Source organism: Malania oleifera, chromosome 11 (genome assembly GCF_029873635.1).
Source record: "Malania oleifera isolate guangnan ecotype guangnan chromosome 11, ASM2987363v1, whole genome shotgun sequence".
Taxonomy (NCBI): Eukaryota; Viridiplantae; Streptophyta; class Magnoliopsida; order Santalales; family Ximeniaceae; genus Malania; species Malania oleifera.
Genome location: NC_080427.1, coordinates 52451037 through 52523125, shown reverse-complemented (window position 1 = coordinate 52523125; position 72089 = coordinate 52451037). Strand labels below are relative to the sequence as shown.

At 35.4% G+C, this 72089-nt stretch overlaps 2 protein-coding genes across 2 annotated transcripts; one reads left to right on the top strand and one right to left on the bottom strand.

The window, feature by feature from the left end:
- The first annotated feature begins 22540 nt into the window (after positions 1-22540).
- LOC131168123 (cyclin-dependent protein kinase inhibitor SMR6) lies at positions 22541-23188 on the top strand. The gene has a single exon (XM_058127356.1). The coding sequence runs from the start codon at positions 22680-22682 to the stop codon at positions 23001-23003; it is 324 nt and encodes a 107-aa protein (XP_057983339.1). The 5' UTR covers positions 22541-22679; the 3' UTR covers positions 23004-23188.
- Positions 23189-43830: 20642 nt separating this feature from the next.
- On the bottom strand, positions 43831-45615 carry LOC131168659 (F-box/LRR-repeat protein 4). The gene has a single exon (XM_058128266.1). It carries the CDS (start codon positions 45492-45494, stop codon positions 44055-44057), a length of 1440 nt encoding a protein of 479 aa, XP_057984249.1. The 5' UTR covers positions 45495-45615; the 3' UTR covers positions 43831-44054.
- Between the last annotated feature and the right edge of the window lie 26474 nt (positions 45616-72089).

The following is a 72089-nucleotide window of genomic DNA, read 5'->3' as shown; positions in this document are numbered from 1 at the left end:
ATGGTTGACGACGGCTGCCGATCAGCCGCTTCTATTGATCACCAACCTCACTTACCAGTTGCATTTGTTGATTATTTTGGTTTAGAATCAACTATAAATAGGTTTGTGTATGTAATGTATAATGTGGTGTAGAGAGGGTGAATAGTTAGTGAGCGAGAGTAATTTTGATTCCTCTGTAATTTAGTATTGTGAAATAAATTGATAGTGTTTATTGTGCAAATACTCACTGAATTTCAGTCACAACAAGTGATTGAGTGTCCCCCCTCTACCCATCAATGACAAAATTAATTTTTTTAATTTTTATTTTTTTAAATAAAAAAAATACATATATATATATTATTTTTTTTTTCCTTTTCTCCTCTCTCCTTCCATTTGTGTCTCTCCAACTCTCTCCTCTCACCCTCCGCCTGCGCCACCACATGGCCATCGTGGTGACCGGCGGCGCTGGCCTCAGGTAACCATTCCCCACTCTCTTTCTTCCATCTCTTTCTTTCTCTCTCAAGCCCTGGTCTCCTTTTTCTCCTCTCTCACTCGATCTCCCACCTCTGGATCTCTCTCTCTCTCTCTCTCTCCCTCACTCTCCTTGATCTGTCCTCTCGATCTCCCTCTTTCTCATTTCCTAAACAAAATCATTCATACAGGAGTTATTACAGAGGCAACCTTTTTTCAAAATAATAACAAAAGGAAAGGCATTGCCAGTTGCCATGTCAGCATCACTGTCCAACCCAAATTAAGCAGACTGACCGTCACACTCAAAATTGGGTCACAGCTTCACAGCCCCTGGATCTGTATAAATGCTGTCGGTTACATACCCTATATAACCTGCCCTTATTGCTTTTATGATTTTATATCCCACCCGCCCCCCCTGCCCTTTTTCCAATAAAAAAAAAAAACATTTTTAATAAATTAAAACAGAAAATATATATTACATATTTTCTTTTAAATCCCACTAGGTTTGATTGAAAACTTCTTTTTTCTTTGATGCACCACGGCAAATTCTAGCATTTAAATAATCTATGAAAAGGTGATTACACCTTTATCCTTCTTTACTTTAAATACTTAAATATTAAATTTAACCTCAATTAAGATATTGAATAGTTATAACTTTATGATTTAAATAGGATGTAGCGATATTTGACCTAAAAATTCTTAAATTTATCAAGTAACTTTTGAAAGGTTTATGAGTTAATATTTTGATATAAGATAGTACAATTATATGATTAAAAAAATAAATTTTTCTTAAGTAATTTCCTTATATTACATGAGTCATTTTGATTGATTCTTCATACCTAAGTTCAAACTAAGGGAATTATACTATACTACTTCTAAAAATTCTTTTCTCAATAGTTTATTATGACAAAATTCGTGATACCTTTTTTTATCCTTACTACTTAAGATATTAGATTTTTAATTATAATAACAAGTGTGCATCATTCAGTATTACCATTTTTTTCTCCTCTAATCTTGTCATTTCTTCTTCTTCAAATGATCTGATTTTTTTACTTTCTCCCTCCACTTTTTTTTTTTTTTTTTAAGAGATAAAGGTGAACTTTATTCAAAATAAGAGCTCACAAGCAAGGGGCTTGAGAGCTAACGTAAGAACAACAATCACAGTAAAAACTAATCGTTGACACCTCAATTTTGACCAGGTCACTTCTTGGGAAGACCCGACATAATAAAGCTGACTTCAAGTCCGATCAACCACTAATTGTTCTTTTCCAAATCGGAGTCCTGATTATTTTCAATTGAGTCTTTTTAAAAACTAGAGTCCCGTTTTGAAGTCCCAGTTATTTCAAATAGAGTCTTCCTATTTCGAGTTTGAGTCATATTAGTCTAGGAAAAATTTTGAGTCCTTTCAATTTTTATTTTAAAATGAGTTGATGTCCCATAATTTCAAAGTTACTTTTGTAGGTCTGGTTTTGTGAAGTAAGTCATTGGTTTTCAAGATATCGAGTCCTTTGAATTTTAATTTTAAAACTGAGTTCTTCTAATTTTTAGTTGAATTCCCTCAAATTTCAAAATTGAGTTCCTTATCTCTTTTCATTTAGAAATTAAGTTTGCTTTAATTTTTAATTTGAGTCATAGTCTTTCTAACTCTCGAATTTTGTGTTGATTTTAAGTTGAGCTTGTTTCAAGTCCGAATCCTTTGTTATTTTCTAAGAACCTAAGGTCACACTGTTATTACTAGTTTTCTTTTAGGAAAGATTTGTCAACTTTGACGTGGAATTTTAGTCCAAATTAAATAAAACAGGCACGAGGTCACATTTTCTTTATTAGAAAGGGTGGGCACGTGCCCGAAATTGAAGTAAAGGAGGCTGCAGTGTACATGACAAGGTGTATACATGCAAAAGTGCAAAATGCGTGTACCAAAAGGCTACAACTGAGAAGATACAAAGAAAGAAAAAGGAATGTTACAAAGAATGGTTGCAGAAAAAAGTACGGGGGTACATCCTTTACAGATAAAAACTACAAAAATAAATAAAAAACATAGGGAAAATGAAAGCCCTCCAATCCCCTGTTGCTAGCACTCACCAAGTCACCTGCGCACAAAAAGGAAAAAGGGCAAGTCAGTTGAGTAATAAAATCCAATAAAAAATGAAAGAAAATAAAAATGAAATCACATGTGCGATCTGTTAAAAAGAAATATTCCTTGCCATGGTTGTTAGAGGGGAATTCTATTGGTGGGGAGCAATTTGTGTTAGCTTTGGTGCAACCCCAAAAAAAGAGAGGGGGGGGGGGGGGAAGGGGGAGGTGAATTGGGTATTTAAAAATTATCGCCTACATCAATCGGTTTAACAACAGTATTACACAACTTAGGGTTAATCTATGCAATCAAGGAATAAACATACACGCACAGTAAAAGTAAAGTGCGAAAAAGTAAATAATACACGCAATATGTTATCGAGGTTTGGCCAAATTGCTTACGTCTCCGCCTTACGTACACTAGCACAAGGATTCCACTACGGCTCACTTAAATAGGAGAAGTGACACCTAATACAACACGCCTCACCAGGGTGGCGCACCTAGCTTTCTTAACCGGGTTTAAGCTAGTCCGGGACTATTCCACAAGGCTAGTCTCCCTTTTCAGGCCCATGCCTGGAATACAACAAATGATATGAAATTTTTGTACACAAAAATACACTTCTTCATAAGCAGATATGTATACCAGTATAGCTCAAGCAATAATGCAAGCACGTATGATGTGTAAATATGTTTAGTGCTCTAATGTGTGCTAAACACTCAGTCAAGTATAGATAATCAATCAATATCTAGAGTGTGTATCTAATCAAGATTTGAAACACAATATTTGAAAATCACAATATTAGATCAAGGTTTCAAATGTGCTAGCTAGATGATTCAAACGACCTTAACAAGATGTTCTCAATATACTAAGCACAGTGGAAGTTTGAATGCAAGCTTTAAAAATGATTTTTGCACAAAAAAATATAGGCTTAGGTAACTTACAATGACAACAAGAACCACAACCTTCTAAGTCTTCCCACACAAGATTTATCAAATTAAAATCGGTGGAAGAACTTAATGCTATACTCTCAAATAAAATCAACCAAACAATAAAGCAAATGAGAGTACTAGTTAGGAAGATTAAGCACAATCACTTTAGAAATACTTACAACACTTAAAAGATCAAGGAGAATGGAGTGTATGAGTGTTTGGGAGTAGTATAGGTTAAAAAAGGATTTTTGATTTTGAGAGAATTTCGGTCCTAATCAATTTACTAATCCTTGCTAATTATTTCAAATGAACATGTCTATATAGGCAAGGGGAAATTTTTGACCGTTGGGGACTCAATGGGGATAACTAGAAAAGTTTAAAATAAGTTTAGAAAAATTAACCCTGTTTACCCCTTTTAATTTCACTAAAAAATAATTTAACCCGAGAGATTCGGGTGCCCGGTCTGAGGTTCGGGTGCTCAAATAGACTCAGTCAAAAAAATAATTTTTAAAGGTTTGGGTGCCCGAAGTCAGGGTCGGTTGGATGAACAAAAGTCAGAAGCATTCAGTTTGAGATTCGGGTGATTGAAACTAAGTTCGATTAACCGAATGGTCCACTTTGGTTGCCCGAGGCCTTTTTGAACGCGAACGTTCGGGCGCCCGGGTTGGTGAAAAATACTTTGACATGGGTTCGGGTGACTGAGGAAGACACGTTCAAATTGGTTCGGTTTGGTGAACAAGAAGTCAACAAGTTGACCTATCCATGGTTCGGTCGCTCGAGGCATTTTAAACTTGTTTTTGAAAAAAAATATTTTCATGAAAAGTTTATGTCCCTAAGGTCAATCTAAGGTCTTAGTCATTTTTTAAGAGCTTAAATTCAAATCATATGATTATACATGTACAAATTGAAACCTAATTACTCTTACAACTTAAAGAATAAATAAAATTTTCATGATTCTGCTCCTTAATACTCCATGGAATACGCCATAATTTGTGCTCGATTAGGTACTCCTTGGTTTCCATTTTGCATCCCTCATTTGTGTCTTTTACATCATAAATTTGTTCAAATACTAAACGCACAAATGAGATGTTGTGGTTTGTTATAATCAAAATAAGGATCAGACTCAAAAAGTCAACATTAATCACTGATAAAGACAGCGAAAGTCCTCAAGTGCAAATTGTCAGAGTACTAAACTATCCCAATACAACAATAATATCATTTCCAACATTATAGTTTATATATCCCTAAAAGAATAGTCTAAGTACATAAAAAACATGATTTAATTAAATATCTATTCTAAATAAAACCTTCTATCTCACCCACGTTTCCACTGCGCTACTCTAATTACTGTTATACTCCTCATGGCATCTGAAAAATATTTGATAATGATGGGGCGAGACACCTCTCAGTAAGAAGGAATAAATTATCATTAGTGTGTGACAACATGAGTTCTAGTATATCATAAACATATCCTGTAAATAATTTACTATAACTGGTAAATCATGTAAATTTGTACTCATACATATGTAAGTCTAGTAAATACATACTTTTCAACATAAGCATAATTTATCATAATAAGTTTCTCTATATATGTAAATCATCTGTTATACAAATACATAACTGATTTTTTTCCTAAATGGACAATCATATAATATCATGTAATAACTCCACATGATCGAGTTGTGCAGCCTATAAGCAGGACTTAGCAATAACTGACCTACCATGCTAAGCCAAACATAATGCCTTTGTAAGTACGATTGGCCACCCCTGCCCTGATCCAGACCCAAGAGGGTATCCTACTCTTCAATGGTCCAATTGACTATCCAATCACCTATACTCTATTTAAGAAGTGTGGTGGCACTGACTATATCATAACAACAACGGTACCGTACTCTGAACATAATTGATCCATTGTGGTTTTGATACCATATAATACAATTCATACAATATAACCGTAACATAATCTCGTTTTTCATATTTCTGCATAAAATCTATCATATCATAATTTTTGTATAAACTATCATTTCATCACTGATCATGACATAAAGCCGGCTGAACTGTCACGCCATTAAGCCGACTAAATTGTCACGACATAAAGCCGACTAAACTGTCACGACATAAAGCCGGGTGAACTGTCATGACATTAAGTCGGCTAAACTGTCATAATATACTGATTATGGTATTAAGTCGGCTAAGCTGTCATATCATAATTCCATAATATTTGTAACATTTTCTGAAATCATTATAACATCATACTTGCTTTGGATAATCATAAAATAATCTGATATACTTATATATATATAGTAAAAATATTAATACTCATGCCACACAGTTTGAGTGGTAATCTATAATATAATAACTGTCTGAGAAAAATATATTTTGTTGAAACTAACATTAAATCATCTTTTAGGATTTACTCAACTCAAAATACCTAATTTCCCAAAAACATACTAAAAATAATATTTCAAAATTTCCATTTCCATAAGCCTGAATATTCAAAAAAACATATATATTATTCTTGATAATCTGATAAAATCAAATCTCTGCAATTTCATTTAATTCCAAAATATTCTCCAAAAATCTGATATAATCAAATCCCTGCAATTTAATTTAACTCAGACATGTTATAAAATAAAATCTGAACATAGATATAATTATTTCCACATACTCAATTTCAAATTGAGCATATTTAGTTACCATAAATCTAATTAAATTCATGTACTCAAAATTTAATCAGGAATATTTTATTTAAAAACCTGACATAATCTATTCCCCTTGTCTTAAATCTGGAGTGGTACTTACGACATCCAAATGGCAAATTCATTCCAGTTAAAACGTTCAGGAGCAGAGTTAGGACTCGAAAATGGTGTTCGTTTTTCGATTTAGCGGAGAGATGGAGAGAAATTAAAGAGAGAGAGAGAGAGAGAACCGTGGGGGGAGACTTAGATGTATATATAAAATATATTATAATATTATATATATATATATATATATATATCTTATTCCAATAAGTTTTTTTTAATCATTATAATACTATTCATTTTATTTATTTATTCAATTAATTAATTAAATATTATTATTATTATTATTAAATTTTCTTAAAAATTATGATTTAATATATTCCCCTTACCTGATTTCTTGAATTACGCCGGCAGGGACCCCAAAATGATGCCTACGACACTCACCCGAACCTTGATTCAATAACCCTAATTTAATCAAATCAACCCTAAATAAAATATTATTTTAACATTTTCCAAGCTCATAAATTTCAAATAACAATTAAACTTCTAAAAATAACCAATTTCAGTAATTCCCTAAATCCCACTCTCTCTTTGGAGTGGTGCTTATGTAATGACTCAGAAATTAAAATAATTAGAAAATATAACGAATAGAATGGATTAAAGGATAATAGGGGAAAAAGGAAGGATTTTAGAAGGAAAAGCAAGTCTCGTCAATGAATGTCCTGTTTTCGTCGACGAGTTTCCTTCTAGAGATCGTCGACGAACACCAGTTCCTCATTGATGAAGGAATCCCGATAGAGTAATTCGAAAACTTTGAATTTCGTCAACGAATATATCTTCTCGTCGACGAAGTATCTATAATGACTCGTTGACGAACCCACACGTCTTGTTGACGAAGCCCTGCCTATAAATAGAGTTTTTCTTCATTTTCAGCGTAAAACTCGCGAATCCTCTTCTCTCTCTCTCTCTAAAACGGTTTTCCCACCTTCTCTCTTCGACTTCGGGTCGGATTTGACCCGGTTTGATGATCTGGAACCGCCACAAGGTTGGTGGGATCTTTCTCTGTAAGGTTGTACGAGTTGATCGTTGAGTTGTGAGGTTTGAGAAACATCCCAAAATCAGGGTAAGTGAATTATTTTGGGATTTTCTTAAAAAAATATTGTTATTTGGAGTTTAGGAAGTAGTAAATAAGTGTTTTTATTAAGATTTGAGTTAGTTGGAAATTATTTTAATTAAACTAGGATTTTTGGTTTAGGGTCCAAGTGAACATTGTGGGTATTGGTGCAGGGATCCTGCCAGTGTAGTTTAAAAATCAGGTAAGGAGAAATTACATATTAAATCAGATTTATGAATTTAAAGGTAAGGAATTATGTTATATTATATGTATGTTTTAGTGTGAATGATAAAATGCCAACCATGTAAAATTATGTTTTCTGAGCCTAGGACTACTTATATAGCTATCTATATGTGGAAGTAAATGAATGAAAGTGAAAAGTAATTTTCAAGAAATTATGAAAGAAATGAAATGTATTTTCAGCTTACAAATGTTAAATGTTGGTTGACTTATTTTATAGGCAATATATGATTTCTCATGTTAAATTGTGTGGCATGAGATTCAGTGCAAATATATGTTAAATGTATGAGATGCAAGTTAAGTAAGTAAAACATTGAGAATAAAATATGATACGGATTATGTTGCTTGTGTATGTTAAATGCAACCATGTAAATGTAAGACAACTGAAAGACAACCATGTTAGCGGATCTAACACATTTCTATGTAGATTAACTGATGACAGCTAAAAGGAGCTGTAGACTAACTGATGGTGGCTAAAGACCAACTGTAGTACGAAGGAAAGAAAGGAAAATACTATGAAATGACATGGTATGAAATGACAAATGTGAACGATGTAATGATGAAGAATACATAAAGTGAAATGCAATGAAATGTTTAAGCTATGAATATGAACAGATGTGTGATTGAATAATGACAGAAAGGAATGATGTATTATGGTAGTAGAAGTATTTATATACGTAGAACATGCTACAAGTGGGTGAGGAGTACTCTTCGTCTGAGGGCTTGCTGAGAAAGACGAGTGCGCTAGTAACTTAAGATGTGGCAATAGCCGCATAACGTACTAGGGTAGAGGGAACCTACTTATTTGGGCGGATAGATTTCCCTATCCTTAGGGCCTTACTAGTAAATTATTGTTGAACTGTGTAAGTACAAGACCAATCTAACACTTGAGGGCTTACTGAGTAAGGTGGGTGCCCTGGTATGCTTTAGTTGTGACTTTCGGGCTACCTAAGTATCAGAACAAAGGGGTGCTACTTTTATGAGCGGGTAATCACCCCTATCTTCAGGTAATCTCATGGGTTAAATTTTTTCTTATGAATGTTTAGGTTTAGAGAATGTTTTTAGTGTTACGTTAATGATTCACAAATGTATTTAAAATGATATCTATATACCTTATATTAGCCACACACTATTTTAATATGTATATTTATTCCCTTACTGAGATGTGTCTCACCTGAATATGATTATTTCTTTTTCAGGACATCCTCAAGGTCGGGCTTAGGGAGCTTGAGGGTTTATAGCCTTTTTGAGGATTTTAAAGTGAAAGGGTATATTTTGGTATACTGTGGGGATATTTTATGTTTTATATCGTTATGTTTTATGGATGTTGAGTAAGAAATGGTTGTGAAAATACTGAAATGTTTTGGGAGTTATGTGTATATATGAAAATGCAGGTGATGGTTGGATTTTATGTATTTATAAATAGAAAATAGTAAACTCTGGTATTATGATATTATGTTATGTATGGAGATTATGCTTATGTTTTCTGCTGTGTATGTATTGATTTATGGATTACCAGGATTTCATTAGGTATAATGCACAAGACCCGGGTTTATGGGTTCGAGGTGTTACATTATGGTATCAGAGCAATGATTTTGGGAATTTTGGGGATTTAGAAATGATTTATACTAGAGTATAGGAATGACTTAGGATGAAAATAGGAAATAAATAGGTTAAGTATTGAGAAATAGGTTTGGTGTAGGGAAGTATAGGATTGTGTTTTGTAATTTAGAGGCGAAAATACGTCGACGATTTTCGGTGATTTTTCTAAAGCAGTCGACAACCTCAGAAAAGCCATGGTAAACCTTAGATGTTTTTGTTTCTGAATTGTGAGACTGGTCCTTATATGAAGATTTTTTATTTAAGTTAATGATTAAGTTATTTGGAGTTATGATATGGAATTCTTATCTTTTCTCTGTCCTATTTTTGGGATGGATTCTGGAGATGAGAATGTGGAGGCTGAAGGAAGGGAGGATTCAGTGACCTCTTGTAACGACCTCAAAATTATATCATTTATGTATATATATATATATATATATATATATATATATAATCATACCTATGTAGCAGAAACATAAGTCATACATCCATATACACTATACAATACCAGAATTCATTACATACAAACTATAGCCATAAAACATTTCCCTCTAGTATCATCTACCCCACAAATACAAAACTATGTCACAAACTCACCCTATAACTAGGGTAATCTAGAAATCTCTATCTGCGAGCCTGATCTGCTCGCCTAATTGGCTCACCTAAAAAATGTTAGAATAATAGGGTGAGTCGATGCTTGGTAAGTGGAAATATGCTATTACTAGTGTGTGGCGACTAAGTTACATATATACTTTAAATAACATCTGAACTGTAATAAAATGATAAATTTGTAAAGCATATTTTACATTTTCGTAGTTTAAAACATAATTGTGTCATTTGAGTTTTTCTACTTTTCATATTGCTAATATCATATTATATTCATAAAATACTGTAAAACTGTATACATATACATAATTGTGCTTTATCCCTAGAACTCTGTATGTTATGATTTGACCCCTCATGACAGGGTTGTGCGGCCCGTAGGCGGGACTTAACCTGGTCGGCCCTCTAGGAAAGTCACTATACTCTACACTACCTCAGTCCGGCCAAACTGCATACTCTCTTAGGTGCGGGACTGGCTGCTACCTTGTCAAACTGGCCCCCTCAACCCAGCGAACTGGGCATACTCTCTGAGCTCAGTTGACGGTACCCATACACTATCTGAGATACGTGGTTACACTCTATCTGTATTAGCAACGGTACCATATTCTGTATTCTGTATCTGTATTATATATCTGTATCTGTCTGTAATCTTTTCACAGGGATCTGATACTATGTATTTACATATATACTCTTTTACTGTTTTCATCATGTTTCCAAAATAACCATAATACTATAATTCTGTATTATAAATACTGTAATATCTGTAGCATCTTGATGCTATAACTGTATAATCTGTCTGTATCTTCTATCTGTATAATCTGTCTGTATACTCTGAGTGTTATGGCATTTAGGAAAAACATAACATTCTGTAAATACTATATATACTGATCTGAAGAAACATCTGTATACTGCCATATAAATATATTTGTCTGTGTAATCATTTGAATAAAATTGTATATGTATACACATTCTGTCTGTATAAAATCTATAAATATCTAACTATATCTGTACCACTTTATATACTGAAAAACTATATAAAACTACATATAAAATAATATCTACTCAGGTCACATATACTTTAAAATCACATATTCTGTAAAAACTACATAAATACTGGTATACATGCATGTTTGTAAAATTTCTATTAATATATTCAAATTGCATAGCATAGCATATTTCTCTTACCTAGTTTCTGAAAAGCCTTCACTGAACTTTGGCCCTACACCCGCAGGGTTCTCCACTCAATACCCTGAAAACGAGATTCCCTAGAACAAAACATCAGTATTTTCCTGCATACAACATTTCCTACAACTACAGGGAAAACATATTCTAAATAAAACACATTACCCTGAGTTTGGGTTGATTTCCAAACTAATTCCACCAACGATAAGCTCTAGTAGACTTGTAGAGAACTTCGTTAGGAGCATCGTGGTGGCCTCAGATCTTTAATCCGGTGAAAAACGGACCTAGAATCGAAGAGAGAAGGGGAGGGGTACGTTTTAGAGAGAGAGAGAGAGAGAGAGAGAGAGAGAGAGAAAGAGTTTGCACTAGTTTTCGGTTGAAAATTTTGAGTTTTACCTATTTATAGCCCTGGATTCGTCGACAAGACACGTCATCTCGTTAACGAGTCCTTAAGGAATTTTGTCAACGAACTTACTCTCTCGTCGACGAATTTCAGATTGTCCCAAAACCTCTCTCGGTATTTTCTCATCGATGAAACCTATCCTCGTCAACGAACTCCTCTTAAATCCTCGTCAACGAATCCCCTGTGTTCGTCGATGAGATGCTGAAAAAATTCCTCGGGTTATTACACCTCTAATGAAGAAGAAATAGATACCTCTAAAGTGTTGCGAGGTATCGTCCATCAAGTTAAAGCAGAAATGAAGAAGAAACCTAAGGAACAGAACTGTCCACCTTTAGGACAGGGTTGCAGTATTAAAGAATTTATGAGGATGAACCCTCCAACTTTTATAGGAGGACCTGATCCAGTGGCAGTAGAGAATTAGGTACAAGAAATAGAGGAGATCATGAATGTACTCGACTGCACGGACGAGCAGAAGGTCCGTTATGCCACTTTCAAAATAACTGGAGAGGCGAAGCGCTGGTAGCTTTCTGCGAAGCTACTAGAGGATCAGAAGGTGGTAAAGATAGCTCTTACCTGGGAAAGATTCAAGGAGTTGTTTATTGACAGGTATCTTCCTTCATCTGTCAGAGAGGAAAAGATTGAGGAGTTTACTAATCTGACCTAGGGGGATATGACGGTTGTAGAGTATGAGACTAAATTTGTAGAATTGTAGCATTTTTCTCCATTTCTGATCCCAAACGAGGTAAGGAAGGCTAGGAAATTTGAGAAAGGCCCGAGGCGCAGAATCTACGAGGTGGTGGTTGGGTTTCAGGTTCGGAGTTTTTCAGAACTAGTTGATAAGGCCTCAGTGTTAGAGAAGAGTATCTAGAGCAGCACTGAGACTTTAGAGCAAAAGAAGAGACCTGCACCATCTAGTTTTCAGTTTGAGGCCATTCAGGGATCGACGAAGAAAGGAAAGGAAGCAATGGGCCCTGTTTGCCCGAAGTTTAATAAAAGGCATAGGGGCGAATGTTGGTTTGACACTTCGAATTACTACAGGTGCGGCAAGCCAGGTCATATTAAGAAATATTGCTGGAAACCAATACCTATGGTATCTGTTCAGAATCAAGACAGGGGGAAACAACAAGTACCGCTTGGAAGAGGTGGTCCACCCTGACTGTACACACTTCGAGTTGAGGAGGATGCCATCAGAGAAGTAGGTATGAGATTATATTTAAGATAGTGATGATTTAATTTAATGAAGAATGATTTAATGACTTATATGATGATATGTATGTTGAGTTCCTATGATGGTGATTAGCAAATGAATTTAAGTAATGCGAAAGCATGATTAGTTAGTAAAATTTCGAGGACGAAATTTCTTAAGGAGGGGATAACGTAATGACCCAAAAATTAAAATAATTAGAAAATATAACGAATAAAACGAATTAAAGGATAATAAGGGAAAAAGGAAGGATTTTAGAAGGAAAAGCAAGCCTCGTCGATGAATGTCTTATCTTCGTCGACAAGTGTCCTTCTAGAGATCGTCGATGAACACCAGTTCCTCGTTGACGAAGGAATCTCGAGAGAGTAATTTGGAAACTTTGAATTTTGTCGACGAATGTATCTTCTCGTCAATGAAGTATTTATAGTGGCTCGTCGACGAACCTACATGTCTCGTCGACGAAGCCCTGCCTATAAATAGAGTTTTTCTTCATTTTTAGCGTAAAACTCGCAAATCCGCCTCCTCCTCTCTCTCTCTCTCTAAAATCGTTTTCCTACCTTCTCTCTTCGATTTCGAGTCGGATTTGACACGGTTTGACGATCTAAAATCGCCACGAGGTTCATGGGATCATTCTCTGTAATGCTGTAGGAGCTGATCGTTGGGTTGTGAGGTTTGGGAAACATCACAAAATCAGGGTAAGTGAATTATTTTGAGATTTTCTTAAGGAATATTATTATTTGGAGCCTAGGAAGTAGTAAATAAGTGTTTTTATTAAGATTTGAGTTAGTTGGAAATTATTTTAATTAAATTAAGATTTTTGGTTCAGAGTCCAAGTGAATGCTGAGGGTATCGGTTCAGGGATCCTGCCAGCGTAGTATAAAAATCAGGTAAGGGGAAATTACATATTAAATCAGATTTATGAATTTAAAGGTAATGAATTATGTTATATTATATGTATGTTTTAGTGTGAATGATAAAATGCCAACTATGTAAAATTATGTTTTCTGAGCTTATGACTGCTTATATAGCTATGTACATGTGGAAGTAAATGAATGAAAGTGAAAAGTAATTTCTGAAAAATTATGAAAGAAATGAAATATATTTTCAGCTTATAAATGTTAAATCCTGGTTGACTTATTTACAGGCAATATATGAATTCTACTGTTAAATTGTGTGGCATGAGATGCCGTGCAAATATATGTTAAATGTATGAGATGCGGGTTAAGTAAGTAAAGCGTTGAGAATAAAATATGATACGAACTATGTTGCTTGTGTATGTTAAATGCAACCGTATAAATGTAAGACAGTTGAAAGACAACCATGTTAGCAGATCTAGCACATTTCTATGTAGACTAACTGTTGATAGCTAAAAGGAGTTGTAGACTAATTGATGGTGGCTAAAGACCAGCTGTAGTACAAAGGAAAGAAAGAAAAATGCTTTGAAATGACAATGAAATGTCATGGTATGAAATGACAAATGTGAATGATGTAATGATGAAGATTACGTAAAGTGAAATGCAATAAAATGTTTAAGCTATGAATATGAACAGATGTGTATGATTGAATAATGATAGAAAGGAATAATGTATTATGATAGTAGAAGTATTTATGTAAGTAGAATATGTTACAAGTGGGTGAGGTGTACTCTTCGCCTGAGGGCTTGCTGAGAAAGGCGAGTGCGCTAGTAACTTCAGATGTGGTAATAGCCGTATAACATACTAGGTCAGAGGGAATTTACTTGTACGAGTGGGTAGATTTCCCTATCCTTAGAGCCTTGCTAGTAAATTATTATTGAACTGTGTGAGTACGAGACCAATCTAACACTCGAGGGCTTACTAAGTAAGGTGAGTGCCCTCGTATGCTTTAGTTGTGACCTTCGGGTTACCTAAGTATCAGAGCAGAGGGGTGCTACTTGTATGGGCAGGTAATCACCCCTATCTTTAGGTAATCTCGTGGGTTAAATTTTTGCTTGTGAATGTTTAGGTTCAGAGAATATTTTCAGTGTTACATTAATGATTTGCAAATGTATTTAAAATGATATCTATATACCTTATGTTAGTCACACGCTATTTTAATATGTATATTTCTTCCTTTACTCAGATGTGTCTCATCCGAATATGGTTATTTCTTTTTCAGGACATCGTCGAGGTCGGGCTTAGAAAGCTTGAGTGTTTATAGCCTTTTTGAGGATTTTAAAGTGAAATGGTATATTTTGATATACTGTGGGGATGTAAATATTTTATGTTTTATATCATTATGTTTTATGGATGTTGAGTAAGGAATGATTGTGAAAATAATGAAATGTTTTGAGAGTTATTATGTACATATGGAAATGCAGGTGACAGTTGGATTTTATGGATTTATAGATAGAAAATAGTAAACTCTGGTATTACGATATTATGGTATTATGTTATGTATGGAGATTATGGTTATGTTTTATGTTGTGTATGTATTGATTTATGGATTATCAGGATTTTATTAAATGTAACGCACTGGACCCGGGTTTATTCGTTCGGGGTGTTACAGCTTAGGACCCCCAAATTGAAAATTTGCTCCAGCCAAAATGACGACGATCGAGACTAGGACCCCGTGGTGGTGCCCGATCATTGATTTAACTGAAAATTTTAGGAGAAATTAAAGAAAAAGAGGGAGTATACCTTTCCCCAGTAGTGGTGCCTATGTCGCTCTCATGATAAATTCGCTCCGATAGAAATGTCGGTAGCGGAAATAGGAACCCAATAATATCTTCCATTTTCCGAGCGACCGAATATTTATTGAGGAAATAAAGTGAGAAAGGAGGAGGATGGAGGAGGTGTGAGATGCTGGAGAGAAAAGAAAGAAAAATCTGAGAGATGCATGAGAGATAGAGAGGCTGAGAGGGTTCAAATTTTAAATTGAATTCCAATCCACTTAATGACATTAAAACAATACATACTTTATTAATTTTTATTAATATTATATATATATATATATATATATATATATATATATATACTTATTACTTTAACCATATATATATACCTTAACCTTATCTATATATACTCATAATATTATTTACTTAATTAATTCAATTAAATAACGTTTAATTAATTTATTAACTCAATTAAATAATGTTTAATTAACTAATTAATAATTAATCTAAATTTTTTTCCTGAGTTACTACATTATCATCTATATACATACATATCTATATCTCTCTCCCTCTCTCTCTCTCTCTCTCTCTCTCTCTCTCTATATATATATATATATATATATATATATATCTTATTCCAATAAGTTTTTTTAAATCATTATAATAATCTTCATTTCATTTGTTTATTCAATTAATTAATAATATGACAACCTACTTAATTTTCCCATATATTATTTTTTTTCAAAATATAATAAAATCAATATTATAAATCTCAGCAGATCATAATCAACCTGGACCCGTAGGTACCAGTGATATATCAGAAACACATCACGGAAGCGTATGCAGCAGGAAACATAAATCATAAATACCTCATTGCACCATACATCACAATACCAGAGTTACTACAATCATTGTATATATATGTACACAATACACAACCCAAAAGATATTTAGGGCCATCCCACAAAATACATTCGACTCTATCAAAACACTTACCCTTCTGGAAGGGCAGACCAACCGTACTAGATCAGTGGGGCTTTACCCGCTCTCCTATTAGGGGCTCTTGAAATATTTATAAAATTCGGGGTGGGACACCTCTCAGTAAAAGAAATAAACTAATACTAGTGTGTGGCAACATGAGTATTCCGTGTTATACATATATCATACAGAACAAATTCAATAAGCTGTTATGTCAAATCTGGGAAACATATGTATCATCAAAACATGATAGAACATAATGCATTTTCATAAACATATTTTATCTCATATAATAATAATAACACAAAAACATTCCTGGTAGGTTAGCTGACTGTCGTCATGTATTACCCCCACATGACTGGGTTATGTGGCGCAAAGGCGGGACCTGACAATGGTTGGCCAACCATTGCCAAGTCAAAAGTACAGTCTGTAAGTCTGATGGGTCTGCTAGACCTTGTCCGTACACCATAGGCGCTCACACACTTCTTAAAAACCACATCGACCATCCAATCTCACACCACTCCATACAACTGTAAGAACCTGAACCGTGATAATGGGTTTATAGATATATATAAACAGAGGGACATTTTGGTAAAAGAGCAGCTTCTTCGACGAAGCCGTATTTCGTCGACGAAGCTGTATTTCGTCGACGAAGCTGTATTTCGTCGACGAAGCCTTTGTTCTTCTCGTTGACGAAATTCAGAGCCTCGTCGACGAGGAGAAGTTGAGGAGTTTCAAAAATCGGGAAATATCAGGATTTGTCGACTAGGCCATCGATTCGTCGACGAATTCAGTGAAAGATTCGTCGATGAAGGTACCATTTCATTGACGAAATTGGACAGGTCAAAGGGCTATAAAAGGAAATTCTCATTACTTCACCATTAAGAAATCTCAATTATATCTCTCTCTCTCTCTCTCTAAACCTCTCCCTACTCCTTCTCTCTAGATTTCTTCGCCGATCGTTGCTAGGATCAGGAAACAGAAGTTACCACGAGGATTGTGGAAGGATTCTCTGCAACTTCTATAGATCGGAATCTCATTTCGAGCGTTTTCGGGTTTCGGGTTAAAATCAAGGTAAGACTTAGTTTTCATTTTTGATTCAGTATATGTGTAATAGTACAGATTGTAAGCATGTACTGTACTGTGGTTTGTAGGTTTTAGGGTCTCGGTTCGTAGTTTTGAGGACAGTAGAGTTCGTAGTTGGATTTCGGGTTAAGGTAAGGGGATTCTATTTATATCAATTCATTTTCAAAATCGGGGTCGGTAAGCCTATAGGCTATGATCGTATGTATGTTTTGACTACTTATTTGGAAAAATCTATTGGGTAAAAATGTGAGATTTTTGGGTTACAATTTTTTGAAAAAATTGGGGATTTCGGGTATCATCTCTATTTTGTTTGGAAATCTATTGGTTGTGTTAAAAATGTATTATTGAGGTGACCGTAATCCATATTTGCATAAACTGTATACTTGAAATTGTAAATGATATGATTTGTCGTAAACCAAATAAGTGTAGTATGTATGGTTGTATGTATTTGTTTCAGGTATTTGTGAAATAGCTATGTGGCGGCTAATTGCTGTACGCTGAAATGTATAGGAATGTGAGTTCCAAAATGATTCCAGGGTTTTGTAAAACAACCATGTATCGGTTAACTACCGTGGGCGAGAGTGGCTGGCTTTATATCCGGGGTGTGAAATATCACCAGTATGATGCGGCTGGTCACTGAAGGGTGTGTTCTATACCGTATGTAGCAATGTAATCATTGTGGGCTTAGGTTGTCGCAGCATAGTTGGGTATATGACAATGTAATCGTTGTGAGATTGGGTGACCTTGTGTAGTTGCGTATGTAGCAATGTAATCACTATTGGGCCTGAGTCGTCGCTTCATAGTTGCGTGTGTGGTAATGTAATCGCTATGAAACTGGGTGACCTTGTGTAGTTGCATATGGAGCAATGTAATCACTATTGGGCCTTGATTGTCGCAGCGTAGTTGCGTATGTAGCAATGTAATCGCTGTGAGACGAGGGGACCTTGTGTAGTTGCGAACGAGTGTGACGACACTAACCATATGTATGTATGTATGTATGTATATATGTATGTATGTTTTGGGTATCGTATGAACTTGAATGGTTTTCTAAAAATACTCGAACTGTATGGAATTGTATGAAACTGTATGAAATGTTTCAAACTGTATCATATGTATAGTGTTATGAAGTATACAAAATGACACTAGTATGCCACACACTGGTATAAACTGTTTTCTTCCTTACAGAGAGGTGTCTCATCCCAAATGTACGTACAATGTTTTTCAGGTCCTTCTGGTAGCGGTAAGTAGCATCCTAGCGTCTGGGAGCAAGGGTGTCGTAGCTACTGCTAGTACCTTTTAGGTACGAGTTTTTGTAATCGGGTGTCGTGATGGATTTTGTAGACGCCCGTAGTATGTATGGTATTCATAGGGATGTATATCCTTGTATGGTGTAGACTCTGGTATGGTACAATGTATGTATAGAAAGACCGTATTCCGTTGCGTATTTTGGATGAGTATGAATGGTTGTGTATATGTATGTGGGCATCCGTTCATCCCACAGGGTCGGATCCTCCATTTGTATTGTATCATGTATGTTTTAAATTGATACAGAGACAAGTTTGGTTACTAAATTCACCCCCGGGTCCCATTTTCGGGTTTGGGGCGTGACAACAACGACGTTAACACAAATATTATGATCACGAAGACCATGGACACAAAGCAACGGTACCGTGCAAGTGCTAGCCTAGACCAAGCCAACCAGGTTCTGATATCATATAACATATACTAAAACTGTGATACATGGATATCTCATATCATTAATTATTAGATTAATCATATCAGTTTACATATATACATATATCATGAAAATCATCGGACCGTATGCCGATATTACACATTTTATCATAACTCGGCCCATACGCCGGCAAATCATAGCACAACCTATACGCTGGAAAATCACATCCATAGCACGGCTTGTACGCCAGCAAAACATATAAAAATCTCTGCCCGTACGCCGGTTTTTCATTATAAAAATCCGTATCATTAACACATTCCCAGAAAATAGTATTTCATAATAATTTCTACTCATGCCACACTAATAGGTTTTCCACATATTCAACATATCATCATTTTCAATAGTGTTTTCTTAAATATAAATCATATATATGAACATATTTACTTTCCTGAAATCAAATGCTATATATACATACATTTACTCAAAAAGAATTAGCTTAGTTTATTCCCTTACCTGATTCCTGAAAAGCCCCTAAGAAAATCTGTTTCGCACCCGTAGGATTCCCAACTCAACACTCTGGAAACAACATTCCCTAGAACTAAAATTCAATATTTCTACGCGTATAACACTTTGTACAACTGTCAAAAATCCAAATATTGAGTAGAAAGTCTTACCCTGGATTTGGGATGGTTTCCATTTCAATCCCACCGACGATCCGCTCCAACAGACTTGTAGAGAACTTTCCTAGGAGCATCGTGGAGGCTTCATATCGTCAAACCAGCGAAAACCCGGCCCGAAATCGAAGAGAGAAGGAGGAGGGACTGAAGGGTAGGAGAGAGAAATGATCTGCGTAGAAAATTTCAGTTGAAAATGAACTTTAGGCCTATTTAAACTGAGGCCTTCGTCGACAAGCCACGTCACCTCGTCGACGAAGTCGACTGCTTCCTTCTGTTTCCGGTTTCTATTTTTTTTTCTTTTATTATTTAAATACCATTATTCTTCGAGTTGTTACAAGTAAAATATATTATTATTATTATTATTATTATTAGTATTATTATTATTAAATTTTCTAAAAAATCCTGATTTAATATATTCCCCTTATCTGATTTCTTGAACTACGCCAGCAGGGACCCCAAAACGATGCCTACGTTGCTCACTCAAATCCTGATTCAATAACCCTAATTTAATCAAATCAATCCTAAATAAAATATTATTTTAACATTTTCTAAATCCATAAATTTCAAATAACAATTAAACTCTCGAAAATAACCAATTTTATTAATTCCCTAAATCTCATTCTCACTTTGGAGTGGTGCTTAGGACCCTCAAATTGAAAATTTGTTCCGGTCAAAATGACGTCGATCGAGACCAGGACCCTGTGGTGGTGTCTGATTATCGATTTAACTGAAGATTTAAGGAGAAATTAAGAAAAAAGAGGGAGTATACTTTTCCCTAGGAGTGGTGCCTATGTCGCTCCCACGATAAATCCGCTCTGGTAGAAATATCGGTGGCGGAGATAGGAATTCAACGATATCTTCCGTTTATTGAGTGGCCGAATATTTATTGAGGAAATGATGTGAGAAAGGAGGAGGACGAAGGAGGCATGAGATGCTGGAGAGAAAAGAAAGAAAAATCTGAGAGATGCGTGAGAGGCAGAGAGCTGGAAGGGTTCAAATTTGCAATTACAAAACTATATATACTTTATTATTTTATATTAACATTATATATATATATATATATATATATATATATATATATATACTTATTACTTTAATCATATATATGCCTTAACCTTATCTATATATATCCATCATATTATTTACTTAATTAATTCAATTAAATAAAATAAAATTAATTTAATAACTTAATTAAATAATGTTTAATTAACTAATTAATAATTAATCTTAAATTTTTTTTCCAAGTTACCACATTATCATCTATATATATATATATATATATATCTTATTCCAATAAGTCTTTTTAGATCATTATAATAATATTTAATTAATTAATTAATTATATTAATAAATAAATTGAAGTATATCAATAAATAAATGGAGATGCTGTCCTTCGATAGAAATATATATATATATATATATATATATGGGAGTTTGAATGGTAGATGAGTTGAGTTGGGAGTGGGCCGCAGGAGTAGCCCTAGAAAGATGAGAGAAGGATGGTTGAGCCTTGATTGGTTGGTGGCCTCAGCTCAGGAGGAGGTCTGAGGTGTGGATGATATTTGGGCCCACATGGTGGGGAGGGGAGGAGAGAGAAAACCACATTGCCTAATCCGGAAAGAATCCAAAGGCCCAGATTGGGGTAGTGGGCCTGTTGGGATGGGCTCAGCCGTCCATTGCTCTTGATTAATGGGCCCCACAGCATCCCCACTCCGCCCACCCTGCCCACTGCCACTGCCACTGCCGCTGCCTCAGGTATAGTATAATCCCCTGTATTGGTGTTGTCATTTTTTTAACATTATATTGGAGCATTGTAGCTTCCTTTTGGCCCTATTTTGGGTTCCCTTTTTCTTTCTATTAATATATATATATATATATATATATATATATATATTTTAGGAGTACAGCATAATTTCAATTTAAAATTTCTTTTCTTTTGATGATCGATCGATGATGAAAGCAATTTATTGTATTCGGAAATAAAATATAGACATCATATTCCCTTCTCATAATTTCAATTATTGTCCTCTTTTCCGATTAAACTAACAAGTGAAGATAAATTATTTTTATATATATATGTTTGGTGTCGTGGTGTTGTATTTATTCATGTATTTCAACTCATCCTTTGAAATTTTGAGTACTTGTGAAATGAGTTTTTATTTTAAAAAATGAAATGAAGAACATGCATTCTGTTTTATGAATATTTTTTTTTAAAAAGAAAAACCATTTGAAGTTTGAACATTACAGTGAAACTGAAAGGGCCCATTGGCAGCAGAGCACACAGCCTACCAAATACATTGCTTGACGGAACTTTCTACCCCAGAAATAGAATAAAATAAAGTGAAGGGTTAAACGACATCATTTTTAAGAGCTAAATAATTAATAATAAATGCAATAAATTACAACTCCCTCAGTTAAAACAAATACAGCATAGTTGTCACTAATCATCAGCTTTAGTAATAAAGAACAGCAGAATTGCTTATCATAGGTTCACTCTCTCACCGGAATGGTGGAAAATTGGGCCAGGGTAGCCTTTGGGCCTGCGTAAAACATGGGCCTACTCCATTAATGGGCCGGGCAAAAACGACGTCAACTTCTCATCCTCCAGCTTCTATACAGCAACGACGTTTCTCTCTACCTTTCTGATGTTCCCCCGCACCGCGCAGCGGAAAGGCTAAAATCGGGAGTTCAAAAACTCGGGGCGGGAAAGAGAGCCGTTGCCAAAATTGGCGCGAAAACACATTTTTCTGCTGCCCGGAATTTAACGGGCAGCTCCGCTCCCTCTCTCTTAATAGCTCTTTTATTTCTTCTCATACCAATTTTGTTTAAAACCTCTGCGCTTCCTTCTCCTTCACACCTCTTCTCCTCTCCCAAACACTAACTCCATTCAAAAACCTTAAACCCTTTTCCCAAGTCCCCCCTTTCCTTTCTTCCTTAAAAGAACCGCATCATAGAAAGCAACAAAGACCCTTTACTCTTATTCGATCCTTAGCGATGCCTAATCCAAAACCCTTTTCTTCTTAAACTCCTTCTATTTTCCTAGCTCTGTTTTGGGATTCCTCTGGTTTTGCTTTGTTCTGCTGTTCTCCAATATGGGTTTCGCCGGGAAATCTCAGGCGGAGGGAGGTCTAGAGTCCGAGGGGAAGAAATGGGTGATCGCCGGCATATCGATGCGAGGGCCGTTGAAGCAAGTTTGTACGAAAGCGAGAGAGAAAGAGAGCGAGGAAGAAGAGGAGGCGTGTTCGACGACACCGACGGGGAAGGAAGCGAGAATACCGGAGAGATTGCTGTGCCCGCCGGCCCCGAGAAAGCGCCGTCCGGCTTCCACATGCCACTCGAATGGTGCTAGAGAGTTCTTCATCACCCCACCGGACTTGGAATCTGTGTTTATACCACGCGTTGGGAGATCAAATTGAGTTTTTAGGTTGAAGGAGTTTCTTTGTACCCTTTATGGTTTTTTTCTTTATTGTTTTCTTTTTGGTTCCCGCCCCCCCCCCCCCCCTTTCTCTGTTTCTTTCTTCTCTGTTCTTACTTCTATGTAGTGGAAAGCGAGTTTTTGTACAGAGATATTATAATTATTATAAGGGTAGTCTAGTTTAGTTCACTTGTCTTACCATAACTCTTTTCCTTGTTCGTGGTTGTGTCTGATTTAATTCCGAGTATTACGAGATGATTCTTGAGCTGCATAAATCTGGCATCAACAATGATCCTTTTTTTTTTTTTTTTTGCATTTATTAAGCTCTCTCTCTCTCTCTCTCTCTCTCTCTCTCTCTCTCTCTCTCTCTCTCTCTCTCTCTCTCTCTCTCCATAGATATAAAATATTGTAAAGGTGGAGATGGTGTGGCTAGATTTCCCTTTTTAATTTTTGCCCTGCTAATCATTGCTAATCTACTCACCATGTATTCATCAATTCTCCCTACTTGTCAACCTTGCTTTACTCTGCCAACCAAAAAAAAAAAAAAAGAAAACTTTGCTCCTCTCTCTTTCTCTCTCCACAAGATATGTACAAGATCATTGACAGAAATCTCGAACTGAAAATGGAAGAATTCTCTCTAATTTGTTTTGGGTTGTGGTTCATACTCAGAGAGTGGTCCACTTGAAGTTTCTTAGAGATGGAGAGGAAGGTTTCGTGCAGAAAAAGCTCTTCCATGACATGGAGTACTATTTTTGAGTCAATGGCCAGCTTTCACAGTTCCACAATTTCTTATAAGAAGATATATTAGAATTTTTTACATGTCTACACTGAGAGAGAGAGAGAGAGAGAGAGAGAGAGAGAGAGAGAGAGGAGTCAATGTGTAGGCAAAGGGAGCAAGAGTTGCCCTAGCCCACGTAAAAAAAAAGTGTCTTTTTCATGGCTGAGATTCTGCTGTGACTATTCACAAACAGATTGACTGCATATGACCAAATGCCTCATAAACTACTTAATCCCTTTATCCCAAAGACCAAAATGAGGCAAAATCACTCAACCCAAGTACCATTTTCATCCTCTGCCATGGCCATGCCTCTCTTTGATCTTCTACAGCCCCACCGCCATGACCCACCTCCATTGGAATTCTATGGCTGCCCACCCACATCCCTGTTCCTCATCCTCCTCCCTCTCCTCTATTCTAGTAAAAAGACAAGCACATATGGGTCGTCGTAGATTAGAATCCTATGTCGGGTTTAGTTTAACCCAACCCATTGTTGCTTTCCTTCACAATAAATGCTTGCTTCACTTGATGATGACAACGACACTTTGAAAATTTTGGCATTAAATATCCTGCAGGCTAATAGTTCTCTGGATAAGATTTAATGCAGCCTCATCATATCATTGGTGGACAATAGTTTATATATAGGGATTCTTTTAAATATGGTAATGGTATGGAGGAAACTTAATTACGTAGTTACCCAATCCATCCCTCTGCATAAACAAAACTTTCAGCCTCATCATATCATTGGTGGACATAGTTTATATATAGGGATTCTTTTAAATATGGTATAGGGGAAACTTAATTACGTAGTTACCCAATCCATCCCTCTGCATAAACAAAACTTTCAGCCTCATCATATCATTGGTGGACATAGTTTATAGATAGGGATTCTTTTAAATATGGTATAGGGGAAACTTAATTACGTAGTTACCTAATCCATCCCTCTGCATAAACAAAACTTTCCTGGGGATCGTAGTGATGTTAAGAAATTATGCTGATAAGGGTGAATTAATAAACAAAGCTTTCTCTACATAAGAACCCCTTTTTAATTTTTTTTGAAGTCCATTGAAGACCCATTGAGCCGCTTCTTATCTTATACCCCTTTCCGATTTCTTCTAAGATCATTTTGAATCCGAGATCTCTAATATGAAGTCTCTAATTCTTAAAATGTCACACCTAAAATGTCCCTGAATCTTTTGGTAGTTCTTGCAGGCAAATCATTTTCAAAAGGATTAGACTAGATGCAGAAGTTAAATGGGGTTTATGGAATGGGAGGTTTCTGCTTGTCGGCTTCGAATGGCTGTAAGCAAGTAATCCTAATGGCTTAGCTTTTCAAGATTTGTTTGTCGATGGGGAACTAAAAGAAGTGTATCATGGAATGGGATAACAGACAATAGGAAAGGTGCTCATCAACTTTCATTCATAAGTAGTCCATCTAGTGGCCTTCAATTCATTGCCGCAGGAACAGAAAATGGAGTTGTATGTGGGAGCTGACATAGGCATATACTGAGGGAAAAATCCAAAACCCTTAAGTCCCTCTCAGCTATGCACTCGCATCATGCCCATTGGCTTCAATTATATGGCCCCTTATGATGCCATCCATTGTACTTGACCCAATAATTGCTATTGGGATAGCTCTCTATCTCTTGTTTCTCTCTCTCTCTCTCTCTCTCTTTCCTAATGATTTTTAAGTAAAACCCAATTTGTCTCCACATGGTTTGGGATTAAGTTTGAAAGTTTGATGGTGTAATTTCACAAAGGGATTGATTCTGCATTAGTACTGGTTTTTGGGGAGAGATGGCATCATGGTTACATGAACCGTGTGACTAGTATTTGCAGCGTTGACCAGATGGATTTTGAAAGAAATAAAAGTTGCGTTTGAGATATTAGGTTTTGGATTTAGACAAAATTTAGTATAATTTTGTATTGTATTTGATCTAAATTCATATAAATTTAAAATTTATAGTCCGAATTTTAAAGTTCAAAGCGCGGAAAAAGGAATTTATCAATACTTCAATTACATGTGGCTTGTACTGAATTGTTTGCCCTCCCTTTGGATTTGAGTGCTGCACTCTATGCTATGTTTGGTAGGAAATTAACCAAAAAAAAAAAAGGAAAAAAAGGAAAAAAAAAAGTATAAAGGAGGGAAAAGGAAAGGAAATCCTTTAGTTGTTTGTCTGAATTAAGGAAAATAGAAGAAAAGAAAATGACAATTAACCACTAAAATATAATGAACAAGTCTCCTTCTACCCATTTTCCTTCCACTTTTAAAAGGACTAGTTTTAGAAGAAAAAGAAAGTCCCAACTAAATATTTTCTTCTTTCCTTTTCCCTCAAAAATATTTTATCTCCTTTTTAAAACTTTCTATCAAACCAAACAACCAAAAAATAGAATTTTTTTCGTCCATGTTTGACTCTTTTCCTATTCAATCAACCTACATCATAACCAATTAGACAGATGGGCTTTTTCCCCCAAACCACACAAAGCAATACACATGCTTGGCGGGCAGTGAAATACAGAACAGCAGAGAGATATGCAATTGGGTTTGGTATTTAGAGAGAGAGAGAGAGAGAGAGAGAGAGAGAGAGAGAGAGAGAGGAATCCTATGTATAGAGAGAGAGAGAGAGGGTAGACATCTACACATGGGCTTTCAAGGAATCCAAAGTAGAAGATTCTTATTATCTCAGAAAAATAAGGTTTAGACCTTGAAAAAAATCAAAGCACTATAGTCATCTTCCCTTCAATCACTTAAAAACAACTTTTGTTTCCTCTTTTGAATTTTAATTAATCCCCTCTCTGCCCTTCAGGCGGCTTTACGCGGTTTGGCCCTGCCCGGGCTGCCCGGAAGTTTTGGCGGGAAAAGGAACCAAATTTTGGACCGTTGCAGATTTTGGCGCCAAAAATTTGTAGCCCCCGGGAAGTGCGGGCTGCGCTGTGACGGCTGTCCCTTTTGTTCCTTCTACACTTAGATACTGTGTGCTGGGTCGAATTTACCAAAATACCCTGCTACAGAGCCTCTCCTTTGCATCTGCTCCGCTGCTGGTGCCTCGGGGATTGCATCTGGACCGTCCAACCGGGTGGCATCGGATACCCATCCGACGGCCCTACGAGGGGTGAATTTTTACAGCTGTATTGGTAAGTTGAAACTTACAAGAAGGTCCATATTCTGCAGATATCAAAATCCCTCTTTTCTAGGTAAGTATTTGTACAAGGTAATTATGAAGATAAATTGAAATTAACTTAAAACTAAAAAGATTACTTAGATTATTAGGCATTAAAGAACCTTGAGGGGTGGCCCACTTGACTACTAATCCTTTGAAAATCATGAGTTGTCATGCTTGCCTTTCTTTTTCTTTCTTTTTTCTTTAACTTTTCATTAAGTTAATTTTTAAAAATTATTTAGGGCAAATGCCTATTAACATAGGGCGTTTTTAGCATTACGAATAAGTTCACATGGTCCAATCAGAAGAAACCAACTATTCATTCATATAGTTTATACGTAGGATGTCGTGATTTGAGAAGTCAAAATAAATCACTTTTTTACGAAAGATGTTACTTGTCACCAATCAAGAGAAATGACTTATTATAATCATTACGAATAAGCTTCGCTAATGTGTAGGCTTACGAGGTAAATAACCCAATTCCAATTTGAATTCTGTTTATATGATATCAATTCCAAGAGAGAGGACATTTAATTTGGTCACGAATTACTGCTCTTTTAACCTTTTTTTTTTTCTTCAATATTCATACATCATGTTTGTTTTGTAAAATGAAATATGTAGGAATGGAGTAAAAAAAAAAATTGAATAGGTCGACACAAAATCAAATAAGAAATTTGATTCCATTTTGCGTAATTTCATTTTGTTCCTATGAAATGAGGTTATTAGTGATTTCAAAATTAAGGTCTTTTAAAGTTCGATCACTATTCACCTCTTTTGTTTATTTATTGCAAGAAAAATTACATATCAACTCGTTAAAACTAGAAATTGTATTAGCGTATTTACATGCTTGTCGGAACCAAATTCGCGTTTGAAATGACCAAGGTCCCAAAGTGAGGATGATAATTGCCATTCAATCTTCTCTTGCCTCAATGAGCCCTCAATGGGTATTTGGTTTGCTACATCAAAAAACATGTACAAGATTTCCATATCAAGAAATTGCAACGAAGAAGGAGATTGTTTGGGTCTTCTGCTTCTTGAAGATAGGGATAATATCAGTAATTTTGAAAATTTTAGCCTCTTCGCTTGAGGTTGTCCAAGGCTAAGACCTTGTCAAGGTGTTTGGATCTTTTGCTTCTTGAAAATAGGGATAATACCAGTAATTTTGAAAATGTTAGCCTCTTTGCTTGAGGTTGTCCGAGGCTAAGACCTTGTCAAGGGCTCCAGTCCGTTAAAAGAAGCTTACCATGGATGGAACCATAGGCTACTAGATTATTTTGAACAAGAAAACATTTGTAATCATAGGTTGAGCTTGGTTCACCAAGTGATGATAAAACAATTTAAATTTTCATGTTTAAGCAATATTATATCTTATTTAATCTATCTATATATGCCTTTACTAGATATAAGGTTTCAAAGAATTGTGTGTCTGTGGACACTTGAATATATCTTGGATTTTTAGAGAACTTGGGCTGCCAAGTGATTGAATTTCTAGCTTCTTGCAAACACATCTATTAGACTTGGCATTCTATTCACTGCACATAGGTAAAGTCTAAGGAATGCTTGATGAAAAGAGAATAAGCTTGCCCAAAAGTCTTCTTAAAAGGTATTGAGGATCCATTTTCAATCTTAAGGGTGTGAGCTTCCTAGAATTGATTTATTAGGGACATAATGTTGAGCCATGGCCTTTGTTCATAAGGCCACATCATGATTTTTAGGAGACCAGCCAACTATGTTATAACCAAATTTGCTACTGATTACATCATTCCTCAAACCCTCCTTTTCATATGCAAACCTCAAAGGCCATTCATAATATATTTGTCACTTCATAGGAATCAATATTATAGTTGCCCTAATTTATTTTCTATTTAATATATGATGGAATTGGAAATAATGACATAAAGTACATGGAAATTAGACAAGGTGCTATTGGGCAAAGTTGACTCCCCTTAACAGTGAATTTGACAAGCTAAGTCATGCTATTTCATGCGTTGTGGTTGTTTTATTTTTATATTTCTTATAATTTTCTATTGTATCTTTTCTAAATTAATATGAGTGGTCTGTGTGTGATATATTCAAACTTGGCCTCAAATCACTTTATTTTGTTATGCCACCCCATCGAATCTAAAAATCCATATTTGTATTTGTTGCTTGTGGAATCGCATAACTAAGTCCCTGATTCGGTGCACTTTTGACATGTCGAATAAAATTAAATTTTTAAAAAAGAAGTTAAAGTAATATTGCACAATTATTCTTGTTATATGATTTGTTTGTTGACAACTAAGAAATTTTATTTATTTATTAATAATTGAAATCACTTTTAACTTTCCCTTCAAAGGAAAACAAAAAAAAAAAAACAAAAACAAAAACAAACTTTAAGCATATGAGCAAATGCAATTTGATGACCTTGGTTTGATTAAGTTTTAATTAATAGGTTTTTTACGAATTTTTTTTTTAAAATTTTTGTTTCAACTTGTTTGTGAAGAAACTTTGGCAGTGTGAGAATCAATGCTTTTCCATGACCTAAAAAGGCGTTTTATTTTTGAGAAGCCTTTTAACAATAAATTTCTTTTATTTTAATATAGTTTTGTCAAAAAGAAAGTTAAATTTTAATAAGACAATGAAACAGGTTCACAAATAATGTAAGCTTGTCATGAAAATTACACATACAGAACACATATTTAGCAAAGAGAGAGGATGAGGGGAAAAAAAAAGATGCAAAAGACATGACCTCCTTTGAGGTTTGACAAAAAGATAAGGACCTCTCCTGATATTTCAAAAATTTAAGGGATCTCTATTGAGATTTCAAGAATTCCAAACATCTTGTTGTTTGTGACTCTTATACTTTATTTTTCTCAAGCAAAGAAGGAAGAAGGAAAAACATGAAAGGGCGGCACAGCAGGAGATCGTCAACGAAAGCCCAGTGTTCATCGACAAGAGGACAGCAAGGACTCATCGACGAAGGTTCTAAAATCATCGATGAGAAAATACTAAGAGCAGGAAAATATCAGAGTTCTGGATTCGTCGACGAAAGCATGTTATCGTCGATGAGTGATCTTCTATGAATCGTCGACGAAGCCCTGAACTCGTCGACGAAAGGCACCTGAGATGTGAGCTATTTTTTTGAATTTTGAATTTTTGAACGTTGGGTGGTTGGGTAAATGGAGGGAAACCTCCAAGAAACTTCTATATATGTTATTCTGGACATATATTGAAGTATAAAATCATCATTTTGAGAAGTGTATTGTGTACATTATGATTTCATAGTGAAATTTGTGTACCATTGCTTTTGTGGGTGTAGGTTTTGCCAAACCACGTAAAATTTGTTGTTGTTCTTATTCTGGTTGTGTTTGCATTTACTTGTTGTTTATTACGTTGTGCATTCTATTTATTCGATCCATATAACAAATTAGTATAAGAGCAATTGTTGTTATGGCATCGAGATCATCTTTTCCAAGATTTGACGTTGTCAAATTCGATGGAACCGAAAACTTCAGTTTATGGAAGAGGAGAGTGAAGGACATTCTTATGCAATAAGGAATGGCTAAAGCTTTGCTTAATACTCAACCAGAAGGAATGAATGAGACAATATGGGTAGATTTGAAAGCAAAGGAAGCTACAATACGCTTGTGTTTGGTCGATAAAGTTCTCTATTGGGTGATAGAGGAGGATTCTCCAACGGCTGTCTGATGAAAGTTAGACAGTCGGTATATGTCTAAATCCCTCAATAACAAACTCTTTCTTAAGCAGCGTTTATATTGGCTTAAGATAGCTAAAGGATCAAGTTTGGATCAACACATCAATGCTTTTAACCAAATCATAAGTGATTTGATGAGGGTTGATGTGAAGTTTGATGAGGATGATAAGACTTTGATGCTGTTAAATTCTTTGCCCTCGACTCATACTTATGAAAATCTTGTGACCACTTTTACATGGGGAAAAGAAAATTTTGATTTGGAAGAGGTAACAAGTGTCTTGTTAAATTGTCATTAAATGTTGAATATATGTGATGAAAGAGAAGGACTTGTGGTAAAGGGTAGTAATGAGTGAGGCAAAGGAAAATTTAAGAATGGGTCTAGTCAGAAATCATCCCGAAAACAATCCAAGAAGAAAAAGGAAATCTGGTGTTATAAATGCACTAAAAAGGGGCATATGAAACCGGAGTGTCCGGACTAGAAGAAGGGAAATGCTGAAAAACATGAGGGGATTTCAAAATCTGTAAATGTTGTTTAAGAAGAAGATTCAGTGAATGGTGATGTTCAATCAGTTTTAGCGGGGTCGAATAATCTAATGGACTCTTGGATACTTGACTTGGCATGTTCTTGTCACATGACTTTGAACAATGAGTGGTTCAACACTTACATGTTAATGAATTATGGATCAGTTCTTATGGGTAATGATGCTTTTTGTAAGATTGTTGGCATAAGAAATGTAAAGATAAAGATGTTTGATGGTACTGTAAGAATATAGTGTAATATAAAACATATATCGAAATTGAAAAAGAGTTTAATATCTCTTAGCACTTTGGATTGTAATGGCTTCAATTATAAGTCCAAAGGTGGAGTCTTGATGGTATAGAAAGGTCATCTGACTATAATGAAAGGGCAGAAACTGGATGTGAATATTTACACGTTGCGGGAAACTATCGTTGTAGGTGGAGTTGCAACCGTAGATTGTAATGACTCCAAAAATATATATACGATTAAAGTATAATAATAATAATAATAATAATAATAATAATGATCATTAAGTTAATATTAATACAGAGGTGCTTTTCTGTAGGATCATTGATTTCGTGTTTGATGCTTAAGAAAGACCTTATCTTAGCGGGTGCTCAGAGACTATGGCGGCTCAGTCGCTCCCTAGAGGTTGGCCTGGTCAAAATGGAATTCATAAGATAAACATGGTAGACACTGTTTGTACACGTAAATGAGTACATATACATAAAATAATGTTTTAACTGACATAATTTGTAAAAATATATGATAAAATCATGTGAGAACTATTGGAATTACGTAGAACCCACTTGGGTCTCAAAGTTGTGTGGAATTCATATGAATTTTTGAAATTCAAATTTAATTTTTTTTATAAAAAAATATACTAAAACATAACTTAAAAATAATAACAATGATAATAATAATGATTTCAAAAAAATTAATTAATTAACTAAGTAAATTAATTAAATGGGAATATCGGCAAACACTCACATTTTCCCCACATGTACCCTCATCCCCATCTCATACCTCCCATCTCAAGCCCATCCCATGCTCATTCCTTGTCTATTCCTTTATTTTAATATATATATATAATTTCACCATTCTCCCCACACTTTTTCAAATTCCATTTTCTTCCCCAAAAGTTTCCTATAAATAGGAAGCTCTCAATCTTCATTTTTTTTAAAAAAAAAATTCAAAAGAAAAGAAGGATTAATGAGTGAAAGAATTAGTGGTGGAAGGATAATTTTTATTATAATTAAAATTCTCACTCACTCACTCTTTCCGATCTCATTCTTTAGAGATATTCATTGTGATCGTATCACAAGATTAAGTAAGAGGTAAATAAATTTGATTATGTTAGATTTTTATTTAAAATTTATACCCGAGTTTATTTGTAAGTAAATTTTGATTATGTTAGTTATTTTCATAAAATTCTCCCGAGTTTATTTTTTCGCATATTTAATTATACTAATTTTATCTTTAATATACTTGCATTTATTTTTTAGTTAAGAAATGTTCTAAACTCCTCGCGTATTTTACAACATTAATTTTTATTCAAGAAAATATTTTTAACACAAAAATTGTGTGGCATGAGTTTATTTTTACATTACATATTTCACGAAAATATGAGTAAAGATGACATAAGTTGATTTTTACGTTGCATATTTCACAAAAATATGAGTAAAAATGATATTTTAATGATAAAAATGTTTTCTAAACCCCTTATGGCTCAGAGGATACAAAAAATTATGAATGTTTGGTACCGCAGTTTAAAGTTTAAACAAATCATAATACACCCACACTGTTTACAGAGTGATTTTATATAGTAGCGGATTTCTCCTGAGTGTACACCTAGGTCAGACTAGTGTTTAATAGGAAAAATCTCACTTAATGATTATGTATATTGATTTAGTTTGGTCGGCCAGCCAGCTAAGTCCAGTCTTCAAACTGCACAACCCAGTCATGGGGGTAAACATGACTTACGGCTAACAGAAACATGACTTACAGCTAAGAGACCTAAGGGTGATTTTTTTTTTTACAATATATGTATATACATATTTAATTATGTGCACAGAACTATTGATGATTTGAAGAAAAAGTATATGTTTATGTGAACAGAGCTATTTTTGTGCTTAAATGATGATCGAAAGGAAACGTGTAAGGAAAAGTATATATGTATATAATTAAATATTATAGTTACAGTTTTAAAGTTAAAAGTTTAATTTTAACAATTACAGTATATGGTTATAAAATTTTACTGCTATGATTGATGGTAAAAATTTTATGTAGAAAATTTTAAATTCAAATTTATTTTAAAAGCAGATTTGAAGTTATACTATTAAATATTATTTTACAAAAGTATAATATTATGAAAGCTCATTTTGACCACACATTAATAATAATCTTATTTACTTATTGAGCGTCATCTCACGCCAATCGTTATTTTATATTTCAAATAATTTTTAAGAGTATATCAAAAATCTGGCGTAACAAGTGCATGAGCGGGAGTAGAAAGAGTAGAGTAGAATAAAAATTTAGCATAATACAATTTAGAATATGTTTGTATATTTTAGAATTTTAGAAATTTTAATTTTAATAGTTGAGACATATATTTGTAATAAAGCTAATTAGTGCTCTGGTAATAAAAATAATTTAGATTTATTTGTTGAAAATTTTTTATATAGGAACCCACTCAGGTTCGGGTCCTTACATGGATGTTGAATCAAATGAGACTATCTTGTGCCATATGCACTTTGGGCATATGGGGGAACACAACATGAAAGAACTACACAAGAGAAATGTAGTGACCCGAAGAATAATAGTATTTTAATAATAAGAGGAAGAAAAATGGAAACAGGAACAAAAGGAGGCAGTAGGCTTCATCAACGAACGCGAACGCATTCGTAGACGAATGTTTTCAGGATCTCGTCGACGAGTTCCCGTTTCATCAACAAGAAAATACCGAGCGAGGATTTTGGGCTACTGTGAATTTCGTCGATGAAGGGTAAGGGGTTGATGAATTTCCTTAAGGACTCGTCGATGAGATGACGTGACTCGTCGACGAGATGATGTGGCTCATCGAAGAATCCCGTAGTATAAATAGCCCTAAACTGATCTTTAATCGCAGAATTTCAGCCGAACCCTCTCTCTCTCTCTCTCTCCTCTACGGCTCCTCCTCCTTCTTTCGTCGATTTTGGCCCCGTCAGTTGCCGGATTGATGATTTGAGGCCACCACGACGTTTCTGGTGAATTTCTCTTCAAGTCTGCCGGAACGGATCGTTGGTGAAACGAAGTTGAAATTCATCCCAAATTCAGGGTAAGATCTTTTATGCAGTTTTTGGCTTCCTGGCAGTTGCAGGAAATTATGTAAGCTAGGAAATATTGATGTTTTGTTTTCGGATTTGTGGTTTTCAGGGTGTTAAGTGGAGAACTTTGCGGGTGTTGGACCCATTATAATAGGGGATTTTTAGCAGGAAACAGGTAAGAGAAATATGCTATGCTAGGGTTTTAAGAATATTAACAGAGTTTTCATAGATACATATATACCTATTATTATGCAGTTTCTATAGAATGAATGTTTAATGTCGTGTGGCCTGAGTAGATATTTATTTGATGTAGATTTAAATAGATTTCATTCAATTTAGTATATCATAGTTTTCACAGAATGTTATGTTTTCTTGAATACCATAACACACAGTTTATAAAGACAGATTATACAGTTATAGCATCGAGATGCTACAGCTACTTAGATTTTACAGTACAAAATTATAGCGTATGGATATTTTGGGAACATAATGAAAATAGCAAAGGTATATATATGTATATAGATGTACTTATATAGTATCAGATCCCTGTAGAGTTATTACAGACAGATACAGTTTACAGAGCACGATACCGTTGCTATATACAGTTAGAGTACAACCACATATCTCAGATAGTGTGTGGGTACTGTCTAACCGTATTCGGAGAGGATGCAGCTCCCTAGTACACTGGGTATAGGGGGCCGGTTAGACGAGATAGCAGCCAGTCCTGCGCTTAGGAGTGGATGTAGTTTGGTCGGGTTGAAGTAGTGCAGAGTATAATGACTTATCTGGAGGGCCAACCAGGTTAAGTCCCACCTATGGGGCAGCACAACCCTATCATAAGGGGTCAAATCATGACATACAGAGTCCCAGGGAAAGAACATAGTTACATATATATATATATATATATATATATATATATATATATATATACACGTATACAGATTTATAGTTTTCATTGTATATAGTATGTTATAACAGTATGAATAATAGAAAGCTCAGATGATACAAATGTTTTAAGCTTTTATACATGTGTTTTATAGATTTTCCAAATCATGCAGTTTTAAATATTATTATTATAATTTTATGACTTGGTCGCCACACACTAGTAATAGCATATTTCCACTTACTGAGCGTCGACTCACCCCATTACATTACCATTTTTCAAGTGAGACAGTTGGGCGAGCAGATCAGGCTCATAGATAGAGAGTATATCAATTACCTTGGTTTAGAGGGTAAGTTTTGTGTAGGGTTTGTATTTTTGTGTAGTGGGCACTGGGGAGAGAGACGTATTATATAGTTGTGGTTAAAAATACTGAATTCTGGTATTGTATATACATGTATGTGTGGTTATGAAATTTATGTTTTTGCACTGCATAAGGATGCCCATTACATGCAGGCGTTGGAGTAATTCATTATAAAAAAAAAAATGGTGAAAATTTTGAGGATGTTACAAGAAAACTCTTGAAGGGTTTTAAATCATGTCAGTTGAACTTTTATAGGATGTGTGTTCTTGGAAAACAAAACAGGGCAAAGTTCATATCAACTACTCACAAGACGAAAGGTATTCTTGACTATGTACATTTAGATGTTTGAGGCCCAAATAGAGTTGCATCAAAAGGTGGACATGTGTATTATATAAGTTTTATTAATGATTACTCACAGAAGGTTTGGGTATGCATCACAAATTAGATACGTTTTCCAGGTTTAAGATTTGGAAGGCTGAAGTGGAGAACCAGATGGGGAGGAGAATCAAATTCTTGAGATTGGATAATGGGACCGAGTACGCTAATTCTCGATTTATGGAGTGCGGAGCAGGGCATCAATAGACATTTTACAGTTCGTTGGATACCTCAACAAAATGGTGTGGTAGAATGGATGAACCGAACTCTTGTTGATAGGGCTTGGTGCATCAGGCTTAATGTAGGGCTACTGAAGAACTTTTGGGCTGAGACAGTTAGTATGATTTGTTTTTTGATAAACCGATCACCAAGAGCATCACTAGAGGGTAGAGTGGGAGAAGAGGTTTGGACGGGAAATGTAGTAGACTACTCTGAGTTGAAGGTATTTGGGTGTCCAGCCTATGTCCATGTGTCTAGTGAGGAGAGGTCTAAGCTTGACCCGAAGTCTCGTTGTTGCATTTTTTTTTTTGGAATATCTAGAAGGCGTGAAAGGGTTCAAGTTATAGGACCCAGTGGAAAACAAGGTGGTGATCAGTAGGAATGTAGTATTTGATGAGAAGGTTATGATGAAGCGTACTTAAGATTATGAAGAAAACAAATAGGAGCTAGAAAGTTGGGGCAGTGTTGAACATGTTGTGCAGGTGGAGTTGGAAGCTCAAAGCAACGGAAAAGATCATGGTCCTATGGTTGCAGGGAGCTCTAGCTCAGGAAACCATCAAGTCGACGATATTCATATATGGAGATCCAATCAACTATATTATAACAAAATTTTCTATTGATTATATTATTCACCAAACTCTCCTTTTCTTATGCTGCAATGGCAGACCCAAAAACTTTCTTTGACGGGGCAAGACGTTTATGTTTACACATAAAGAAAAGAATATATATAATATGAACTTGAAACCTCTAATATATAATATTAAAGCACTACAGATGTTAAAACATTAACATCCCTCAAAGAATATTTTGAATGATTTTTACATTCACTAATTTAATAATAACTTTTTCACATAATTTAGATTAATGTTGCTAGTATAATCCTACTATTTCAAACTTTTAATGGAGGCATAATCAAATTTTTAATTTAAATATTTTATAATTTATTATATAGTATATTGTCTCTCTCTCTCTCTCCCCCCCCCCCCCCCCAAAAAAAAAAAAAAAAACTAACTATAACCTAGGTCCACCATTACTTATTCAACCTCCAAAGCCAAAAAAAGTTGAGTTTATAATGGAGAGATTTTATTCCAAAACTAGGTATTGCCTTTGAGTGTGGAGTTTAATTTCATTTCATCAAATTATATTTGTTGTCTAATATATTTTCCACTCTACATGAATTGACATTATAGTCGACGTGATATATTTTTTATTAATGAGGAAATTAAGAATAATGACATAAAGTAGATAGGGAGATTAGACAAGGTTCTCTTGGGAAAAATCAATCCTTTGAACTTCCTTGGGACACTATATTGCCTTATATGAGACTAAGTTTTTCCAAACCTTTTAATTTTTGGGTCCCATGTGGCTTTGAATTCAATCCTACTTTTCAATGGTGGATCAGGCAAGAAGGGGAAGAGTCTTGAGTATGAAATCAAGTTTCTTTACATTAGTAGTGAACTTGTCCTTATTGAATTGTTTATAATGTGAACTTACTCCTAAGTTTATAATGTGAACTTGTCCTTGGGACAATATATTGCTAGTTGGGGTCTTGTGGTTATTTTATTTTTATATTTCTTGTAATTTTGCGTTGTATCTTTGCTAAATGTAATGCGCATGGGTCCAACATTTCTTAACTTGGCTTCGAAATACTTTACTTTGTTATGCCACCTCATCAAATCTAAAATCTATGATTATATTTGTTGCTTGCGGAACTGCAAAATTAAGCCCATGTATTTCACTTGTTATATGATTTGTTAGTCGATAACTAAGAAACTTTATTTATTTTTAATAATTGAAATCATTTTAACTTTCATTTCAAAGGAAAAAAGAAAAAATAAAAATCTTTACACATATGATCAAATGCAATTGATGACCCTTGGTTTAATTAAGTTTTAGTTAATAGATTTTTATTTATTTTTATTTAAAATTCTGTTCCCAACTTATTTGTGAGAAACTTAGGCAGTGTGAAAATCAATGTTTTTCCATGAGAACACATGTTTGGAAAAAGGATCGAGGGGAGTCAAAAAAATTTTATCGTGTGCCCAAAGCTAATCCCCGGATTGTGTTTTAGGCACATCATTATTATTCATTTCTCTCTCAAAATTCTTTCCATTAGTTTGTATTAGCACATATGTTACGTATTTTTAAAGAGAAACTCATTAAATAAACAATGATACACTCAATCTGTATTGGACTCGGTATTATGTATTCATTGAACATATCACTATCATTTATAAATTTGTAGTAGTGGGAGCCATCACTACCATTCAATTGGTGGTATGTACTTTTAAAGATAAAAGTCCACCAAACAAATAGTAATGTACCTAGTGCATGTTTATTGGACGCATCATTATCATTCATTTAGTAGTGAGAGTCATCCCTATGTATTCAATTGGTGGTATGTACATATAATAGTAAAACAGCCCAATGAACACTGATGTGTCTAGTAAACATTTATCCAATACTATGCATTGCATTGCACACATCACTATCATTCATAATGAAGAAATCAAGTGATAAATTTGACTCCATTATGCCTAACACAATGGTACACACCATTTTGTCTGGGGCTCTATATAGTGAAATTTTATTTTGTTTTTTGAATTTTGATTTGTAAATATTCACAACTTTGAACGCCACATGTCGCCACCATCGAATGGCACATGGCAGCCCCTTCAACAAACTGGGTCAACCCGTTTTGACGTAGGTCAACCTGAGTTGACCCATTGACCCAGTTCAAACCGGTTGAATGGTTTGACTCTTCTTAGATCGTCTGTTTATTTTTAATTTTTAAAAATTAAAAAAAAATAGTAGAAAATAAAGAAAAAATTAAAACATAAATAAATAAATTTATTTGAGTCCTTTTTTACTTGGATAACAAAAAAATAGAAAAATAAAATACCAAAAATAAATAAAATGGAGAAAAAACTTGAAAAGTTGTAGAAAAATATCAAAACTTTTCATAAAATTCTTGGAAAATTTTGGAAAACCTAGGAATGTTTTAAGGACTTCTTTGCTTGAGTTTGATTATTTTTTATCATTTCATGTATTAAATATCTGTATATATTTTATTTGATGTGTTTGTGAGTCCTAATGATTAAACAAAGAATAAAGAAGTGTTTCAGACTTCACTTGCATTAGTTTTGAAGGAAGTTTATCTAATAAGATCCCCTTATTTTAAAATCTTGTTAGACATTTCTAAATTACAGCATATTTTTTTTTATTTTTTTAAATTTTTTAAATTTATTTATTTATCAATGAGTTAATTAAGAACCATTTGATTTAATTTATAAATAATTTATAATTAACTAAGTACCGTTTATAGAAACGGGTGTGTAAGGCGTGTTAGCACATTTCCCTTGCATAAGTGAACTTTCAATCCCAATTATAATAAATATAGATTAAGACTACTAGTTCCTTAGTTTAAGACTAGTTTGGAGCTGAGATCAATCAACAAATAGTAATTAAGTGAACTAATCGCAATAACGTAAATAATAGGTTAGTGGCAACTCCATCAAATCTATATTATTATTATTATCCCTACTATTCCAAATCTTTTTTGAAACATTGCGACAACAATTTCATTTTTACGTACCAAACATGTAATTAATGTTAAAATCATATACGTAAAAGTCATGAGATCAATGGTGATAATGTGCCTAGCACAATGGAGAATTTCATCCACTAAATAAACTACGATGTGTGTTGGCCATATAGAAGAATCTCTCTCTCTCTCTCTCTCTCTCTCTCTCTCTCTCTGAGGTAGTGACAACACAACTTTGAATCGTCATTAGTTTTGAAGATAATTAAATTTATTTGAGTTTACTTTTCAAATTATTTTTACCATCAAGTTTGGAGTATAAATTTCGATTTGAATTTAAACTTGTATGAATTTGGATAAAATACAATACATAATTATATTGAATTTAATTTAAATTTATAGAAATCCAAATTTAACATAGGGTAATATGCTTTTTAAAATTATCACAAAAACAATTTACTTTTCAAAGTAGTATAGAAGCACTCGGATAATTCTCACAAATCCTAACATAGATTGAACCACTCGTAGTTTTGTCGAGCAAAAGGCACTGGTCTTTCTTAAAGTTTAATAAAATAAATAAATAAATGACGCAAATCTCTTGAGAAATAAAAAATCCTATAAATCTTTTCTGAGATCCAACAAAAAGATGCAGAACTTCCAAGATTTTTAAAATCTTACTAACTCGCTGGACATTTGATTTTTAAGACATTTAAATCTCTTTTGAAAAATTATTATTAAGCCTACAAAGGAGGTTGTTAAGTGTACCAAAAATAAAATGTAAAGAAAAGTACATGAAAATTTTGAAATCTCAAACACGGTCTGTGTCTTTTTACCAACCCAAGAAAGGCACGTTTCTTTTGTTTATATTCACTTGTATTTACTTTTCAAAATAGTTTGGGGGATGCCTTGGATTTAGATGTGTGGACTCGGATGAAATGTAATTTTATTGAATTTTGTCCAAATTCATTTAAATTCAAATCTAAAATCTGAGATTCATACTTTTAAACACAACTAAAATTTATTTTTAAAAACAATAGAAGTATTTTTTTTTTAAAAGGTAACACTAGATAATACTTTTAATTAGCATAGTTCTAAAGAATTTATATCTATAACATAGTTGAACCTAGATAACGTTAATTCATTGTATCTTGATAGTTTAATTTTATAGATTTTGAGTTTCAACTTTGAAAAAAAAAAAAAATGAAACTCGTCCGGTCGTGCAGCCAAAATTCAATATAAATATCGTAACGATTTTTTTTTATAATTAATTGTAGGGGTATGTAATCGGTTGGTTTGGCCAATTCGGCCAATTAACCAAATTTTTTCGGTTAACTCTCTATTATAACTAAACCGACTGAATTATACTCCTTAACCGAATCGTACCCGACTGAACCGAATTTACGGTTAATTCGGTTGACGGAATTTAACCGAATCAAATTATAATTAATTATGGAAAAGAAATATGATTGTATAATTTGTATGCTTTCAAATTTCAACTTTAACAATTTATATTTAATTATTAATTAATTACATAATTATGGAATTTTATGGATTTAGGGAATTGTGGGAACCCTAAATTATATAATTTATATTTAATTATTAATTAATTATATAATTCGGTTAAATCGTTTAACCAGATACACTTTCTCCATAACCGAACTGAAAATCAAATAATCGAATTTACCAAATTATAAAATCGAACCGACCCGAATTAAAAATAAACTGAACCGAACCAATCATTAGTGGTCAGTTAATTTTGTTGAAACCGAATTATGCTCGCCCTAGTTAATTGATATAACACACATATAACTTTTTTACTTTTAGAATTAAAAAGTATAGAACATATTTTACAAAGTCAAATTCCAAACCTCCCGCGCAAGAATTTTTTTGTTCAAGGGTTAGATCAAAACCTATTCTGCTTCATAATCAGGGCGCCTTAGCCAATCGGCCCAATAAGATATTGGGCCATCTCCAGTTTATTCTACAATGAAGGACCTAAACCCTAGTTGACGTTGGGCCTCACCTTGCACTCGGCCCAACGGGCTTGTTTTTTGGGCTTCAAGGCGTGGAAAATAACCTGCTGGGGTTTGAAGTTCAAACCATTAAATTTCAATTTGTGCAAATTTGCACATAACACAATACAAAAGGGCATATTTTTGGCGATTTCTTAGTGTTTGGAAGTATAGATGTCAGATCTTAAATTTGAATATGTGAAAAATCGAACAACATTCGATAGAACTTTGTCGAAATTCATGCTCCCTAAACAAATTAGTCATGAATTATATGATCTGAATCGGATTTAAGACAAAAGTGAGAGGTGTGCTCTTTTCCATATTCCAAAGGCTTAGTATGCTTAAGCAAATACCTCCCAAATTCAGCGTTAATTTAGGTAAATAGAGCATTAAATATATGTATACATGCATGTGTTCGTATAAATATAATATTTTTATTTAATTATCCATATTTTTTTAATGTGTTATGGCCATTTTATTTTATATTATTCTACTAGTAAGGTCATATTATTCTACTTAGCAAGGTTAAGTTTTTTTAAATGAGTTTGAGTTACTCTAATATTTTAAATGTGTCGAGATCGAGTTCAGTAGTACTCAAATGTAGTTTTGAGCCTAATTAAGCTTTCTAATTTTATTATTTTTATATTTTATATATATATATATATATACCATATAATATATATTTTATAAATATATTTAACATTATATGTACAATATATGTATTTATATATGTATTTAATATTAATTTAAAATTGAGTCAAGCTTAATCAAGTTGAGTGCAAGTTTTATGAACTTGTAGTTAAGTCAAGTTCAAATTTAACAATTATGAAATCGATTAAGTTCGAGTCAAGTTTTGAGTTTAACATTTTCAAGTTAAGTCGAGTCGAGTTTAAATATTTTACTATGTTGACTCGACTCGGATACACCCCTAATCATGATTGGAATTTTTGTTGTTCGGAATTATGTTGCTATTTAGTTCTACATTTTTCCAGCAGTACCACAAAAATGAAAAGTCTCTTTAGTATGTCGAGCTAAAATTTAGGAAAAAAGATAATCTTCTCTAAAGTTTGGCAAAAAAATAATAACCTCTTTAGATATTTCAAAATTCCAAAAACCTCTCCTCAAATTTCAAAAATTTCAAGAATTTCCCCTCAAATTTGTCAAAAACAATACAGACCTCCCCTCATATTTAACAAAAAGACAAGTTTCTTTTAGAAAAAAATTGTGTCCTTTTGGTAACCCTCGGGAAAGTCTATGACATTTTTGAAACTTCATAAAAGGTATTTAGTATTTTTAAAACCTTAGAAGAGATCTCTATATTTTTTGTTTGAGTTTGGGAAGCAAGAAAAGAGTGAACGGAATTTAAGTTTTCATGTTTGATTATCGAGAAAAATAAGAAAATAAAAAATATACCAAATTGATAAACAAAATTTCAATTTTACACATTATTAATAGTTAATTTTTAAAAAATTTTACTCTAAACTTTTATTTTTAAAAAAATGTTACTACTAAAAACAATAAAATATTTGTTCCTTCTTATTTTTCTTTCCTTTTCTTCTCGTCAAACGGAGCCCTAAATGTTTCAACCTGTTTCACCAGTGCCAGGAGAAGTACAGGACAGGGGTGTTCAAGAATTTCTGTGAGAAGAAGAAAAGAAAGCCAAAGATAAAGAGGAAAGAAATAAAGCTGGTCGGCAGAGTTCATTAGCTTCCCTTACCATAGCTGCTTAGTTCTCATCTACTGAACTCAAACTTGCTTAAAAAATGACACAAGGTGAGCAAGATATGAAAATTGGGAGAGTAGAATTCAAGCTTGGAATTGCCTAGAATTTTACAGCACTTGGTGCAATTTTAATTCTGTATCATAATCCCAAACACAGCATATAAGGACATCCATTGAGAATTTCCACATATCACTACGAGTTCTTCTGGCCAGACTGATGCAGTCTTGATGATGAAAGTAATATCCATGGGAAAGAAATCAAACTGAACTGATTGAACTTATATTAACCAAATACTTTCAATGGTATAAACATGATTATTCAGAGCAGGAGCTGCTCCCAATTTGCAACATAAACAACAGTAGCTTCTACATTCAACCCAAATACAAGAAAGATATAGAGGAGCATGGACCTGTTTCATTAGAAACATCAAACAAGAGAAACTCATGAACAGCATTTTTCTTTCTTTCACCATCCCTTCATCAATCAAACCATGACCTCCACAGATTTTCGCAATGCCCATGTCCTTGCAGCGTCCGATATCTTGCTTTCCTCGACCCAAACCCGCCTCAGCCTCGGCGAATTCACCACAAACATCTCAACAGCCTCAACCTCAATCCCACAACAGTGCATTATGTCAACACTCTCCAGGAGCTTGCAGCTCTTGAAGAGGGAAACAATGGCTGCGTTGGTCAGACTCTTACACCCTCTCACCCTCAAATCGACCAATCCCTTGCACGAAACCAACATTGAGACGAACTCCTTATCGAGCAACATCTCATTGTGGGAAAGGTCTAGTTTCTTCAATTGCCTTAAACTCTGCCCCAATGTGGTGAGCAAACCAGGCTCTCTTTCCAGCACATCACAATTTATCAATGCTAATTCTTCAAGCCTGGAATTTAGGGCTAGCCCAAGAGTCTTTAGGCCTTCGCCGGTGACAAGACAGCAACTCTGGAGACTAAGGCTGGACAGCCCCCTGAAACTTTCCGCCGCCGCCAAGAGGTGGTGGTTGTCGAGGTCAAGGGGGAGGCGAAAATCAAGCCTCCGCAGATTAAATTTACACCTGCAGTGGTTTATGAACTGAAGCAAACCCTCTTTGCTGCCTCCATCATAAACCAACAGAGAATTTAGGGAGGAACAATTCTCTGCTAATTTCAGCAAAACCCCATTAACAATAGTCCTAGAGGTTCTGAGCTCCACTTCTTGGAGACCCTGCAAGCATTTGATAAAGGAAGAAAAGGAGCCTTCATCGCCGATACCCTCGCAGCTTCGCAGCCGTAATTTCCGAAGCTTTTTGCAATTTCTCCAAACCCACCCGAGGGCTCGATCTCCGGCTCGAATTCCCGACAGGGAGAGACTCTCCAAACCCAATTCCGCGGTATCGAATTTTCCCAATAACAAGTCCGTACGGTCTTCTTCGGAATCGAATTCTCCGGGAACGTCGTCGCCAGCGGTGCAGATACAGAAGGAGAGGTCCTTGAGGGAGCGGAAGGAGGCGAGCCACCGGAGACGGAGGGGGCGGAAGAGCGTTATGTTGAGGGAGGTGAGATGGGTACACGAGGCGGACAGAGAAAGCAGCGAGTACACGGAGACGGGTCCGGCGAGGAACCGGAGGTGCCGGAGCCGGGAGCAAGAGGAAGAAACTGCTAGGAGGAGGCGGTCGGAGAAAGCGCCGCCGTCCTCGGAGGAGTCGGAGGAGGAGGAGACAACGGAGAGGGAGGAGAGAAAGGGGTAGAGAGAGAGAGAGGCGGCGATGGAGGGAAGAAGAGAGGGAATTGGGGTGGGGAAGCGGAGGGCGAGGGTGGTGGTGGAGGAGCGGTGGAGGCGGAGCCAGCGCTTGGAGACGAGGGGGACGGCAGAGTAGGAAGGGGGAGGGAGGCGGAGGAATATTTCCAGGAGAAGCTCGTCGCAGAGGATGGCGTCCATGGGCAATTTTTTTTTTCTTGTTCTTTCACCTACTTACAGAGCTTGAGTCGTTGAATTTTCTGGGAGAGAGTTCAGCTCAATCTCAGAGAGAGACGATGGGAGTGGGTGGTGAAGAGGCGTAGAGTCCGAGGAGATGGCTGAGCTTTTGTTATTTGTAATTTGGAAATGGCTGCTAACATGATGAGCCCGACGCTCCTTAACGCGCGTGGCGCACACGGCCAACTGCACTTACAAGCTTGCACATATCTCTTTTTGGCCTTTTCCTTTCCTTCCCCCTGGCCCTAGTGAATATCAATGGTTGCGCTAGCAAATCGCCTCCCACACCTACAAAAATAAAAATTAAGTATTTTTTTTTTTTTTAAATCAAAAGAGGGCAAGAACTCTTAATTATTTATTGATATATCCTCACTCTTAACAGATGAATACCGTAATTACAAGACAAGCAAACAAACTTATCAAAAATAAAAATAATAAAATAAACTAAAATTTAAAAATTTAAACCAACCAAACAAAAATCGAGATGATGAACGAATAACAAAAGAAAGTGAGATCTAATATATACTTAGAAGTTATATTGTTTGATACTCAAGTTAGTAAAAAACTTTTAAATGAAAATGATGATTAAAAGAATGAGTTTGTCTTGAGGGACTCTCCCTTAGTGTCTATTTCTTGCTTACACACGATTCGCACTTGAATAACCAATTTGATCCCTCGTAAGAGAGTTCATTAGTCAAGTAGAGGGCAAAGTGACTCCAAGGATATATTCTTGATCACGTAGTTAAGGAAAATTCCCAACTCTACATGTTTTTATGTTCATATTTTAAATATTAAACATTTAACAAATTAATTTTACCATTATTAATATCAAACATATAAAATGGAAGACTCATTTTCAATATGTTTATAATTTAGAAAACAAAGACAAGGACATGCGGAGGGGGAAGGTCGTCGTCTACATAATTTTTCCATAGTTAGCATGTAGCTAACACGACCGAACCTTGCCATCTTATAAGAGATCTTTCAAGTCATGTGGTTAGCATTTGACCAAACTAACCCATCCCTCTTGGGAGAAGTCTTCTTCTCACGTGGCAAGCATGTGACCAATCTTATTTTGTTACTTTTTCAATGAGTTAAGCGTTGCAAAAAAAAAAACTTAAAGACGAAATTATCTGTGTGACTTTTTGAGTTTTATCTCTGCTTTGATTATGACAAATATCAGTATCTCACATTTGCTCTTAGTGTTGAACATGTTAAATCTTAAAAAAGCACAGATGATGCTGCAATATGGAAACCTTGAAAAGCTCCTACATGATCGTATTCCAAAGCGTATTCCATGGTCACCAGAGAGTAAAGACAGAAGACTTATGTAATTTTGTGTTGTAATAGTAATTAGGGTTTGGATGTGCATGCATTTCATTTGATTTCAATTGAAACTCTACTAAGACCATAAATTGACCATAGGGCCAAAACCTTGTTTACTTAAAGTTAAACACTTTCACAAAAAGTTTAAACTATTTTTTGAATCAAAGACTTGGCCAAAATTCATTTTTGCTAATGTCAGTCAACTGACCAGTCAAGCTCAGTCGACCGGTAAGGTCAAAATGACATTTTCATGTAAGGTCAGTCGACCGGCCTCCCTACAGTTATATTTGGGCTAGTTGATCGACGAGGGCTTAAGGACAATTTACTAATTCTCATAAGCTCAGTAGGCCGACCTCTTTAAAGCATAAATATCTTAGTCAACTGACACTATTCACTCAGTCAACCAGTGCTTTTTGCTCAATTGACTGTCTATCGTGAATTTTGAAATCGCCTAAGGGTTAGTTGACTGAACCTCTTGGAAGTTCAAAATTCTGGGCATATAACGGTCAAAAATTTTAAATTTAAATATTATTTTAATGTCCAATAGTCAGATAACGGTCATATTTTGAAAAAGTCTATAAATACTTGACCAAAACATCTTTTGAATGTTAGAAAAATATATTGAAAGATATATTGCTTATTCTTTAATTCTTTCTCATATTTTCTACTCCATATCAAAGATCAAATCCATTTTTCCATACTTGTTCTTAGTGTTGAACAGGTTAAATCTTAAAAAAGCACAGATGATGCTGCAATATGGAAGCCTTGACAAGCTCCTACATGATCGTATTCCAAACAATATTCCATGGTCATTAGAGAGTAAAGACTTTGTGTTGTAATAGTAATTAGGGTTTGGATGTGCATGCATTTCATTTGATTTCTATTGAAACTCTACTAAGACCATAAATTGACCATAAGGCCAAAACCTTACTTACTTAAAGTTAAACACTTTCACAAAAAAGTTTAAACTATTTTTGGAATCAAAGACTTGGCCAAAATTCATTTTTGCTAAGGTCGTTCAACTGACCAGTCAAGCTTAGTTAACTGACCAGTCAAACTCAGTCAACCAATGTGTCCTTGAAGGCAAAAATGACATTTTCATGTAAGGTCAGTCGACCGGCCTCCCTACAATTATATCTGGGTCAGTCAACCGACGAGGGCTTAAGGACATTTTACTAATTCTCATAAACTCGGCAGGCCAACCTCTTTAAAGCATAAATATCTCAGTCGACTAACACTATTCACTCGGTCAACTGACACTTTTTGCTCAATTGACTGTCTATCGTGAATTTTGAAATCGCCTAAGGGTCAGTTGACTGAACCTCTCGGAAGTTCAAAATTCTGGGCATTTAACAGTCAAAAAATTTAAATTTTAATATTATTTTAATATCCAATGGTCAGATAACGGTTATATTCTAAAAACGTCTATAAATACTTGGCTAAAACATCTTTTGAATGTTAGAAAAATATATTGAAAGATATATTGCTTATTCTTTAATTCTTTCTCATATTTTCTACTCCTTATCAAAGATCAAATCCATTTTTCCATACTTGTTCTTAGTGTTGAACAAGTTAAATCTTAAAAAAGCACAGATGATGTTGCAATATGGAAACCTTGAAAAGCTCCTACATGATCGTATTCCAAAGTGTATTCCATGGTCACCAGAGAGTAAAGACAAAAGACTTATGTAATTTTGTGTTGTAATAGTAATTAGGGTTTGGATGTGCATGCGTTTCATTTGATTTCTATTGAAGCTCTACTAAGACCATAAATTGACCATAGGGCCAAAACCTTGTTTACTTAAAGTTAAACACTTTCACAAAAAGTTTAAACTATTTTTGGAATCAAAAACTTGGCCAAAATTCATTTTTGCTTAGGTCAGGCAATTGACCAGTCAAGCTTAGTCAACCGGTGTGTCCTTGAAGGCAAAAATGACATTTTCATGTAAGGTCGGTCAACCGGCCTCCCTACAGTTATATTTGGGCTAGTCGACCGATGAGGGCTTAAGGAAAATTTAGTAATTCTCATAAGCTCGGCAGACCTACCTCTTAAAAGCATAAATATCTTAGTCGACCAACACTATTTACTCGGTCGACCGGTGCTTTGCTCAATTGACTGTCTTTCACGAATTTTGAAATCGCCTAAGGGTCAGTCAACTGAACCTCTCGGAAGTTCAAAATTCTGGGCATTTAACGATCAAAAAATTTAAATTTTAATATAATTTTAATGTCCAACGATCAAATAACAGCCCTATTCTGAAAAAGTCTATAAATACTTGGCCAAAATCTTTTGAATGTTAGAAAAATATATTGAAAGATATATTGCTTATTCTTTAATTCTTTCTCATATTTTCTACTCCATATCAAAGATCAAATCCATTTTTCCATACTCCTTTTGAAAAAATATTTTTGAAAAATATTGGGATTTATACTAGTTGGCTTTAAGCAATTATTCATTTAATATATTTTTCTTGAGAGGCCTCTTATTCTTAAAGATTTCAAAGATCAAATCGTTTCTCCAAACTCTCTTTGTTTTGAAAAATACTTTCTTAGAGAAAATTTCTTTTGGATTCCTAAAAAAAACTTGAGCTTGTATCCAACTTCATATACTCAAAAGTCTTTATTGCTTTTTGTGGTTAATCTCAAAGATCTAAATCTCCTATACGCTTTATCATTGAAAATTGTATGTGGATATAATCTTTGAGTAAATCAAGAGTGCTTGAACAATATATTAATTCATATATTCTTTACTTGAAAAGTCTCTTGTATTTCAGTCAATCTTGAGGAAAGACATTTTTCAAAACTATCAATTCTAATTTGAAAAATATTTTTTGAGAGAAAAAAGTACATACTCTACAGAGCTTCAACTGTAAATCATTTGAGAGTACTTATAGTGCTTCATCTTGTACACACTAGCGTATGTTCAGAAGCATCTTGTTGTACACATAACTTTATTTTCATCTTTGTATTCCCAGTGTGTGGTATCGTCGAAAGAGGAATACACCGTCCTGTAAGGTGTACCGATTTGGCTCAAGTCTAGTTAGGTGAGCTGAGGAGACTCCGCCTCGTAAAGAGATCCAGTTTGGCTCAACTTGGTGAATTGAGTTGAGGAGACTCTGCCTCGTAAGGAAAACTGGTTTGGCTTCGCCCATAAGTGAACTAAGGAGACTCCACCTCGTAAGGAGTATTGTAAACATCGTTGCTCCGCCCGGTCATTCTTTCCCTACTCTCTTTACATTCTTGTACTCGCATGTTTATATTTATGTAACACATATTTCTACTATTATATATATACCAAAACCTCACAATCATATAATACACATATGCAGCGGAAACATAACATCCAAGCCAGAATACAATATCAGAGTTCTAGTGTTACCATATGTACATAATTCGCTCTCCAAAATATTACTACAAATCCAGGTGTACAGAACATCTCCACCTACAAAAATAACCCTCACTAGTACTTACTTTCAAAATTATCTACGCCCCTCCGTGGAGCACTAGGCACGATCCTCCCAAGGTCCTGAAATGTTAAAATAAATATCAGGGTGAACCTCTCAATAAGACGTGATAGGTTATTATCAATGTGTGGTAACATGAGTTTTAATATAATAAACGCATTTATTTAATCGATAATTCAACTGAGAAAATGTTTAAAACTATACTTATATATATATATATATATATATATATACATATATATATATATATATATAAAATTGATAAAACAGTTTTTTCTCAAAATATGTACAAGCTGTGTAAAATGTCTCCATGTAAATAAACAACACATACTTCATTAAGAACCTTCCCTATAGGGTATCACTGGCTAACGTCATGCTTCCCCCTATGACAAGATTGTGCGGCACGAAGGCTGGACTTAACCAAGGCTGGCCACCACCAAGTTAAGTCAACTTCCATATATGTCTGTAGTACGATTGGCCTACCGCAACTGGTCCGGACTCAGGGTGGTCAACAACTCTACGCAAGCCCAATTTACTGTCAACACCTACACTACCATCCTAAGTCAGTGTGGTTGCATTCACTCCTTTAATAATGTAGCTACGATACCGTTCTCTTCACATCAATCGTCCACCAGGGCTCTTAATTCATATATATTGTAATTTACTTTGTGTTATATAATATCAATATAACAAACTCCTCATATTCTGTCAACATTATATTGTGGTTCCCACAAAAATCATAAACGTACAATATAACGAACTCCTCACATCCTGCCAATGTTATATTGTAGTTTTCCATAATATTCACAAAATCAGACAATATAACAAACTCCTCATTTCCTGTCAATGTTATATTGTCATTTTCATATCCAACAATATAACGAACTCCTCATATCCTACCAACATTATATTGTAGTGTTCACAACAACAGTATCAAAATCCCATTTTTCATAAATCAATAAACAGTCAGATAAATCACATCTCATATAAAATTCATCATTCTCAGTTCTAGTATAAATTAGCAACCAACAAAACATATCTCAATATAAAACCACCATTCTCAATTTCAGTATAAATCAACAATCCGTTAAAACACATTTCAGTATATAATTATCATTCTCAGTTTCAGTATAAATTAATCGCATATCATAAACGACATTATCACCATCATATTGTAACTAGTAAAATCATCATATTTATTCAATCGCTAAAAACATTATCTTCATGCCACACAATTTTTGTTTGATAAATTATAATAATATATTTACCCAAAAAAATATAGATTTTGCTAAAATAGCATTTCCCACATGCTTAGATAATCAGAAAAGCATTTATATAATATTCCAAAAAAAAAAATCTCTGACATAACCTATTCCCCTTATCTGTTTACTAAGAGCGTGCTTGTAATTACTCTAAATCGATGCCCGCAGCGTTCCCACAAATCCCTGCATTCACATACCTAAATTCAATCAGCTCAACTCTGAAATAATAGCTATTTAGCATTCCTAGGCTCACACACTCCATTAACCAGTTAATTCTCATAACAATAACTTAATCAACTCCCTTGCCTCAACTTTGGAGTGATGCCCAGGATCCTCAAAACACAATTCTACCTAGGTTAAACTAACAGGGATCGTCCCTAGGATCCCGTAGTGGCATTTGATCGTCAATTTGGGCAAGATTCAAGGGAGAAAATGAAGAGAGAGAGAGAGAGAGAGAGAGAGAGAGAGAGAGAGAGAGAGTAGGGTTTCACAGCTTAGAGAGAGAGGAAGAGACAGATTTAATGTTTATTTCATGAAATTAGCTTGCAGGATCCTTCTGTATCCAACACTGCCAGACGAAACCATCGACAGTTTCCCAAATCGTCGACGGTTTGGGTTTTTAACCCTTATATTTTTTACTATTTTACCGTTATTGGGCCGCGGTTACACAAAACCGTTGACGATTTTCTTGGCCTCCCACCAAAACCGTCGATTGTTTGGTCATTACCAAACCAAATTCCTATTTTCTTTGTTTTTTCTTATTATTTATATTTTTCGAATCTCTACATCCTCCCTTCCTTATAAAAATTTTGTTCTCGAAATTTGCAATCTTTCACTTGCACTAATTCTTAAAGAAAGAAAAAAAGAAAAAATGTCAAAATTTTATTAATTACCCTCACTTATGGCAGAGGAATACCATGGTTACTATAGGGTTGAAAACTCTCCCAAAATCATTTATAACCTAAAACTAAAAACACTAACTGTAGAGACCCCAAGAATTATAGGAATTAAATAATAAAAGAAATGAGAGGAAAAGGAAATTGTAAAGGGGGTCATAGCAAGATCTTGTCGACGAACGCGAAGCGACTTATTGGGATCATTGACGGGGACACATGTCTCATCGACGAGGAATTACCGAGAGGGCCATTTCAAGGCCTAAAATTCATCGACAAACTCCCTTCTTAACCTCATTGATGAAGTGACGTGTCTCGTCGATGACGCCAGGGGTATAAATAGCTCAAACTCGGGTTTTTCAGCAAGATTTTGCATGCACTTTTTCTCTCTCTCTCTCTCTCAAAGAATCATCCTCCACTTCTTCTCTCCTCGATTCTGGTCCCATTCTTCGCTGGATTGAAGATCTGAAGCCACCACGCTACTCCTAGGAAGTTTCTCTTAATCTGTAGGAGTGGATCATTGGTTAGGCTAACTTGGGAATCATCTCAAAATTTGGGTAAGTTAGTTGATTTCAGTATTATTGGGTGTTTGGTATTTCTAGACTAAGGAGAATATGTTAGGAAAGATAATACTGAAGTTTTTTTGGGAAAAATATTAATTTTAGGGTGTTGTACTGGGAACACTACAGGTGTAGGATTGAGTGTTTTGTGGACTTCCCAGTGAGTTAGGTAAAGGGATAAACTAAGTCAGAAATTTTTCATGAAATTATTTACTATTTTACAACATTAAATTTTAGGAAAATATGTATATTATATAATTATGTTTGGGAAATACTATTATGAATAGGGATATGATTTAAACGTGTTTAATCAGAAAAGATGATTTTGGAACAGATTTTACATTCAGGAGGTTACCCTATTTCTGTGTGGCATGAGTTTAATTTCCATATAATGTGTATATCAGAATATAATGTTTTTTTTCCCAAATCAAGCATGATATAATAGTTTTCATGGAAATTATAAACAATACAGAATCATGATTTTACATATTTAAAAAGTACAGAAAAATTATGTTCAGTATATTATGTTATGCCGACGCAGATGTCGTGATTCATGTCATGTTATGTTGGCGCAGCTATTGTGTTTCATGTTATGTTATGCCGGCACAGAGGTCGAGGTTTATGTTGGCACAGATGCCATAATCAAGTATGATCAAGCAGAATTTATGAAATATGTACATGACAGTTATTATTGTGAAAAACGAAACAGTTATATTCAGTATATGAAACTTATTATATGATATCAGAACCTAGATGGCATGGTTTAGTACAGTTTAAGGAGCGCGGTACCATAGCTATATGTTCAGAATTATGATAGTGCTACCACATGACCAGTAGTTTCGGAGATGGCAGTCGATGTGGCTTTAGTATAGAGTGAAGTAGTTCCCCTGGCAGTCCGGGACCAAGTAGGGGCGGGCCTATCGTATTTATAGACTTATGATTGATCTAGCATGGCCGGTCAGCCATTGCTAGGTCCCGCCTTCAAGTTGCACAACCTAATCATGTGGGGATAAGACATGACATCAGCTAGCTATCCATCCTAGGTGTATTTCAGTATTGTACAGTTATATAAGATGAATTTCATGTTAGTAATTTAGTACGTTATATTATGTTATGAGGAATCATGTTTTATTTAGGTATGATATCAACAATTTTTACCAAATATTATGTATAACACGAAAACACTCATGTTGCCACACACTGATATTAGTTTAGTTCCCTTACTGAAAGGTGTCTCACCATAACTATATAAACATTTTAGGAAATCCAGGTAGAGGAGCGGATAGCTCTCCGCGACAGTAGAGATCGGTGCACTACCCTGTCTAAAGGGTGAGCTATTGAGTTAGGGTCAGGTTTATTTTTGGGCTATGACCCTAGGATACATTTGGCCTTTTTGGTGGATGATTGTATATATAACAGGTTTTTTAGAACTCTATTATTGTGGTTGGTTGGACGATATGTATGTGATTACGTTTCCTATTACATAGGTATCAAAATGGTGTTTTGGGTATATCCCTGGTACCCATGGGTCTAGGTTGTTTATGTTATTTAGTTGAACAGGATATCAGACTTATTATATTAAATGAATTATGAAAAAAAATATATGGTAAATTAGGCAGGTCGTTACACTAATTACTCTACATTGTACAAGCCAATAAACAAAACCATCTAACTTAACTTTGGGTCCTGCTAAACAGGTGTGGATATCTCTAGCGCATCTTATCCTCCAATTCCCATGAAACCTCTTCTACTGCGTGGTTGCGTCAGAGTACTTTTACTAATGGGATTCTTTTTGTGCGTAACTCCTATTCCTTCTGGTCCAAAATATACATGGACACTTATTCGTATGTCAGAGTATCTCTAAGCTCTAGTGTCTCATAACTGATCACATTGGAGGGATCTGGGACGTACTTCCTCAACATAGATACATGGAATACGCCATGGATTTTGGATAATACTAGTAGTAATGTTAACCTATAGACAACTGGACCCACTCTTTCTAATATCTCAAATGGTCCAATAAACCTAGGGTTCAGCTTCCCCTTTTTCCCCAAATCTCATAATTCCTTTCATCGGTGTACTTTCAATAACACATGATCCCCTGCATCAAACTCTAGCTCTCATCGGCGAGTGTCAGCATAACTTTTCTGACGACTCTGAGCTGTTTTGATTATGTCTCGAATGAGTCTGATCTTCTTTGAAGTCTGCTGAACCATCTCTGGCCCCAAAACTTGCCTTTCACTAGTTTCATCCCAATATAATGGGGATTGGCACCTCCGACCATACAATGCTTCATATGGTGTCATCCCAATACTGGTCTGATAGCTGTTATTATAAGTAAATTCAATTAATGACATAAACTGTATCCAACTACCTCCAAAGTTTAACACACAAGCTCGTAACATATCCTGCAGTATTTGTATAATCTTCTCTGTCTGCCCATCAATCTGAGGATAAAATGTTGTGCTGAACGTCAGCTGAGAACCCATGGCTCTTCGCAAACTCCTCCAGGACTGAGATGTGAATCGTGGCTCTCAATCTAATACAATGGACACCGGCATGCCAAATAGTCTAACTATCTCTTGTATGTATAACTCTGCCAATCTACTCATGGAGTAATTAACTTTGATTGGTAGAAAATGAGCAGTCTTCATTAATATGTCAACGACTACCCAGATGACATCATATCCATGCAATGTTGGCGGTAACCCTGTGACAATTTCCATTGAAATGTGCTCCCACTTCCATTCGGGGATGTGAAGTGGCTGCAGTGATCACGCCGGTCTTTGATGCTAAGCTTTCACCTACTGGCATGTCAAACACTGCTCTACGTATTCAGTAATCTCTTTCTTCATATTTCTCCACCGAAAAGATTTCCAAAGATCCCTGTACATCTTAGTACTTCCCGGGTGTAGTGTCTAAAGAGATCGGTGCGCCTATTCAAAGATAGCTCTTTTAATCTTAGCATTTGTAGGCACACAAAGTTTGGTATGGAACCTCAACGTTCCCTGACCACTCTACACTTTATCCATAATCTTCATTAACTCCACATCTTTCATCTGAGCAGTTTTAATTCTTTCCTACAAAGTGGGCCAAAATACCAGATTAGCAATGAGTGCCTAGTAATTTCCTTCTACTAGCTCCACATCAAGCCTTTCTAAATCCATCTGGATCGGATGTTGAGTCACTATTGTTGACACTAAGGCATTCTCTAATTTCCGACTCAAAGCATTAGCTACCATATTAGCCTTCCCTAGGTGGTAACTGATGGTGCAATCATAATCTTTAATTAACTCCAACCACCTCCTATGTCTTATATTTAATTCCTTTTGTGTGAAAAAGTACTTCAGGCTCTTATGATTTGTAAAATATCACACCTACCCCCATACAAATAATGTCTCCAAATTTTTAATGCATAAATCACCGCTGCTAACTCCAGATCATAGGTAGGGTAATTCGTTTCATATTCTTTAAGCTGTCATGAAGCATAAGCCACAACTCTCCCCTACTGCATCAGTACACAACCGAGCCCTTTATGTGACCTATCACTGTAGATTACAAAATCCCCTTCTCCCGAAAGAATTGTCAGAATTGGTGCAGTGATGAATCACTGCTTCAACTCCTAAAAACTCTTTTCACACTCATCTGTCCATTCAAACTTCACACTTTTCCTGGTCAATTTTGTCAAAGGGTTTGACAATTTGGATAACTCATCTACAAACTAGTGATAGTATCTTCCCAATCCCAAGAAACTCTTGACTTCCTACACATTTTTCAATCGTGCATAGTCCACTACCACCTCAATCTTGCTTGGATCCACAGAAATGCCATCCCTAGATACCACGTGTCCAAGGAAAGTAACCTATTTCAACCAGGATTCACACTTCTTGAACTTTGCATACAACCTTATTTCTCTCAATATCTGAAGAACTATCCTCAAATGTTCCTCGTGCTCTTTGGGGCTCTTGGAATACACCAATATGTCATCAATAAAAACTACAACAAACTGATCCAGGTACTAATGGAAGACCCTATTCATCAGGTTCATAAATACAGTAGGAGCATTCGTCAGTTCGAACAGCGTAACCAGGAACTCATAATGGCCATACCGAGTTCGGAACACTATTTTCGGCACATCCTCTGCCTTGACCTTCACTTGGTGGTACCCAAATCGTAGATCAATCTTGGAAAATGTTGGTGTCCCTTACGGCTGGTCAAACAAGTCATCGATACAGGGAAGCGAGTATTTATTCTTAAATGGTCACCTTATTTATTTCTCTGTAGTTGATGTACATTCTCATCGACCCATCCTTCCTTTTCACAAACAATATCGACACTCCCTAGTAGGGGTGAGCATAATTCAGTGAAAATCGAATTAACCGACCAAAATTGGCCGGTTCAGTTCGGGTAAAAAATGAGATTTAGTTGGTTCGGTTGGGATTTATAATAATTTCGATTAATTGGTTTCGATTCGGTTAACAGCAAAAAATAATTCGTTTAACCGATTAAACGAATTTAATAATTAATTAAAATTTAAGTATAAATTATGAAGGGGACAACGACGAAGGGGACGACGATGCTGAGCTTGGTGCAGCTACGAAGAAAAGTGATGGTGTTCCGGTAGACGGAGAGGACTAAGGAGGATGAGGGCCATGTTAAACTTGAGAGTCTCGGTGGCGCCCTTGGTAGTGGTGATGCAGTAGCCCATGACGTCGAACACCACCCCGTGCTTGTACTGGATGAACTTCCAGGTGAAGAGGGCGGCGCAGAGTTGTAGACGGCGAGCCACAGCAGGATCCCGATCACCCACACGCGCTCAATGCTTCCAGTTGTCCTCCACGAAGTACTGGAGGTTGTGGTAGGCGGTAGCCTGGCCGGAGCTAGTTGGGTTCCTTGGTGGGCACTAGCTTCTGACTTAGTAGCTGACTCAGTACTCGACTAAAGTAAATTTCTATTGGCCAATTGGGCTCATTCTTTGAGTCCAGCGAACCAGTAATGCGCTTGGGCTGAGCGCTTTGCTTTTGGTGGGCAAGGAATTCAATGGGCCTCTATTTGGGCCAATTCAAATAAATGCTAACAGATCCTAGGAGGCCCATGCTTACCAAAATTTTGAGATTAAGTTCAGCTTAACAAAATTAAAATTTTGAGATTAAGTTCAACTTAACAAAATTAAAATTAAATTCGGTTAAAATCAGTTAACCTAATTACCCGAATTGGCAATTCGGTCGGGTTCGGTTTGGTGAGATTCAGAAATTTGGTTGGTTTGGTTCACAACATTATTTAACCGAATTTTTTGATTAATTACCCGAATTTGGCCGAACCGACCGTTTGCTCACCCCTACTCCCTAGTGTGACACGTTAGGCCTGATAAACCCCTTGTCTAACAATTCCTATATTTGTTCTTTCAACTCTTTCAATTCTGCTGGTGTCATTCTGTATGGCACTTTAGAAATCAGTGTTGTTCTCGAAGGTAAATCGATAGTAAACTCTACCTTACAATCAAGAGGCAGTCCCGAAAACTCCTCCAAAAATACATCAGGAAAATCCCTCACTATCGGGATATCTTTTAACTTTAATTCCCCTTCCGACGCTTTCTTTACATAGGCCAGGTATCCCTAGCATCCCTCCAAAAACAACCTCCTCGCCTGAATAGCTGATAAAATTTGTGGTGGGGAACGCACACATATCCCTAAAAATATGTACTCCTGCTCTTCTGCATCTCTTTCCGATAGCAGTCAATACTAGCATGGTCGGCAGCTAGCGAATCCATTCTAAGAATTACCTCAAAATCATACATATCTAAGACTACCAAATTAGTTGTCAAGGACATTCCATGAATACTGATCTGACAAATTCTGAGTACCTTCCTACACAATACTACCGTCTCGGTCGGTGTAGCCACTAATAAACTAGCATCTAGCGGCTGAGTTTCTATTCCATAGAACTTGATAAACTCCTGGGCTATGAAGGAGTGAGTCACCCATGAATCAAATGGAACAATAGATTTATATGAAAAAATTGAAATCATACATGTCACTACATCACCGGCCACCTCTGCGTCTCTTGGGGTCATAGCATAAACCAGCGCCGATGCGGTATTCCTCTACTGATTACCTCAGGGTGCTTGATTATTCCCTAGATAGAAATTTGAAATGGGCGCTTGATTCAATGGCATGCGGCAATCTCGCATGATATGTCTCGGTTTATCACATCAGTTGCAGACAATCACCCTAGCTCAGCAATGCCCTGGATGACTTCTGTTGCACCTCGGGAAAAACGGGGGGTGCTAGATCAGCCCGAGGGACTCGGTGTCATACAACCTGCCACTGGCCTCCATCATATCTCCTCCACTACCCCTAAATGGTACTGGCCCGAAACCCAGGAGGTGTGGGCCTCTTTCTCTAACTCTGCCCTCCTATACCTCTCTACCGGCTAATCTCTGCTACAGTGGCTTTGTCTATTAATTCTGAAAAATCTCGTATTTGCATCAATACCACCTGTTCATATATTTCCTATCTCAATCCCCTCTTTAACCTTTGTGTCTTCCTAAATTCATCTGGTATCCTGAGAGGGGCAAAGCGGGACAACTCCACAAATTTAGCAGCTTACTATGGCACTAGCAGGTGACCCTGAGTCAAATTCAGAAATTCTTCCATCTTTGCATCCCTAACGGAGAAGGGGAAATAATGGTTGAAAAAGATCTCTTTAAATCTTCCCCAATTCAAGGCTACTAGTACTGGTCTCTGTTCCTCTAGGAGTCTCACAATAGACCACCAACGCTCAGCCTCCCCTGTCAGTCTAAATATGGCATACAAAACTCTCTGCTCGTCGGTGCAGCATAGTACAGTTAGGATTTTTCAATCTCCTGTATCTAGTTCTCTGCCACAATCAGGTCTGTACTCCTTGAAAATACTGAAGGATTCATCCTTGTGAACTACTCTATAGTGCAGCCCTAGTCCACTAACAAGCATCTCTACTCCCTAGAACTCTATGTTATCTTAGTCATAACCTACTGAGCAACACTGCACAGGATTGCATCAGAATCGCTACCGCCCATACTAGAGGACCCCGAATCATAACCACCAACATGAACATTACTATTCCTAGGGTCCATCCTAAAAAGAGAATAAAAATAGTCTAAGGATCCTATCTTAATAATACGACTAATACATTTATCTAACTAAAAATCTTGTAATATCTTCTTACACCCACTTAACCTAGCATCCTTATCCACAATTTAAGATTCATTTTTATCACTCAAAAATAAGAACCAGCAATAGTTTACCATGACTTTCCTAAAATCGTCACCTTAGGAAAAACACAAAAACCACCACGGGATTTCCTACCTCCAAACCGCTAGAGAGAACCCTAAATTCCACTTTAAATCCCATAACAATATCCTACTGTACACCTGATCCACCCATTTCCTACCCTCCATCAAAATCCATTCCTATACTCTGGTTTTGTATCTGCTGAAGCCTTCAAAACCTAGCAACCTAGGTTCTGATACCAAACTATAATGCCCTCATAATTCTACCATTTTTTTATATATTTTAAGAACCTCACAATCATATAATACACATATGCAGCGGAAACATAACATCCAAGCCGGAATACAATACCAGAGTTCTAGTGTTACCATATATAAATAATTCGCTCTCCAAAATATTACTACAAATCTAGGTGTACAAAACATCACCACCTACAAAACTAACCCTTACCAGTACTTACTTTCAAAACTATTCACGCACCTCCCTGGAGCACTAAGCACGATCCTCCTGAGGTCCTAAAATGTTAGAATAAATATCTGGGTGAGACACCTCTCAGTAAGACGAAATAGGTTATTATCAGTGTGTGGCAACATGAGTTTTAATATAATAAACGTATTTATTTAATCGATAATTCAACTGAGAAAAAGTTTAAAACTGTACTTATATATATATATATATATATATATATAATTGATAAAACAGTTTTTTTCTCAAAACATGTACAAGCTTAGTAAAATTTCTCCATGTAAATAAATAACACACACTCCATTAAGAACCTTCCCCGTAGGGTATCACTGACTAACATCATGCTTCCCCCCATGACAGGATTGCGCAACCCAAAGGCTAGACTTAACTGAGGCTGGTCACCACCAGGTTAAGTCAACTTCCATATATATATATATATATATATATATATCTGAAGTACGATTGGCCTACCACAACTGGTCTGAACCCAGGATGGTCAACAACTCTACACGGGCCCAATCGACTGTTAACACCTACACTACCATCCCAGGGTCAGTGTGGTTGCACTCACTCCTTTAATACTGTAGCTACAATACCGTACTCTTCACATCAATCGTCCACCAGGGTTCTTAATTCATATATATTGTCATTTATACAGTGTTATATAATATCAATATAACGAACTCCTCATATCCTGCCAACGTTATATTCAACCAACAATATAACAAACTCCTCATATCCCTCCAACGTTATATTGTGGTTCCCATAAAAATCATAAACATACAATATAACGAACTCCTCATATCCTACCAACGTTATATTGCAGTTTTCCATAATATTCACAAAATCAGACAACATAACAAACTCCTCATTTCTTGCCAATGTTATTTTGCCATTTTCATATCCAACAATATAACAAACTCCTCATATACTGCCAACATTATATTGTGGTTTTCACAACAATAATATCAAAATCCCATTTTTCATAAATCAATAAATAGCCAGATAAGTCACATCTCGTATAAAATTCATCATTCTCAGGTCCAGTATAAATCAGCAACTAGTAAAACATATCTCATTATAAAACCACCTTTCTCAATTTCAGTATAAATCAACAATCCGTTAAAATGCACTTCGGTATAAAATTATCATTCTTAGTTTCAGTATAAATCACATATCATAAATGACATTATCGCCATCATATCGTAAATGGTAAAATTATCATAGTTATTCAATCCCTAAAAACATTATCCTCATGCCACACAATTTTTGTTTGATAAATTATAATAATATATCCACCTAGAAAAATATAGATTTTTCTAAAATACCTTTTCCCACATGCTTAGATAATCAGAAAAGAATTTTTATAATATTCCAAAAAAAAAATCTCTGACATAACATATTCCCCTTACCTGTTTATTGAGAGCGTGGCTGCAATTACTCTAAACCGACGCTCGCGGCATTCCCAAAAATCCCTGCATTCACATGCGTAAATTCAATCAGCTCAACCCCAAAATCATAGTATTTAGCATTCCTAGGCCCACACACTCCATTAACCAGTTAATTCTCATAACAATAACTTAATCAACTACCTTACCTCAACTTTGGAGTGATGCTCAAGATCCTCAAAACACAATTCTACCCCGATTAAATTGACAGGGATCATCCCTAGGATCCCGTAGTAGCATCTGATCATTGATTTGGGCGAGATTCAGGGGAGAAAATGAAGAGAGAGAGAGAGAGAGAGAGAGAGAGAGTAGGGTTTCGCAGCTTAGAGAGAGGAAGAGAGAAATTTAAATTTTATTTCATGAAATTAGCTTGCAGGATCCTTCTTCATCCAACACTGCCAGACGAAATCGTCGACGATTTGGGTTTTTAGCCCTTCTATTTTTCACCGTTTTACCATTAGTGGGTTGTGCTTACACAAAACTGTCGACGATTTTCCTGGCCTCCCACCAAAACCTTCAACGGTTTGGTTATTACCAAACTAAATTCCTCTTTTCTCTATTTTTTCTTATTATTTGTATTTTCCAGGTCTCTACAATTTATTTATTGGAATTACTGCATTTGTGTTTAAGTATTATTTTGTGATTGTTTGGAAAATACTGAAACTGTTATACTTGGACATTCATATATCTGTTGGAGTTATACTTGATTAGAAAGACCCAAAGTTGAGTTATATTGGTTGTGATTTTAAAATAGGACTGTTGACCTAGAATTTTTTTTAAATATCCAATTCATCTCGCCTCTTGGGATCGCACCTAAAATTACAATCTGTTCACATATAACTTGAAGTCTACTAATCATTCTATATTATGTAAGTATTTGAATTAGATTCGTAAACATTGTATGTAACTCGCAATATTAGAAGTTAAACCAATGTTGGAACTAATATTTGGTAGTGTGGATATAAATATTAGGACCTGTAGGGTGTGTTTGTTTCTTTAGATGAACTTTATAAAATCTAAGTAAACTGGATTGATTACAATAATTATCCTGTCACCTTATATGTAAATTGTCATTTATAAAAAAAGACTAAAATAATTGCAATTGTAGTGAGTTGTGTTTGGTGTAACATGTTAAATAGTCTAAGCATTCAAAAGATCATGTTCTTAACATGTACAAATTTTTTATTTAAATCAAATATAATGAAATAAAAAATTTATTTTTCTAGGTAATCTCGTACAAGTCTCCTCATTGTAAATAGATCACACTTATAGTTTTACTTCAAATACTATTTTTATTTGAACATGAAATAAGATATTACTTTTAATATTATAACACACATTACATATTTCTTTTTAAAAAATAATAATGCATGTGACATATTTATTTTAAAATGGTAGTAATAATATTTAAGGTATTTGACATGTGATTTATTGATATGGTCAAATGGGGCATTGCTGATCCATTTGAGCTTTTCAATTTTTATAATATTCCATTAACTTTGCCTAGTTGAGCCAATTGGGATAATCATCCTTCTAATGATTAACAATTATGTAGTTAACACCCCTTAAGAATCAATAATAATAATAATAATAAAGTAAAAATCAAAGGGTACTATACTTATATGGAACTTAACTTTTAGATTTTTGTATTTATATTTTTAAAATATTAATTGATGAAAGACTCGAACCCCATGTTTGAATAAAGAAAAGTTGACTATAGCATAAAGTGACAAATCAGTTCAAAGGAAGCGATCATATGTATAATGCATTTTAAAAGAAATTAAATAGAATAGATAAATAAATAATAAGGGGAAAAGAAAAATTTTGAAAGAAAGAACAGTAGACCTCGTTGACGAATCTCCTGTCTTCGTCGACAAGTGTTATTCTAGGAATCATCGATGAAGAGATCCCGAGTGAGTGAATTTTAGGTTTTAAGTTTCGTCGACGAATCCACGTGACAACATTGTGTATAAAGGGATTAGAGGAAGCTTATCTATGAAGAAATCATCTATTCTTCATTTTCTCTCCCTGAAAACAGTTTCCTCTACCTTCTCTCTAAATTACCGGCCCAAATTCAGCTTGAATCAACAAATGGAAACTGCTACGATGTTCTAGGGGAGATTCTCTACACATCTAGTGGAGCACATTTCTAAACTGGACTTTTCAGGAAATGCTCCAAAGTTGACGTAAGGGTTAGGATTCCTAGTTTTTGGAGGTTTTAAATGTTTATTCGAGGTTTATAGTTTGGGAAAATGTTGAAATAGTTGGTTATTTGGGGTTTATCTTATTAAATTAGGGTTTTTGATTTAGGGTTCGGTTGAGCGCCACAGGTATCATTTCGGGGTTCCTATCGGCGTAGTTCAAGAAATTAGGTAAAGGGAATATATTAAATCAGGATTTTTGAGGAAATAACTAGTGAAAAATGAAAATATTATGTATATATGTATATGATTTTTATGTGGGTTCTAAAATGCCAACTGTTTGTATTATAAATTTTTGAGCCTAGGGCTATGTTACTAGATATTATTTGCAAAAATTGAAAGTTAAAATGGCAGATTTTCTAGATAAATTGTGTAAGAAAGTAAATGTATATTTTCAGTATATTAATGATGATTATGGGTTGGCTTATTTTCAGTGAACGTATGAAATATACTGTTAAATTGTGTGGCATGAATAAAATAAAGTTTATGTGTTTAAACTATGATATATGTATGAGATGCAGGAAATACTCGAAATGTATTGAGAATTAAAATGAGATATGATTTATTTTGCATGTGTTTCTTAATGTTAAATTACAATGTATGGTTTTAGAACTCAAGTAGACCAGGAAAACGGGCACAGTACTGTTGCGGATATGTATGGAGCGCTGGTGCACCCACACATCTTAGTTAGAGTGTGGAGATGGGATGGTCGATTATGCTGGGGAAGGGTAGTGTCCCCTTGGAGTCTAGACCAGTGTGGGATCAGCCAATTGGACCTATAAACCGTAGAATGTGGTTGATTTAACTCTGGAGGGCCAACCAGGGTTAAGTCCATCCTTCGGGCCACACAACCCGTTATAGGGCGGAAGCATGATTATGATATATCACCGGTATAAAGGGTTATAAAGGCATAATTGTAAGTTTAACCATGGATAATATGGGAACAATGAATATGGAAATGGCAGTTAGGGAAACAATGGATGTGACAACCCGAATAAAATGGAATTTGAATAATTAAGAGGGAGAGAAATAGAAATAGAAACAGAAGGAGGCCGTAGACTTTGTCGACGAACGCTAAGCGTTCGTCGACGACATTGCATTTGGGGGATAAAAATGATTTCAAGAGATTGCCTGGGTTTGTCGATGAATACAGGGGTTCGTCAACGAATACAAGGGTTCATCAACGAATACAGGGGTTCGTCGACAAGTACAGAAGAAAATTCGTCGAAGAATATAGCGCCTCGTCAACGAGAAAATACCGAGAGGGGTTCTGAGGCAGCCTGAATTTCATTGACGAATACAGGGTCTCGTCGACGAATTTAATAAAGGACTCGTCGACGAGGTGTCGTGTCTCATCAATGAATCTGACCCTATATATATATATATATATATCAAAAATCCGATTTTTATCTTCATTCTTAAGCCATCTTCACCCTCTCTCTCTCTCTCCCCTTCGGCTCTCTCTCTCTCTCTCTCTCTCATCATTTTTGGGCCAGATATACGTCAGATCGACAATCTAAAGTCACCACGACACTCCTGGCAAAGTTCTCTACAAGTTTTCCGGAGCGGATCATTTGGAAAACACAGTTGGAAATCGTCCCTAAGTTGAGGTAAGACTTTTTAAGCCAAATTAGACTTTATGGTAGTTATAGGAAATGATATATGCATAAAAATACTGATGTTTAATACTGGGAGTTTTGAGTTTCAGGGTATTGATCAGGAAATCATACGGGGGTTAGCTTAGGATATTTTGGGGGCTTTCTCAGTAACTAGGTAAGGGAATACACTAAAGTAGTTATTTTCCATGCAAATTATTATTGATTATGAGTAAATTTATTTTCAGAAAAGCATATGTTATATTTGTTTATTACGAATGGAATGTACGATTTGGGAAAATACTGCTATGATGTTAAGATGTATATGTATGTATGAGATGCCAGAAAATCACGATTTTAGAATATGAAGTATGAATTTTAACAGTGCATGTGTGGCATGAATATTATTTTACTTGAAATGTATTATAATATGAAGGATTTTACAAACAAAGCATGATTTCAGGTATTATGAAAAGATGAGTTATGTTGTGATGAATTTGACGAATATATGATAAATGATTTTTTTTCAGAATAGATATATACTTGAAATGATTTTGGCACGAGGCCATGTATTTATGTTATCAGCACGAGGTCGTATTTATGTTATTGGCGTGAGGCCGTATTTATGTTATTGGCGCGAGGCCGTATTTATGTTATCGGCGCGAGGCCATATTTATGTTTTTGGCATGAGGCTGTACTTATGAAATTATGAAAGATTTTATATTACCATGTACTATATGTTATCAAAACCCGGATGTTAGTTTAGTTCAGTTCAGGAGCTCGGTACTGTAGCTATATCGTAGATCAAATAACTACGTCAGATTAGTGCTAACCATCCCATGAGGGGATGGGAGATGGATAGTCAATGTGGCTTTCAGTAAAGTGTGGACGTCCACCTGACAGTCCGGACCAGGGTGTGGTGGGCCCATCGTATTTACAAACATATTTGATTCGGTAGTGGTCGGCCAACCATTGTCGGGTCCCGCCCTCGGGCTACACAACCCGTCATGGGGGGTAATACATGACACCAGCTAGCTATTCATCTTGAGTATATTTTCATTATTACAGTTATAACGGATTTTTATGTACGTTATGAGTTAGTAGCAAATATGAAAATGTATAATTATTCAGTATGATATAATGAATGTTTTCCCGATTTATGAAACGTACTGTATATGTATAATTGCATTAAATATTCATGTTGTCACACAATTGTATTTAGTTTATTTTTCCTTACTAAGAAGTGTCTCACCCCCGAACATTAAATGATTTTCAGGAAATTCAGAGAGACCGATGGGCCAGGGCCGCCGTTGAGTGATTGGAGCTTCCCTACTAGAAGGGTAAGCGTTGAACTAGGATCGGGAGTTTTTGTTATTTGATCCTAGTGTTATTTTGACTTTTTGGAGGTTGTATATAGTAACAGTATTTTGATGATATAGTAAACTTTGGTATTATGTTTTGTGGTTGGATGTTTGAGAATTTATTTTTACTGCTGCTTAGGTTTCCGTTGTGGATGACAGGTGACCCCGTTACCCACGGGTTCGAGTTGACCATTTATTCATTATATTACATTTTATGTTAAATAAAATTAGGGTTGCTACAATGGATATAAGAACAGCAAACAGAAATGACATGAAAACGGAATATGTGAAAACAAACATGAATATAGAAAGAGATGATGAATATGTGATACATGAATATAGAATATGAAAGTGAATGTAATGAATGGCACAGTGATAACAGCATAAAGAGTAATGTAGTAAGGTATTATCAGTATTAAATATAGTATTATTACATGTATTTGGGGTGGGGTATCATCTTCGCTCAAGGGCTTGCTGAGAAAGGCCAGTGCACTGATATGTATCAGATGTAGTTTTAGGCTACATAACGTATCAGAGCATAGGGAAGATACTTGTATAGGCGAGTAATCTTCCCTATTCTTGGGAACTTATGTCAGTAAACCTTTGTGTGAATGTGTGAGTACAAGATAAACTAACCACCCGAGGGCTTACTAAGTAAGGTAAGTGCCCTGATATACTTCAATTGTGACTATAGGTTGCTTAAGGCATCTGAGCAGAGGGGTGCTACTTGTATGGGCGGGTAATCACCCCTATCCTTGGGAACTCTCGTTGGTAAAATACCTTGCATGTGGTTGAGTAGGAACAAAGCATGATTTCATAATTGTGGTTTATTTTAAAATAATGAATATACATATATGTTGTACTTAAACCTTATGTCTGTCATGTGCTGATTTAATGTATTCCATCCTTACTGAGATGTGTCTCACCCGATAATAGAATTTATCTAGTTTAGGACCTTCGCAGGATCGAGCTTAGAGAGCTTGGGTTGTTGTAATACTTTTAAGAGAGAGAGAGAGAGAGGGTATGGACTGTTGGTTATGTATATTCTCTTTTGAGTTTGTTTATGTTTTCAGAGATGTTTATGGATGGATGTTAATACTGGATGTTGGGTTATGTTTTTTAGGTGTATATAGATGTAGAAACACTGGTATATTTTATTGAGGAATTGTTATTATTTTCACTACGATATTGACTTAGAGTTAGGTTCAGGTAAATGGAACACGTGGCACCTAGGCCCCACTTGGCGGGTTCGAGGTGTCACGAGATGGTAGCAAAGATATATTTCAAATAACACTCCAGAACCTAGTTTTGGGTTTGGGGCATTACAATTTTGGTATCAGAGCATTAGGTTTTGGGATTCTGCAGACTCAGGGATGATTAATACCAGAATATAGGATTAGGTGATAATGAGGATAGGAGATGGGTAGACTAGGGATTGAGAAATATAGCATTTTGTCTTGTACCCTGGAGGCAAAAATACGTCGACGATTTCCTGTGACTTTTCTGAAGTAGTCGACGGCCTCAGAAAAGCAACGATAAACCTTAGATGATTTCGTTTCTGAGCTGTGATATTGGTCCTAAATTGAGAAGTTGGGTATATATTAGAATTTAGATTAATGATTGTGTTAATAAGGTTATGATAATGGAATTCTTATCCCTTTTCTGTTCTATTTTCAAGATGGATCCTAGGGATGAGGATGTAGATGCTGAAGGAAGAGATGAATCGGAAACTTCCAGTGAAGAGGAAATTGATACCTCCACAATGCTGAGGGGTATAGCCCAACAAGTCAGGGCAGAAATGAGGAAGGACACTAAAGGGCGGAACTGTCCAGTAGTAGTTTAGGGTTGCAGCATCAAGGATTTTATAAGGTTGAACCCTCTTACGTTTGAGGGAGGACCTGATCCGGTGGTTGCAGAAATTTGGGTTCAGCAAATTGAGGAAATACTGGAAGTGCTTGGCTGCATGGACGAGCAAAAGGTCTGCTATGCTGCATTTAAGATGGCAAGGGATGTGAAACGTTGGTGGCTTTCTGTGAAGCTTCTAGAGGAACAAAGGTTAGTAAAGATAGCTCTAATGTGGGACGGATTCAAGGAACTATTTTTCGATAGGTATTTCCCTTTATCTATCAGAGAGGAGAAGATTAAGGAATTTACTAGTTTCACACAGGGGAATATGACTGCGGGGGAATATGTGGCAAAATTTGTTGAACTGTTGCGCTTTGCTCTGTTCCTCATCCCGAACAAGGCAAGGAAGGCCAGGAAGTTTGAAAAAAGGCCTAAGACGAAGGCTTTGCGAGCTTGTAGTGGGGTTCTAGGTCCAAAATTTTTCATACTTGGTGGACAAGGCTTCGGTGCTGGAGAAGAGCATCCAGGGCGGTACAGAGCCAACAGAACAAAAGAAGAGTTATGCACCTTCTAGTTTTCAGGCTGAGGGTAGTTAGGGATCGTGGAAGAGAGAGAAGGATACAGTGGGTTCGAGGTAGAAGACAGCCGATCAGGGCTATTCTGGTTATCAAGATAATCACTCCTTATGTCAGAAATATAATAAGAGGCATAGGGGTGAATGCCGAGCTGGGGGTCCTAACTATTACAGGTGCGGTAAATCGGATCATATTAAGAGATACTATCAAGAATTGATGCCTATTGTCCCTACACCAAAGCATATCAAGGGAAATTAGCAAGTACCTTGAGGTGGAGGCAGTCGAGCACGTGTCTATACGATGGTCCAAGATGAAGAAAATAAAGCTAAGGGGGCAGGTATGAGTTTATGTTTAAGATAAAGATGGTTTTATTAAATTATGGGTGATGCAAAAGTTTAATGGGTGGTATATATTGACCTATATAAGATATAGTGAGTTAACAATTGTAAGAAATGTGAAAATGAATAATTAGCCAAATTTCGAGGATAAAATTTTCTGAAGGAGGGGAGAATGTAAAGACCCGAAAAATTAGAACTACTAAAATAATTAGGAAATATAATAAATAGAATAGATAAATAAATAATAAGAGGAAAAGGAAAAATTTTGAAAGAAAGAACAGTAGACCTCGTCGACGAATCTCTTGTCTTCGTCGACGAGTGTTCTTCTAGGGATCGTCGACGAAGGTCAGTCCCTCGTCGACAAAGAGATCCCGAGTGAGTGAAATTTTTTATTAAGCTTCGTCAACAAATGTATCCTCTCTTCGATGAATTACCTTCTGTGGTTCGTCGGCGAATCCTATCTTCTCGTCAACAAATCCATGTGGCAACATCATGTATAAAAGGATTGGAGGAAGCTTATTTGTGAAGAAATCATCTATTCTTCGTTTTTTCTCCCTAAAAATGGTTTCCACTTCCTTCACTCTAAGTTTTCGGCCCGAATTCATCCTGAATCAACAAACGAAAACTGCTATGAAGTTCTAGGGGAGATTCTCTACACATCTAGCGGAGTAGATTTCTAAACTGGGCTTTTCAGGGAACACTCCAAAGTTGAGGTAAGGGTTAGGATTCCTAGTTTTTGGAGGTTTTAAATGTTTATTCGAGGTTTATAGCTTGGGAAAATGTTGAAATAGTAGGTTATTTGAGGTTTATCTGATTAAATTAGGATTTTTGATTTAGGGTTCGGATGAGTGCCACAGGCATCATTTCAGGGTTCCTGTCAGCGTAGTTCAAGAAATCAGGTTAAAGGAATATATTAAATCAGGATTTTTGAGAAAATAACTGGTGAAAAATGGAAATATTATGTATATATGTATATGATTTTTATGTGGGTTCTAAAATGCCAACGGTTTGAATTGTAACTTTATGAGCCTAGGGCTGTGTTACTAGATATTATTTGCGAAAATGGAAAGTTAAAATGGCAAATTTTCTGGATAAATTGTGTAAGAAAGTAAATGTATATTTTCAGTATATTAATGATGATTATGGGTTGGCATATTTTCAGGGAAAGTATGAAATATACTGTTAAATTGTGTTGCATGAATAGAATGAAGTTTCTTTGTTTAAACTATGATATATGTATGAAATGCAGGACATACTAGAAATGTATTGAAAATTAAAATGACATATGATTTATTTTGCATGTGTTTGTTAATGTTAAATTACAATGTATGTTTTGAGAACTTCAGTGGACCGGGAAAAAGGGCATAGTACTATTGCGGATATGTATGGAGCGCTAGTGCACCCACATGTCTTAGATAAAGTGTGGAGATGGGATGGTCGATTGTGCTGAGGAAGGGTAGTGTCCCCTTGGAGTCTAGACTAGAGTGAGATCAGCCAATTGGACCTATAGAGTATAGAATGTGGTTGATTTAACTTTGGAGGGCCAACCATGGTTAAGTCCAGCCTTCGGACTGCACAACCTGTCATGGGGCGGAAGCATGATTAGGATTTATCACTGGTACAAAGGGTTCTAAATACATAGTTGTAAGTTTAACCATGGATAATATGGGAACAATGAATATGGAAATGGTAGTTACGGAAACAATGGATATAAGAACAGTAGACAGAAATGACATGAAAACAGAATATGTGAAAACAGACGGAATATGTGAAAACAGACATGAATATAGAAAGAGATAATGAATATGTGACATATGAATATAGAAGATGAAAGTGAATGTAATGAATGGCATAGTGATAACAGCATAAAGAGGAATGTAGTAAGGTATTATCAGTATTAAATATAGTAGTATTACATGTATTTGGGACGGGGTATCCTCTTCGCTCGAGGGCTT

Coding starts and splice junctions, on each gene's coding strand:
- LOC131168123 (XM_058127356.1), top strand. CDS start 22,680: ATGGGTTTCGCCGGGAAATCTCAGGCGGAGGGAGGTCTAGAGTCCGAG.
- LOC131168659 (XM_058128266.1), bottom strand. CDS start 45,494: ATGGACGCCATCCTCTGCGACGAGCTTCTCCTGGAAATATTCCTCCGC.